Here is a 56,035-nt window from a genome sequence, read left to right on the forward strand (position 1 = left end):
ACCCAAAGGAAAAGAAAACAGGAGGTTGAAGAGCTATGTGCACTCCCATGTTTATTGCAGCACTTTTTGCAATAGCCAAGATATGGAAACAACCTAAGTGTCCATCAATGGATGAATGGATAAAGAAGATGTAGTACACAGATATGGTGGAATATTATTCAGCCATGAGAAAGAAGGAAATCCTCCCATTTGTGACAACATGGATGGACCTTGAGGACATTATGCTAAGTGAGATAAGTCAGATAGAGAAAGACAAATACTGTATGATATCACCTATATGTGGAATCTAAAAAAAACCAAACTTGTAAAAACAGAGAATGAAATGGTGATTACCAGAGGCTGGGAGGTGGGGGAATAGGAGAGATATTGTTTAAGAGTACAAACTTGCAACTAGTTGACAAATCAGTCCTGAAGATCTAATGCACAGTTTAGTGAATATAGACAATGATATTGTATTATAATCATCAAACCTGATAAGAGACTAAATCTTAATTATTCCTACTGCAAAAAGGAAATGATAATTATGTGACATGATAGAGGTCCTAACTATCGCTACAATGGCCATCACATTACAATATATAAATGTATCAGATCAACAGCACAATATTATATGTCAAGTATATTCAATTAAAAAAAATAAACACTTCTCTAAATAAATAAATAAACAGACGTCTGTCTGACGTCCTGCCCTAGAATGGGACTGGGCCAGAGGCAAGCTATCCTGCCTCCTTTGCTTAAAGACTAGACTTGTTGATTTGCAGGTTTACTGGGCTTATTTTCTTGACTCAAGCTCAGATCATATTTGGCAATCCAAGGGCCTATATAGGAGGTAGCTGAATTCTGCATGAGAAACACATGACTTCCTGAGGGGGTGTGCATTAGGGGAGGAGAACCCAGAAAAGAACAAAGAAAAAGCTCAAATAAATGTTCCAGCATAAGCACCATAGGGAGGAGAGAGGTCAATATCAGTTCCATTTTATACCTTTTTGTTACCTCCATTAAAAGGTCCATTGCCAAGAACCCCTTAGGAGCCCTCAAGGACTCCAAATTGGTTTTGATCTTTGTACATTTCCATCCTCTTGGAGACTCAACAAGGGGAGAAGCCTTGAACTTCTTTTCGTGGTTTGAATGTGTAATCATCTCACATTATGGGAACTTGTAAGAAAATCCTGTCCTGAAATAGAAAGAGCTTATAACAGCAAGTGAGGTTAAGCCCAGGAGTACTGGCCACAGTCTGGCAGAAAGATCCTAGCCCAGTAACCCCTGTTCAACCAGTTTTTGTTACTAAATAAGTATCAACTTCTTACTGATATGATTCTCTCCAAACTTCAGATGTTAGAATATCAAAAGCTCTACCTACTTTCTTGGGAATTTAACAATAAGAATTAAATTTGAATTCTAAGAAGAAATCATTACTCAAACATAGCTGCACTCAAAAATAATCCTGTGACATAGAGACTAGTACTGCCATATTTTATAGATGAGAAAACTGAGGCCAAAAAGGGTTAATTTCATTGAGTTATTCAACAAGCATTTTCTTTTTTTTTAAGATTGGCCCTGAGCTAACATCTTTTGCCAATCTTTTTTTTCTTCTTCTCCCCAAAGCCCCCAGCACATAGTTGTATATTGTATATTGTAGTTGTGGTCCTTATGGTTGTGCTATGTGGTGCACCGCCTCAGGATTGCCTGATGAGCCATGCCTTGTCCACGCCCAGGACCCAAACCAGCGAAAACCTGGGCCTCTGAAACCAGAGTGCAGGAACTTAACCCCTCAGCCACCCGGCCAGCCCCAACAAATATTTCTAAGTACCTATTATATTGAAAGACCTTCCGGCTGACACTGGAGCAACAATGTTAAAGATTACAGGCTTGTTGCCTGGTCTGATGAAGCTTATTGTCTAGCAAAGAAAATGTAAAATAAACAAGGAAGAAAATAAATAATTTGTGAGTGCTGCTATAAATAAAACAAGAAAGAGACTCAGAACAAATAACAACTTGAATGAGTGCCTACTTTAGATGCAGTATTCAGAGAAATCCCTTCTGAGAATATGACATTCAAGCTAAAGCATGAAGCAAATAGCCATGAAAAAAATCATAGGAAAGATGTTCTGAGAAGAGGATACAAAGAATATGTAATAAGTGGTATACAGGATAGTATAGACTATATTGCATTGGCTAACAAATCCTGAAACCTCAGTGGCTTAACAATAACAACTTATTTTTGCTTATACAAAGCCCAATGTGCATCACTCAGACCTTCTCAATCTTGTAGTTAGTTACAACATCTGAAACACGTGGCATCTAAAATTATGACAGAAAAGAAAAACGGGGATGGATATTTATGTAAAATGTCCTTAAAAGCCAAGGCAGGAAGACTTACATCATTTCTCTACCTATTCCCATTGGCCAGAGCCCAGTCACGTGACACCATTCTAGCTGCAAGAAAGGCTAGAAAATAAAGGAGAAACACATGCATGTTTGGTGAGCCCTAACAGACTCTACCATGGTCTGAAATGGTCACATTCTCTTAATCTCTTCTTCCTGCATATGAAACACGCTCAATTCCTTCCCAAGAGATACAATTCAAAATCCAATCCAGCTCAAAGCCCAGCATTCCTGAGTGACTCATGGCCCTCATCATCAGGTCCAGATGTGGGTCTCCTCAATCTGACAACCTGTGAACTAAAAGGACCAGTTATCTGCCGATCCACATCATATAAAATGCTAGATCAGGAATAAAATAACTATAATAAACATTCTCATTTAGAAAAGACCAGCAGCCATTGGTCCACAGCAGTGCTGAAATGCTATTAGGCCCAAATTGTGAAGCTCTTACCCTGTGCTTAGGGGAGAGTCCTTGCTGAAGCCCTGACTCCGTTCTCTGAGACCTTACCCTTTATTCTCTGTAACCCCCAAATACATCCCCTATAAGGAGCTTCTTCCTTACACATAATTCTTCCTGGCCATATCTGAAGTTGGAGTTTGGGAACTTGCCTTTGAAGCCTGCCTTCCTTCGTGAAAGATTGGAGAACCAAAGATTGTTTTACAACTCAGGCAGAGACTTGTTGCCTAGGGTTAGTGGTTTCTTTGACAATCTGTTACCTTACCTTAGAAGACTTAGTAGGGTCCCAATCTATTTGCTTCCAGTCAGTTCCAACTACACAAACCCAATGTTCCTTCTCACTTCCTTACTTACCTCAAATTATTTTTGTGCTTCTTTGTGCTGTTCTCTCTCTCTCTTTTTCTCATGAATGGCAGCTACCTTGAGGTTCTCAGCTTTATATTGGAAGTCCACATCACTAATGTCAACTTTTCTCTCAGTCACTTTATCCCAACTGAAATATTTTACTGAGATTCAGTTGCTCAATGCCTTTTTCAAGCCTGTCTCTTGTTATTTGGGATCTAGGATGAGTCTGGTTTTCTAACCATGTAAGGCCCTCAATTTCTAGACTCCCTCTATTCCAGATCATTTCTATTTGCAAACTGGCCAGTTCTTTCTTGAAGTCATCTCTTTCCTGGAATACCATGCCAAACACAGCCACTGCCACCCAGCGTCCACCAGAGCACGTGTTCATTCTCCATACTTTTCCCCTAGAGTTACAAGATCAGGAGGCACATGATTTGCCTCTCAAGTTATAGGCAACAGCTTTGCCAAGTATTCTGCCGGGGTATAGTATAGGTAACCATCTTCTGAGCTTCCAGTAACAGTTTTCTCCCTGCCTGCTCCTGGACTGCTAAGCTAAAGCAAATATTTTAAGTTTCTGTTAAGGCATCAACCTATTTCTTATAACAAATCTTAAATTAATTAGGACAAGAAAATCTCTATCGTGGTAATAAATAAACCTCCAAAATCTCAAATAAAGTTTTATTTTTCATTAACAAAAAGTCCAAGATGGATCAAGAGGTCCATTCCCCATTTGTTATAACATCTGGAGCCCAGGGCCCCCAAGGTCACCACAGCATGGAGAGAGACAACTGGATGGACACATGGAATGTGTTTAAGTGCCAGGCCCTGAAGTGACTCACAACACTTATATAAGAATCCTATTGGCCAGAGCCCAAATTGCCCCATTCTAACTACATGAGAAGCTGAGGAATGTAGAGGAGTGCTTGGATATTTGGTGAGCACTGACAATTTCTGCTCCAGGTGGGAAAGAGACTGACCTACTCAAAGAATTTTTTTAAGTGGTTGGAGCAGAAGAGACATGAAAGAGATTCAAGAGGTAAACAGGGCCAAATTATATAGTATTGTACAAGCTATGGTAAGGAATATGGTTTTATTCAAATTCTCTCTTGTTGCTACTATAATGGATAAATTAGAGTTGGGGAAAAAGTGGAAACACAAAGACCATTTAAGAGGGAGTAGAGGTGGCCGGACCAGGATATTCACAATAGGAAAAAAGCATATGAATATGGTATCTATTCTGGAGGTGGAGGCACAATGGGACTAGATAAAAGTCTAGCTAATGGACTAGATATAGTAAGAAGAGATGAGGCAGAGAAATGTCAGGATCAATAATGACTCTGAACATTTAAGTAATAATGTGGATGGTGATGTCATTTACTGAAATGTGGAAGACAGGGGTAGGGGCAAGTAGATGGATTTAGGAGAGAAATTGTGACAAATCCAGGTGGAATTGATAAGTATGTAATTTGATAAGTGAGTCAATAGCTTAAAGAAGAATTTTAAGCAAGAGATATAAATGTAGAACTTTCCAAAACACATAGCTCATCAGAAATGGAACTATAGAATTCCTCCTGGAATCTTTAAGAAGTTAACATCTTTGCAGTTTGTATTTTGACAGTTAGGGGTATTTTGCAATAAAATTTTCAATGTAAACTTAAGTGGTCAGTTCTGTATCTTTTCCTTGAAATTTGGTCTGGTTTTCAAACTTGGAAAGTGATTGTCCACTGAAAGATTATGAAAATAGTTGTGTGTACCTTCTAGTACACTTGGTTTTTTTCCTTTAAAACATTTAGTCCATTTGGAAATGATTTCGGTGTACATTAAGTCAAGATCTAGCTTCATTTTTGATTAATATAGTCAGACTTATTTGTTGCACACATCTTTCCTCCACTACTTTGATATTCCTGGTGTATCAAATGATACATCCATATAAATATATGATTTATAAAATTTTTAGAATTTTTATGATTCTTTTTCATAATTTTTGAGTGGCGTATTAACCATGCCCTGGTTAGTATTTAGAGAAGTGTATTTTATTATCAACAACCAAAATGGAACATTCCTGATAAATCAGATAAAACATTAATGTTAAAGATGCTGTTGAAACCACAACAGATAAATTTGAAGAAGTTGTCACTCATGGGATGGCTTTAGAAAACTGGCTGATGTAAATTGACATTTTTTTAACTGGAGCTGCAGTAACACTGGGTGAGTGCTCATTGTAAGAAAAGAGAAAAACCCAGAGGAATACCAAGAGCCAACCCACCCTCCCTCAAGATGACTGAAAGCAGCAGCCCAAAAGCTAGGAGGAAAATCAGGAGAGAATAAAGTCATAGAAGCCAAGAGAGATTTGAAGAGTGTAAGGAGAGAATGGGCAATGGGGTTAAATGAGCCAAAAGGCAAATCACACTATAAATAAAACACAACCATGAGGGTTTTAGGAAGGTCATTGGTAACTTGGCCACGCTGTGGCTGTGGCAGGATGAGAATAGAAGCCAAATTTTAGTAAGGTGAGCAGAAAGGGAAGAAAGAAATGGAGATGAGAAGACTTACTCTTTCAAAAGTCTTGTCTATAAAAAGGAGGTGAGAGTTCAGACGCTGAAGATGTTAACTGGAGGTGGGATAGTGTACAATATGTACTATACAGTAATTCTACACTACTTTGTAGTGACTTGAGAAAAGATACTATATTTTTAGGGATGAAAGGACTTAAAGATTAACAAGTTCAAATCTATCCAATGCTAAAATTTCCTCAAAGCGTGGAGTAAGGAGCTAAGTAGGCAGACAAATCATAAAATTGTAACTATACATCAGAATAGGTTAGCAAATACTCAAGAATAGCATTAAAGATAAAGGGAAGGAAAATACCAAAAACAAAGATAATCTTGTCATTTTAATGACAAACTCACAACACAAGGTGGAATGAGATGTGAGAAAAACAACTTAGGAGGGGAAGAGTAAAGGGACTGAATCAGCTTAGAGTACGGAAATAAGAGACCATCAGAAAAAGGACTATCTTATTTACAAGATTTTTAATACAAACCTCATGGTAACCACTAAATAAAAAAGCAGAACAGAGACACAAATAATAAATAAGGAGAAAACAAAGAAACGCAACATAAAAAACTACATAACTTGATTGGTAGGCCAAAATACAAGAGGACTAGAAACAAAGGAAATGCAGGAGAACCAGAAAAGGAGTGATAAAATGACAGTATCAATCCCTCGTATGTTGATATTCACCCTAAACATAAATGGATTGAATTCTCCAATAAAAAGATGCAGAGCGGTGAGATGGATTAAAGAACAAGGTTCAATCTTATGCTGCCTCCAGGAAACACATCTCAGCTCCAACAATAAACACAGGCTCAGAGTGAAGGGATGGAAGATGATTCTCCAAGCTAATGGCAAACAAAAGAAAGCAGGTGTCACAATACTTATATCAGACAAAGTAGACTTCAAGATAAGACAGGTAAAGAGAGACAAAGAGGGGCAGTATATAATGATCAAAGGGACATTCCATCAAGAAGAAATAACACTTATAAATATCTGTACACCCAACACAGGAGCACCAAAGTACATAAAGCAACTATTAACAAACCTAAAAGGAGATATTAATAATAACACAATAATAGGAGGGGACCTCAACACTCCACTCACAACAATGGCTAGATCATCCAGACAGGAAATCAACAAGGAAATAGTGGAATTAAATGAAAAGCTAGACCAGTTGGACTTAATAGGCATATATAGAACACTCTATCCAGAAATAGTGGAATAAACATTCTTCTCAAGTGCACATGGAACATTCTCAAGGATAGACCATACGTTGGGAAACAAGGCCAAGCCTCAACAAATTTCCGAAGATTGAAATAATAGCAAGCATCTTTTCCAATCACAATGCTATAAAGCTAGAAATTAATTACAAGAAAAAAAGTGAGCAACGGACAAAGATCTGGAGACTAAACAACATGCTATTGAACAGCAAATAGATGATAGAAGAAATTAAAAGAGAAATAAAAAAATATCTGGAACAAATGAAAATCAAAAAATACCATACCAACTCATATGGGATGCAGCAAAAGCCATGTTAAGAGGGAAATTCATCACAATACAGGCTCACCTTAACAACAAGAAAATCCCGAACAAGCCATCTCAAACTACACCTAACAGAATTAGAAAAAGAAGAACCAAAAAGTCCAAAGTCAGTAGAAGGAGAGAAATAATAAAAATCAGAGCAGAAATAAATGCTGTTGAAATAAAAAAGGCAGTAGAAAGGATCAATGAAACAAAGAGCTTGTTCTTTGAGAAGATAAACAAAATTGAGAAATGCCTAACCAGATTTACAAAGAAAAAAGAGACAAAGCTCAGATAAATAAAATAAATAAAATTAGAAATGAAAGAGGAGAAATAATGGCTACCACAGAAAAACAATGGATTATAAGAGAATACTATGAAAAGCTATATGACAACAAAATGGACAATCTAGAGGAAATGGATAAATTCTTAAACTCTTACAACCTCCTAAAGCTGAATCAAGAGAAATAGATAATCTGAATAGACCAATCACAAGTAAAGAGATTGAAACAGTAATCAAAAGCATCCCAAAAAATAAAAGCCAGGACCAGATGGCTTACCTGGAGAATTCTACCAAACTTTCAGAGAAGATTTAATACCTAACCTTCTCAAGCTATTCCAAAAAATTAGGGAAGATGGAACGCTTCCTAACACATTCTACAAGGCCAACATCACTCTGATACCAAAACCTGGCAGGGCATCACAAAAAAGGAAAACTGCAGGCCAATATCGCTGATGAACATAGATGCAAAAATCCTCAACAAAATATTGGCAACCTGAATATAGCAATACATCAAAAAGATCATACATCATGATCAAGTGGGATTTATACCAGGGACACAGGGATGGTTCAACATCTGCAAATCAATCAATGTGATACACCACATTAACAAAATGAGGAATAAAAAACACATGATCATCTCAACAGATGCAGAGAAAGCATTTGACAAGATCCAACAGCCATTTATGATAAAAAAAAAAAAAAAACTCTTAACAAAATGGGAATAGAAGGAAATCACCTCAACATAATAAAGGCCTTATAAGACAAACCCACAGCCATCATCAAACTCAATGGGCAAAAACTGACCACCACACCTCTGAGAACAGGAACAAGACAAGGATGCCCACTATCACCACTCTTATTCAACATAGTACTGGAGGTTTTGGCCATAGCAATTAGGCAAGAGAAAGGAATAAAAGGAATCCAAATAGGAAATGAGGAAGTGAAACTCTCATTGTTCACAGGCAACCTGATCTTATATTCAAAAAACCCTAAAGAATCCATTGGAAAACTATTAGAAATCATTAACAACTAAGGTAAAGTTGTAGGTTACAAAATCAATTTACAAAAATCAGTTGCATTTCTATACTCTGATAACAAACTTACAGAAAGAGAACTCAAGAATGCAATACCATTTACAATTGCAACAAAAGAATAAAGTATCTAGGAATAAATTTAACCAAGGAGGTGCAGGACTTATACAATGAAAACTGTAAGACATTATTGAAAGAAATAGACGATAACATAATGAGATGGAAAGAGATTCCATGCACATAGATTGGAAAAATAAACATAGTTAAAATGTCCATACTATCCAAAGTAATCTACAGTTTCAATGAAATCCCTATCAGAATCCCAATGACATTCCTCATAAAAATAGAACAAAGAATCCTAAAATTCATATGGAGCAACAAAAGACCCCGAATTGCTAAAGCAATACTGAGAAAAAAGGACAAAACTGGAGGCATTACAATCCCTGACTTCAAAATGCACTATAAAGCCATAGTGATCAAAACAGGATGGTACTAGTACAAAAAGAGGCACACACATCAACGGAACGGAATTGAAAGCCCAGAAATAAAACCACACATCTACGGACAGCTAATCTTCAACAGAGGTGCCAAAACTATACAATGGAGAAAAGACAGTCTCTTCAACAAATAGTGTTGGGAAATTGGACAGCCACATGCAAAAGAATGAAAGTAGACCATTATCTCATGCCATACACAAACATAAACTCAAAATGGATCAAAGACTTGAAGATAAGTCCTGAAACCATAAAACTCCTGGAAGCTAATGTAAGTAGTACACTCTGACGTTGAACATAAAAGGATGGTTTCGAATACCATGTCTTCTCAGACAAGGGAAACAAAAGAAAAATTAAACAAGTGGGACTTCATCAGACTAAAGAGCTTCTTCAAGGCAAAAGAAACTAGGATCAAAACAAAGAAACAACCCACCAATTGTGAGAAAATATTTGCAAACCATATATCCAACAAGGGGTTAATCTCCATAATATATAAGGAACTCACACAACTGAACAACAGAAAAACAAACAGCCCAATCAAACAATGCACAGAGGATATGAACAGACATTTTTCCAAAGAAGGTATAAAGATGGCTAACAGGCACAGGAAAAGATATTCAACATCACGAATAATCAGGGAAATGCAAATCAAAACTACAATGAGATGTCACCTTACATCCATAAGAATGGCTATATCACCAAGACAAAAAATAACAGTTGTTGGAGAGCTTATGGAGAAAAGGGGACCCTCATACACTGCTGGTAGGAATGCAAACAGGTGCGGCTACTATGGAAAACAGTATGGAGATTTCTCAAAAAAATTAAAAAATAGAAATACCATATGATCCAGCTATCCCACTACTGAGTATTTATCCGAAGAACTTGAAATCAACAATACAAAGAGGTGTATGCAGCCCTAGTTAATTGCAGTGCTATTCACAATAGCCAAGACGTGGAAGCAACCCAAGGGCCCATCGACTGATGATTGGATAAAGCAGATGTGGTATATATATACAATGGAATACTATCCAGTGATTAAAAAAAAAGACGAAATCATCCCATTCACAACCACAAGCACGGACCTTGAGAGTATTATGTTAAGTGAAATAAGCAGACAGAAACAAACACCATATGATTTCACTTATTTGTGGAACATAAACAAACTTACGGACAAAGAGAACAGTTTAGTGGTTACCAGGGGGAAGGCGGGTGGGGGGTGGACACAAGGGGTGAAGGGGCACACTTATATGGTGTCTGACAAATAATAATGTACAATTGAAATTTCACAATGTTACAAACTATTATCATTACAATAAAATACTAAATTTTTTTAAAAGATAAAAATGCCAAAAAAAAAAAAAACTACTTGAAATATCTAGAGATAAATCTAACAGAGGATATGCAAGATCTGTTTAAAACTATAAACATTACGGAATGCGGTTCAGAAAGACCTAAGTAAGTGGAAAGATATACTGTGTTTACGGGTCGGAAAACTCATTATCTTTAAGATGTCAGTTCTCCCCAAATTGATCTATAGATTCAATGCAATCACGATTGAAATAGTAGCAGTATTTTTTGTATAAATTGACAAACTGATTTTAAAATTCATCTGGAAATGCAAAGGATCTAGAATGGCCAAAACAACTTCACAGGTGGAAAGAACTTCGACGTTATAGTAATTAGGGAGTTACAAATCAAGATCGCCATGAGATAACTACTGCACACCCACTATGATGGCTAAAATTAAAAAGACAGATCATACCGAGTGTTGGTAAAGACGTGGAGGAACTGAAACCCTCATCCATCGCTGGTGGGAATGCAAAGTGGTACAATCACTTTGGAAAACAGAGTGGCAATTTCCTAATAAATTAAACTGACACCCACCATGTTATCTAGCCATTCTACTCCCAGATGTTTAACCAAAAGAACAGAAAGCATACGTTCATACAAAGACTTGCACAAGACTATTCATGGTATCTTTATTTGCAACAGGCAAAACCAGAAACAATCCAGAGGCCAGCCCCCTGGCATAGTGGTTAAATTCATCATGCTCCACTTCAGCAGCCTGGGTACACGGGTTTGGATCTCAGGGGTAGACCTACACCACGCGTCAGCCACGCTATGGTGGCAACCCACATATAAAGTGGAGGAAGATTGGCACAGACATTAGTTCAGGGCTAATCTTCCTCAGCAAAAACAAACAAAACAAACAGCAACAAAAAAGAAATGATCCAAATGTCTGAATGGATAAACTGTGGTATATTCATACAGTGGAATACTACATAGCAGTGAAAAAGAGTAAACTGTGAAACTTGTTACAACATAGATTAAATCTCAAAATCATTACCGTGAATTATAGAAGCCAGATTTAAAAAGAGAGTACACTACATGATTACATTCATATAAAATTCTGGAAAATGCAAGCTAATGTATGGTTACAAAGCAGATCAGAGGTTTCCTAGGGATGGAGGGCAAGGGCAGGCAGAGGCAAGAGAGAGGGATTCCAAAGAGGTAAAAAGAATCTTTGAAGAGTAGCAGATATGTAAATTGTCTTGATTGTGGTGAAGTTTTCATGAGTAAACATGTCAAAATTGTCAAGTTGCATTCTTTAAATATGCACAATTTGTTGTTAATTATATTTCAATAAAGCTGCTAAAAAAATAAGATGACCAGCTTTCAGCAAAATGAAAGTCCAATAGATGGTGAAAAACAACTAAGTAATATCCTCCAGGTATGTTTGTTGATGGATAGGACCTCAGTTTATCCCTTAACAAGAATGGGTGAATGTGGGCACAGGGCCATGGACTCACTGTGATACCATGGACAGCGTCCACTTACCTCCTCCCTTGTAATGGGCTCTTCCCCTTCAGGACGCGTTTTTTTAGAAATTACGCTCCTCCCTTCCCGCCACCACCATCTCAGACATTAGGACAGGATCTATGAATTGGAGTGGAATCATCCAATGTTCCTACTTTTCTATAGCATGACAAAAAATGATTTTTCTCAAATTCTTCCATTTAGAAAGGGTCAGGAATCTCTCTCATCACTAGGGCATGGGAAGACACCGTTCATAAAATTACAAATGTAGATTTTCACGCTTCAGTGGAACCAGAAACGCTACTCTTTATCCCATGTAGAAATTCCCCATATTCCGTCACAGCCTCAGCATGACAAAGTCAGTTACAAAATAGCCTCTACTTCTCTGAGCAGTCATGTCCTAGTAACAGAGCTCAGCCTGTTAGAAAGTACTAACCTAAAATTAATTTGGAAATAGACTATCACCATCTTGGGCACTCCACATGGGGCCATCCAGAAGAGAACAATTTTCTCATCCACGTGACAGCCCTGCTAATTCCTACAGACTGTTCTAGAGGTATGGTCATCTATCCCAGAAGGGGAAATGAGCAACTTCCTCTAAAGCTTTACAGGGACATATAGCCCCAAGCAAACAAGATGAAGTAAGAGTTGATACAGGGTGAATATGGAGCTAAAAGAAGGCAGGACTAGGCTGACTCCAGGGGTCACATGGGGGTTCTGCATCCCAAAGGCAGATCTGAATGTCAAGGCCTTCACAGATGACTCCCAGACCTCCAACTGTCCCCAGGGTGCCCTTGTCAAAAGTAGCATCCCAAGTTACTGCAGAGCTGCCTTGAGTGGAGAGCATTTCTGAGTTAACATCCCCCTTTCAGTCCTATTATAAATTATCTCCCTCAAATTCTGCAGCAAGCCAGCTCTATTATCTTGGGCAAGTCACTTCCCCTGGGGGGTACATGTGTAAGTGAGGGATTTGGACTATAGATAGATATGTGTTCATTACCTTTTATTTCCACAAATTTTCGCTGAGAATGTGCTTTGTGTCTTGGGATTCAAAAATGAGAGATGCGATCATTACTCTCGGGAATCTCATACTCCAGTGGGTTTAGACACACAAGTAAATAGTCCAAAAGTAAGCTTATGCTAGAGTCAGAGGGACTGTGAGCAAAGAAGACAGGACCTCAATGAGAGGCCTGAGTAAGCCAGGAAAGATGTCCTAGTGTGTAAGACCTCCCTCTCCGTAACTGCAGTCCCTTCCTAAAAGCCTGTGACTTATAATGCTCTGTGTGCCCTCCTGATGCCTGTGTATCAGATGCTCAATTGATTCACCAGCCAATAGACTGACGTTCTGCATGGATTAGCTTTTACATTTCTGTCCAGTTCAGTGCCTCATCCCTCTGCCCCCACCCTAGAGAGGCCAATAAAACTGTAGTTGATATTCACACTGCACAAAGTGTTCTGGACTCCTGGATTCACTGCCACCTACTTCCCAAGGACCATGAAACTCCTGATCCTGGCTCTTGCTGCCCTTGTATTCCTACCACAAGTGATCCCAGGTAATCAGAACCCAGGGAAGCTGCAAAAATGGAGATAGAATGGGCTGTGGCCCATGGAAATTCCAGTGTGTCACTATACTCCCTATCTTGGGTAGCCCTGTGGCCCCCACATTGGGACCATGTCCCTCGCAGAGGTAGAAACTAAGGGTAGGATAAGTCTCTTAAGGACAATAGACAGGGTGACCCCAACATCCAGAGCTGTCCTTCGTCTATATTCCAAGCTGCCACCTAAAGAACCAGAGGAAAGCTTGACTCACTTCAGTTCTCTTTCTAGCTTGTGCCAGCTCTTGAAAATGATTCCCAAAGCCCACTTTCTTATGTTTTCTTGGCCCTAAGAGTCCTATTACAGCTTTAAATGAGATCCTTTGGGGTTTTTTTCCTCATAATCTTGAGTTTGGTGAACAGGTCAGAAAATATCTGCAGAGCTGTCATGTGAAAAATAGAACTGACCTTTTTTCTCCTTTCTACAAGGAAAGTCTAGGTAGGTTTTTGATAACCATTGCTTTTTTTAAGTATATTTAAAGTCATGGCCAGAACTTTGAAATTGCTACCGAAGAGGACCGGAATAGTTTCTTATTCAAAATACCCTGCTCTCTCTTTTGTTCTATATATGTCAAGGTACATTTCAACGTATGAACAAAGTCATATAAAAATGAATCTAAATATTTCTGTTTTATAGAAAAGCAAGCACACTATATACATAGTTATACAGCATTCTTCTTTCACTTAATAATGTTTTGTCATCATCTTTCTATGTCACCACCTAAAGATCTGCATCATTCTTTGTAAAGTTGTAAAATTCCACTGTAGGATAAGCCATAATTTACGTACGGTCATTTGGGAATATCCTACTTTTCTAACAGCACATCAGTGAACATACTTGTACAAGTGTGTTCACATATTTGGACGAGGATTTACATAGAATAGATTCCTTCAAGTCAAATGACCAGGTTACAGGTAGGTGTAAAATATTTTACTCCATGAATTCCTCCCTCATATATGCCTTTCAGGACTCTGCTGGTAGAAATTGCTGGCTTTCGGGGTTTTGAGTAATTCTCCAGTTGCAATTCCAGAGGCAATCAGGGACAATTCTGTACAATCCACATGGGGCCAGTCGTGTCTGCTTTGAGCTCTGTTGAGGGTGTTGAGACTAGGAAAGAGACAGATGTGAAAGCTTTGGTAAAAGCAATCCATGAATCATGGAAACAAAGAGCACGTGGAGAGTGAAGGAATATTCCATGTTCTGGGGTTTCAAGTCTGAGTGTTCTGGTAAGAGACATACATTTGCAGGCATCCCTTGGAAGGAGTAGTTGAGACGATGAAAGAAGCATAGTCTTCATGTTTTATCTTGGACAACCCTAACATTTAAGAAAGAAGAATAAGGATCAGTTACATTTATAGGGAGAGGGAATCTGCATACCTCTCACCAACAGTGCAGGAGGTCACCACATCTCCCTAATCCCTTCAACACTCAGCATTATTTTTACCAGTCAGATCAGTATAAAGTAATATCACATTGTTTCTTTAATTTGCATCTCTTATCCTGTGATCAAAATATATGAATGGCTTCCTTTCAATGACCTGCAAGACCCTAAGTGATCTCAACCTCCATTATATTTCTCCAATTCCTCTCTACCTAATTTATTCTACAGTCACCATAGCCACCTTTTTTTGGGTGGAATAGATCGTGCCTCTGGGCCTTTGTACTTGCTGCTCCTCTGCCTAGCACACTCTTCCCCCAGTTAGTCTGGTAGCTCACTCTCTCACTTCCTTCTCAATGAGGTCTTTTACTACTTCCCTTCTAATCGCACACTTCCTACCCGCATCCCTGCTTCACTACTCTCCATAATGCTCATCATTTGTATCTAGCTGTATCTAACATAAAAAATGTTTTACTTTCTTCTCTTACTGTCTCGTTTATTGACTCCTGAAAAGACTGAAATCTCCATGAGAGTAGGAAGTTTGGCTTATTTTGTTAATGGATGTATCCTCTTGCATCTTGAACAGTGCCTCAAATAAACATTTGTTGAGTGAAAAAACAAGTGACTCCACTTCTGTTAACTGCCTATATATATCTTTTGCCCATTGTTTCTACTGGGCAAGTGATGCCTCCTTGCTGATACGCAGGAGTTCTTTATCTATTTTTGATATTATTCCCCAGTCAGCTTTAGTCACCGGGTATATTTCCCCCTAATCTGTCATCTCTCTGTTTATGAACTTTGTCCATGGTATGTCTTTCACTGAACAGAAATTCTTAATTCCGATCTTATCAAATTCAACAATTTTTTGCCTTGTGAGTTGTGCTTGGTGATTTTGTGAAAGAAGTTCTTCCCCATTCTTATGTCTCAAAGGGAATCTCTGACATTATTTTCTAACAACTTTTCAGCTTTGCCTTTCACATGTAGATCTTTAAGACACCAGATAGAATGCGTAAATCCCTCTTATTTTTCTCATGGAGTGAGCCAATTTTCCCAATGCAGCATGCTAAATAATTTATGCTTTCTCCACTGACTCATGGCGCCATTGTTATTGCATATTAAGTTGCCCACTTAAGCGCGGATCTATTTCAGCTGTCTATTCTGTTCTGTTGGTCTATTGTTCTTGTGACAATACTGTATTTTTTTGTACACCATGGCTTTATAGTCTGTCAGGGTCTAGAAAGGCAAACTTTTGTCTTGATTTTTTTAAGTAATCTTCGCTATCAGTGGCTTTTATTTTTCATTATAAATTTTAAAGTAAAATAATCAAGTCTCAAAAAAGTCCCACTGGGATTTTGATTAGAATTGCATTAAATTCATGGATTAATTTAAAGGAAAGTGAATCTTTATAACAACTAAGTCATTCCATCCAAGATCACATCTTACTCTTCGAGTTTTAAAATGTATCCCATAGAGGTCTGGAGGATTCTTCGTTTAAAACAAGATGCTTCATAGCTATGCTATGTATTTTATTTTCCAGTTAGTTGTTGTATAGAGAAGTGCTATTGATTCTTGTAAGTTGATATTTCATCTGACATAATTACTGAACTCACTAATTATAATAATTTGTTGTTTCCTTTTTATGTTATAATCATGACTGCTAGAATGAGTGACAATTTTCTCTCTTTCCTTCCAATCTTTGTACATTTGTTTTGTTTTTGTTTTTCTTCCTTTAAGCTTTGGCCAGATCTGCCACTATTATTTTAAATAACAGCAATAATAGATAGTATCTTTGTTTTCCTGACCTCAGTGGGAGTTAGTTTCCCCATTAGATAATGTTAGCTCTAGAATTTGATACATAGCCTTCACCAAATTAAGGAAATTCTCTCTTTTCCTGCTTTGCCTAAGGTTTTCATCATAAGTTTCATAAGTAAGTTTCATCATTTTTCTGCATCAAATAAGACAAATCTATTACTTTTCTCCTTAACTCTGTAAAGGTGGTGAATTTCGTTGATAGCTTTTCTAATATTGGATGGTATTTTGCATTTGGAGTTAAACCCTACCTGATCGCGGTGTATTTTAATATCCTGTTGAATTCTGTTGGCTAATACTTTAAGATTTTTTTTTTTTTTTTGAGGAAGATGGGCACTGAGCTGACATCCGTGCCCTTCTTCCTCCACTTTGTATGCGGGACCTACCACAGCATGGCTTGTTAAACAGTGCATAGGTCTGCTATGCCACTGGGCTGGTCCCTATTTAGGATATTTTTGAATCTATATTCATAAATAAAATGGGCCTATAATTTTCTGGTTTTAGAATCAAGATTATACTAGCCTCATAAAATGATGCAGGCAGCTTTCCTCTTTCTCCCTGCCCCACCCCCTATTTTCTGCAACATTTTATATAAGATAGTATTTGGATCGTCTGTGAAATTAGTGGAACTCGCCTTTAAAATCGTCTAGGGTAGCAGTACTATTCACAATAGCCAAAAGGTGGAAGAAACTCAAATGTCCGTTGACCGATGACTGGACAAAATGTGGCATATACTTGCGATGGAACATTAGTCAACCTTAAAAAGGAGGGAAATTCTGACACATGCTACAATGTGGATAAACTTTGAAGACATGATGCTAAATGAGATAAGCCAGTCACAAAAGGACGAATATTGTATGATTCCACTCATATGAGGTACTTAGAGTAGTCAGATTCATAGAGAAGGAAAGTAGAATGGTAGTTACCACAGGAGTTGGGGAGTAGGGGTTATTTTTTAATGGGCACAGAGTTTCAGGGTTGCAATGAAAAGAGTTCTGTGGATGGATGGTGGTGATGGTCAGCATAACCCTATGAATGTACATAATGCTCCTGAACTGTACACCTAAAAATCGTTAAGATGGTAAATTTTGTTATAAATATTTTACCAAAATTTTAAAAATCATCCAGGGCTGAGGCTTTTTGGAAGAAGAAGTTTTTCAATGTTATTTCAACTCCTTAACTGGAATATTTTTAAGAATTTACCCATTTCATCTAGGTTTTCAATTTTATTAGTGTATAGTTGTTGATAATTCCCTTGTTATTTTTAATACGCCTTGTGTCTTCATTTCACCATTTCACTGTGGATATTATTTTTATTTTCCTCTTTTTTCTAAACAGTCTTTCTATAAATTTTCTGATTTCATTACTTCCAACTTCATTATTTCTGACTTTATTACTACTCTTCCAACTTGTTTTATTTTTCACCATATTATTTAATTTCCAAATACATGAGATTTTTAATTCTAATTTTATGGCATCTGGTTGGTAAACATAGAAGGTATAATATTAAACACATAGAAGCTACTGAGGTTTTTTGTACCCCGAAAACTTGCCACATAAAATGTAGTCCGTGGACTAGCAGTACCGGCCTCACGTAGAGGAATGCTAGGAACGTGGAAACTGAGACCCTGCCCCACCAGCTGAATCAGAATCTGCATTTTAAGAAGACCTCTGTGTGATTCATACACACATTATGAAGTTTAAGAAGCACTGGCCTAACACCTGAGCAAGCGAAGCATCTCACCTAGGAATGCCTACACTATTCTAAGGTTCCAGTAATCTTCTATTTCTTAATCAGAATGCGGGTACATGGGTATTCATTTTATTATTATTCTTGAAACCGCACAGGTATATTGTATATACTCATTTGAACGTATATTTTGCAATAGGATGTATTCAAAGGAATTTAACCACATGGGCTACAAACAATGCAAATAATCACAGTGACAACAAGACGAACACTCTTCATGTGGGTAGCTTCCCACAGGCCCTGGTAGCTTCATTATAACTAGCTCCAATTCCTTGTGACTAGCAAGTTTCTTTTCATTTATGGTAATGTTCATCTTACTCTCAGAAAAGTTAAAAAATTGGCAGATAGGAGGTAGGGGACAGATATTTTTAGAAACATGGTATTTACCAGGCCTGAGCTGGGAGCCTGACAGCCATAGTGTAGTTATAACCCATGAAGTTGTTATGGGATGTCAAATACACAGTCATGCTTATAAAATTGAGAGCATCAGTAACCTAAAATCAGTGGTCTTTCCTTTTATCATTCAGCCTATAGGGGTGGAAAAAGATGCTGGCACAAGCGGGGACACTGCAGGAAAGTCTGCAAAGCTGATGAAGTGGTCAAATCAACCTGTAAAAAGCATCAAGCCTGCTGTGTTTCAGTCAAGAAAGACAACAAGCAAGAGGCCATTAACAAGAAAATTCCCATCACTACACCTTCAAATTTTATTGAGTACTATGTAACAGTATTTCCCACTACAGTCAAATTTGACATAGACATCACGAACAAAGAAGATGAAAATTATGCCACGGAAGTGGGAACTCTGACCCCTAACACAAAAGTCCATCAAAGTTCTTGACTTCCTCTCGGCTGTGTCTCACCCCTGTCCTTAGAGTGATGGACTAAATCATATAGACAAAGCACTGAAAATACCCCAGTGACCCACTCCTGCCCTCCATCGATCTGTAATTCTAGAGAAACATAGCTGTGTAAGGAAGTCCAAAAATTTCCACTACTTCCAGTGGTAAACACCTCAGTGCTTTTCTTGAAATTTCAAATTATTTCCACGACAAGTTTTAACCCATTTCTAGTGTCCTCTGTTTGCTGGTGACCTATACACAGCTTAATTGCTTAGTTAAGTATTCTAACGCTTAGCTTTCCATTTGTCCTTCTGTCTTCTCAACAACTGTTTCGGGAAGGGATGTGCCTTGATGACAGTATAAATGGTCACTACCAGGGGAGAAGAGGAGAGGGAGGCGGGTCAAACAGGTGGTAGGGCACATGTATGTGGTGATGGATGGTAATCAGTGTTTGGGTGGCGAACATGATGTAGTCAACACAGGAACTGAAATATAATGGTGTTCACCTGAAATGTATATAATGTTACAAAACAATGTTACCTCAATTTCTAAAAACTCAGAAAGAATAAATAAATAAATAAATTAGAGTTCATCATAATTCAAAAAAATAAATAAATAAAAATTCTAAATTCCTGCATTTATAACAGTAACTTGTAGGACACTGAAAGCCTTCTTTGTAACAGACACCTCCGGTGAAAGCATCCATTTGACTACTAGTGAACTTTGGTCCTAAAGCCACATACAGTCGTTCCTCAGTATCCGCGGAGGAGACTGATTCCAGGACCCCCACGGATACCAAAATCCGTGGACGTTCAAGTCCGTTAGTTGTCCCTCTGTGTCCCCGATTGGTTGACTTCGTGGATGCGGAACCCGCGGATATGGAGCGCCAACTGTATTATTGCTCACTGTAGGCAACAGGCTGGCTCAGGTGTGAGCTACGAAGACTCCTTTTTGCCCCAATTACTTCAAGGTTGGAATGGAAGCTCTTGAAAGACTGGCTTCGGTGGCTGATTTCCTTGACCAAGCCTTGCTCACACACGAACATCCAAGGGTAGAGATGGCCTCTTAATTTTGGGTGAAAAGATGGTTCATTTTGTCCACCTGGTTGCTGAGAGTTTTATTTGTCTCCCTTTAGTGGCATAAAAATATCTTCACAACTTGTCCTCTTCCAGAGAGGTCCATCCACATAATTCTACTGCACACCTCATTGTTACAAGTCTTGCTGTTTCTGAAAACCTGACCAACTGGCCAGTCAACCCATCGCTGTCCATGAATTACTATAGATCCATACCTTAGACCATCCCTCCTTCTACTGAACGGATTTTCCTTACTCACTGTCTAATTTCAGGGCACCTCTAAATCAGGTTATATGCAGCACTCTTGTCTGTGCTAGCATATCGTGTAAACTGCTCCACAAACCTGGCCTTGCTCTTTCATCCTTTGTTAGCTAACCATGGGAATTCCTGATGACACCATTAGTGTGTGATAAAGGAGAGACAACGAAGCAGCATCTGAGCCACCTGCTTCTGCAGATTCTTTATGCTTTCCAGATCTCTTCAGCCTCAGTTTCGAACATACCATTTCTACCTAACATTGAGGGGCTTCTTCAGAGGGATCAGCTAATACCCAATAGATGATGGAAAATTCAAATCTCATGAATTTCTTTTTTTCAAATTGTTATTAAAATTATTATTACTAATACTTCTAACATTTGAAATCTTTGAAAGTCTGCATCTCCGGTCTGTCATTTCTGCTGGCCTTAATTCATGTGGCGCCTTGCTTCCTTGTGTGCTTTGGGATTTGGGTCTCTGCTCTGTGCATTTCCCTTGGAGCTTTATCTGAGTAGTTTAGTTTAGCCTGGACTTAAAGTCTCCCTCCTTCTCTTGCTTCTGTCAGACATCTTTGGCACTACTAGTTTACGACAACTTTAGGCTAAATCATCGCCTTGATCTTTTTTCAGATCATCCATATACTTACTGTGAGTTTAGCTAAAAGACTATGTGAGAGCCAGCTTGAAATTGTAAATTCCTGGTGATTTTTCTCCATATACGGAGCACCAAGGTTCACGACCAGGCAATTCTCCTTGAAAACATCTGGTGAAGGAGAAAGAATGCCGTATCTGCTTTCTCCTTACACAGCAGATATAACACTTTCAGGACTGAAATTTATGTAGAGGTCTCCTCTTAGACTCACATTTTTTCAGTCCCTAGGCACTGTCTCCTCTCCCCTGCCTACCCCCACCCTGGCCAAAGCCATGGAAATCAAATCTCAGGTCCACCCGATTCAGCAAATGCTTCTAAGACAACAGCCAGCTTCAGTTCCTGCCTCCAGAAAAGCACGTGGTTTCTCTTGAACTCAATATTCTTTACTCTTTTGCAAGGTCATGGATGCTTAAGAAGCTTTTTTGTATATTTTAATGTTGTTTTATATATTTTCAATGGGAGGGTTAATCTGCATGCTTAGACCATCGTTCTGCCAGAAATAGAGGTCCAGATCATAAGCTTTGTTGTTGTGAGAGGACGGGTGGCAGCACAGAAGGAAGGAGAAGAGAAGATTATTGTGAAAGGATGAAACCCACTCAATGTGTGAATCCAAAATGCTGAATGATTGCTTAAGGAAAACAGAGCCATGCTGCTCAGGCATAGGCTCAATAAGCAGAACAAAGTGCTGAACTTATATAGTGCTTGGGGGAAGCATTTGGGGGGAGTGGTGTTGGGAAGCGATGTGGGGATAGGTTGATGACAACTTAGACGTGTGTGCACCGAAGTGAATCCAGCACTGACTGGCTGACTTTCAAAGCATAATTCTGTCACCGAGAATTTGGCTTTCAGAAGTGTGTTCACTGAAGCAAGTTGTCACTGATCCATGAGAAAGGTTTAAATCCTTTCAAGGTATTTGCTTATCATCATGGCTATAGAACTGTCAGCCTTTTCCTAGGAATGCGGAGAGTTTTTATTTGCACAGAGAAGAGAAGCCTCAAAGGAATGACAGATGAGGAACTCCAAAAGATAAGGGAGGAGGAGCGGCCCAAAAGTTGGAGGAGAAGAAAGAAAGAGTGAAGACACAGAAGCAAACCAACTTAAGGTTTTCAAGGAGAAGTGAACCATGGTTGGAAATGCTACCAAGAGGCAGAGTGAGATATAAGTTGAGCAACAGCCATGAAACTTTCAAAAAGGAGGTCCACTGGTGAACTCGGCCAGGGCCAGTTCAACAGCACAACAGCAGACTGTAATGCGTTGAGGAAAGGCAGGGAAATGAAGATAACTGGCAAGTATAGCCACTCTCCTTTTGACAAAATTTGCAACTAAAGATGGAGAAAGCAGTAAGATATTAGTGGAGGTAAACATAAAAAGTAAAATTAGGATTTTACCTTGAAAAGCTAGAGTGGGTTGTAATTGGGGGCACAACCCTCCCAGATTTTCAGGAACTAAAAGACCTTAACAATCATCAAAAAGAACAACAGCATCCAATGTTTAAATTCCTTCCACAATAATCACCAAACAGGGACCAGCCCAGTGGCGCAGTGGTTAAGTTCACACGTTCTGCTTTGGTGGCCCGGGGTTCACTGGTTCACATTCCAGGCGTGGACTGATGCACTGTTTGTCAAGCCAGGCTGTGGCAGGCATCCCAGATATAAAGTAGAGCAAGATGGGCACGGATATTAGCTCAGGGGCAGTCTTCCTCAGCGAAAAGAGGAGGATCGGTGGCAGATGTTAGCTCAGGGCTAATCTTCCTCAAAAAAAAAAATCACCAAACAGATCTCCAGCCTCACAACTTGAAACCTTGATGGGACAATTTATTCTACATTATAACGGCTGGTTGGGAAGTTCTTCCATGCAGTAAGATATATTTGTCTACAAGACTTCCATCCACTGTCCTATGCATCCATCCCACTAGCTCTTGTCCCCCTCTGAGCGTTATATAGCACAGATTAAGCAAAAGCTCTGCCTAAACCCTTCAGCACTCCCTCAGTGAATTCAAGTACCTCTCCCCATTTTCCCTGGTTTGTCTAGACTCTCTCTTCTTATCACTCAAGTTTTCTGGCCTTCTCTCACACAGGGCTGGATCCAGAGGGGACAGATATCTCACCATGCAAAACCCAGACTCTCACAATGATTTCCAATGGATGAAAGACAGACAAAGGTGGAGGTGCATGAATTTTAATGAGGGGTATTGACAGCATGACGAGGGTGGTGGTCACTAGCACTCAAGAAATTTTTGGCCAGCGGTTTTCTTGGCTCCAGCCAGTGTTTTCCTCGCTGCCGGCAAGGTTTATCCTCATGTAGGACTGGAGGCAGCATGACTGATAATTTCTGCAGTAGAGGTAGGGCTGTTCATTCTTTTTGCAAGAGGGTCTACAGATTCCCATGTTACCCATGCACTGAAGGATTTGACGTCTGCCTGAGCAAAGGAAAATACAAAGAGTTACTTTCCATGTAGCAGTAACATAGATCTAACAGGTCAGGGAGCATAGCAAAAACCTGAAGGGCTAAAACAGTAATGAGATACCACAGCACACCGATTAGAATGACCAAAATCTGCAACACTGAAAACACCAACTCCTGGCGAAGATGTGGAACAACAGGAACTCTCATTCACTGCTGGTGGGAATGAAAAATGGTACCTCCACTTTGAAAGACAGTTTGGCAGTTTCTTACAAAACTAAACATATTCTTACCATACAATCCAGCATTTGCCTTCCTTGATATTTACCCAAAGGACTCGAAAACTTACGTCCCCACAAAAATCTACACACAGATGTTTATAGTAGCTTTATCATAACTGTCAAAAATTTGGAAGCAACCAAGATGCCCTTCAGTAAGTGAATGGGTAAATAAACCGTGGTCCATCCAGACAATGGAATATTATTCAACGCTAAAAAGGAATGAGCTATCAAGCCGTGAACAGACATGGAGGAAACTTAAATGCATATTACTAAGAGAAAGAAGTCAATCTGAGAAGGTCACATACTTTACGATTTCAACTATATGACATTGTGGAAAAGGTAAAACTATGGAGACGATAAAAAGATCGGTGGTTGCCAGGAATTGGAGTTGGGGGAGAGGTGAACAGGCAGAGCACAGAAGATTTGGGGTGCAGTGAAAATACTCTATATGATACTGTAATGATGGATACACGTCATTATACATTTGTACAAACCCACGGAGTGGACAACCCCAAGAGTGAGCCTTAACGTAAACTATGAACTTTGGGTGATAATGATGTGTCGATATAGGTTCATCAGTTGTAACAAACGTACCATTCTGGTGAAAGATCTTGATAATGGGGAGGCTATTCGTGTGTAGGGGTAGAGGGTAGATGGGAAATCTCTGTACTTCTCAATTTTGCTGTGAACCTAAAACCAGCCTTAAAAAATGTCTTTTTTAAAAACAGAATCCCATAAAAAGTGATTAAAGCTGCTATGAACATGCATCTAAAAATTTTTGGAGCTAAATATTTCTTTCTCTGGAATAAATGTCCAAGAGTGCATTTGCTGGGTAGTATGGTCAGTATATATTTAGTTTTTTAAAAAGAAACTGCCAAACTATTTTCCAGAGTGATTGTACCATTTAACATTCTCACCAGTAATGTAAAAAGGATAGTTTCTCTGCATCCTTTCCAGCATTTAGTATTGTCACTACTTTTAACTTTAGCTGTTCTAATAGTCATGTAGCAGAACTTCATCGTGATCTTAATTTGCATTTCCCTAATTGTTGCAGACGTTGAACGCCTTTTCACGTGCTTATTCGCCGTCTGTATATCCTCTTCAGTGAAATGTCTTTTCATGCCTTTCTTCTATTTGGAATGTTTTTTACCGTTGAGTTTTAAGAGTTGTTACCACATTCTAGTTATAAGTCCTTTGTCAGATATGTGGTTTGCAACTATTTCTCCCAGTCTGTAATTTGTCTTTTCATCTATCCTTGTCTCTCGCAGTGTGAAAGTTTTACATTTTTATTAAGTTCAATTTACTTTTTCCTTTTATGGATCGTGCTTTGCATATATAATAACTTGTCAGCTAGCCCTAGCTCTGAAAGTTTTTTCTTACGTTTTCTTCTAGAAGTTTTATACTTTTACATTTTACAGTTAAATCTATGATCTATTTTGAGTTAATTTTTGTATAAGGCGTGAGGTTTTGATTAAGGTTCTTTTTTTAATTTTTTCATTTTTTTCTTCGCCTAGAGATCTCTGATTGCTCCAACACCATTTTTTGAAAAAGATATCTTTCTTCCATTGAATTGCTTTTGCACGTTTGTGAAAATCGATTGTATTCATGTGGGGCTATTTCTGGGTTTCCTATTCTGTCCCATTGATCTATGTGTCTCTCTTTCTGCCAGTGCCACACAGTCTTGATTACTTCAGCTGTATAAAGTTGAAATCTGGTAGAATGATTTCTCCAACTTTATTCTTCTTTTTCTCATTCTTTCATAGATTTCTCTACAGACAAGATATAGACAGAATACTCTAGTCTACATCCTCAAAAAAATCTTACTAGGATTTTGATAGAAATTGTGTTTTGTGTCTATCAATTTGAGGATAATTGACATCTTTGCTAGTTGAATCTTACCATATGTAAACACAGCATACAATTTCTGTGCATATTTTACTGAATATGCAGCTAAACATTTAATACTTTTTGGAGTGATTGTGAATGGCATTGTATTTTTAATTTCAGTGTTCACAGGTTTAATGATAGTATATAGAAATACAATTGATTTTTGTATATTTACCTCTTATCCTGTGACCTTGCTGAACTTATATATTAATTCTAGATTTTTTTGGAGATTCCTTGGGATTTTCTACATAAGTCATTATCACATCTGAAAAACTAGGCAGTCTTGTTCCTTCCTTTCTAATCTGTATGCCTTTTCTTTTCTTTTCTTTTCTTAATGCACTGGCTACAACTACTCAGAATGAAAAGGGATGATCTATTGATCCACACAACTAGGACAGATCTCAAGAGCATCATGCTGAGTGGAAAAAAAGCCAATCTCAAAAGATCACATATGATTCCATTTATACAACAACCTTAAAATGACAAAACTGTAGAGATGGGTAACAGATTAGTAGCTGCCAGGAGTTAGGGATAGAGACAGAGGGTGACGGCAGAGAGGAGAGTCTGTACTACTATAAAGGAGTAGCAGGAGGGAGATCTTTATGGTGATGGAACAGCTCTGTACCTTGATCATGGTGGTGGTTACATAACTCTACACTTGCAATGAAATGTCGTAGAAGTATGCACACTCTTTGCACCAAGATCAGTCTCCTGGTTTGCAAAATATATTTATGTAAAGTACATGGGACCTCTCTCTGTGCCATCTTTGCAACTTTCTGAGATTCTATAATTACTTCACAGTAAAAAGTTAAAATAAATTAGAATAAAAAGTTGATGAGGGTGTGGAGAAAAGGAAAGCCTTGTGCATTATTGGTGGGAACATAAACTGGTGCAGCCACAATGGAAAACAGTATGGAAGCTACCATATGATCCAGCAATCCCACTTCTGGGTATGTATCCAAAGGAAATGAAAACAGGATATCAAAGAGACATCTGCAATCCCATGTCTATTGCAGCATTTTTCACAATAGCCAAGATATGGAAACAACCTAAGTGTCCGTCAGTGGATGAATGGATAAAGAAGACATGCTACATATATACAATGGAATATTATTCAGCCATAAGAAAGAAGGAAATACTGACATTTGCAAAAGCATGGATTCACGTTGAGGGCATTATGCCAAGTGAAATAAGCCAGAGAGAGAAAGACAAATACTGCATGGTATGACTTATATGTGAAATCTAAAAAAAAATCAAACTCATAAAAATAGAGAGTAAAAAGGTGGTTGCCAGGAGCTGAGGGGGGTGGGAATAGGGAGAGGAGGTTGGTAAAAAGATATAAACTTTCAGTTATAAGACGACTAAGTTCTGAGGATCTCATGTAAAACATGGTGATGATGGTTGATAACACTGTATTGTATGATTGAAATTTGCTAAGAGAGTAGAACTTAGATGTTCTCACAAAAAAAAAATTTACGAGGTGATGGATGTGTTAATTAACTAGATGGGGGAATCCTTTCACAATATATACACACATCAAATCATTGCGATGTACACTTTAAATATCTTACACTCTTCTATGTCAATTACCTTAATAAAGCAAAATATAAATAAATAAATAAACACGTTAAAATATAAACAAATAAAATAACCAAAGGAGATGTAGAGTAGTTAAAAGAATAGGATCTGAAATCAAGAAAACCTGGGTTCAAATCCTGGCTCCTGCTTTACTTGCTGTGTAACCTTGGGCGAATTTCTGTATTTCTCTCTTCCACCCTTTTCTCATCTGTACAGTGTAGACTCTAATAGTCCCTAACTCTTAGAGTTGTGAAGAATAATAGCTTAGTAAATGAAAAGCAATTAGGGACTGGCACAAAGTGAGATCTAAACAAATGTTAACAACTCTTGTTGTTGTTTTCATTATCACATAAAGATCCTTTCTGAAGGACCCATTCCTGCCTGTACTACAACTGTGAAGACAGTGTGGGAATAGTCCCACGAATTTAGACAGATGTTAGTCCCTCAGTGATAGCCAGAGATTTTTTGGAGCCTGTGCACACGTAGGAACCAAAGACATGCCTCCTAGTCCATAGCAAGCATTCATTAAAGTTAGCCATTAGTGTTCTTATTATTCCTCCTTGGCATTTAGGTCTCCAAAACAAGAATGATCCTTTGGCTGGGAAGAAAATTTTAAAAATGACCATTACCATTTGCTGAGCACCCACTGTGCGCCACTTGGTAGATGTTAACTCAAATCTTTACCATAACCTTCTGAAGTTGATGTCTCTATTTCCTTTTCTTGCCTCATAAAAAGGAGGCTCAGAGAGATGCAGTGTTTTGGCAAAGGCCCCATAACTGTTAGAAGTGGAGCAAGGTCTCAGACTCCACTCATTAAGACTCTGAGCCCATGCTCTTTCCAATGAGCAATGCTGCCTTCTCTACATAGTGGAGCTTGGCTGGGAGAGGTTGGTACCTTCTTGGATAAGGACAGCTGGAGCCATGGCCTTCTATTGTCTTCAATGTCAAACCCAAACTTCTCAACCTCACATTCAAGACCTCTCACTCAGTCCACAAATGGCTATCAGCACCCAGTCTTTGCCAGGCCTTGAACTTAGTGCTAGGCACATAGGGTCCCCTATGTCCAAATAGGTTTAATACGAAGTCTAATGTGCACACACACACACACAATGATATCTGAAGCCCTTGCATTGAATTAAAGGGATCTACTCCATTTTATTTTGACCAAAGAACATATGCTGCCTAAGCAAGGGCATATTTTTATATGCCTTTTCTTTCCAAGGAGGAAATATTTTTACTCCTGTGGAGCTTAGGCAATAATCGAAGATGAATTCCTCATCTAAGTAGCAAATGTAACTTAGACTATGGATGCTGGCATACAGAACAGAGGCTGACTTGAGCTTCAGCCATACCAGCAGGCCTCTGTATCTATCCTAGGAAAGGTTCAGTGCAGGTGCCCAGTCTTCCCCGTGGTGTCTACAACTGCAATATCAACCCCCTCGCCCCAGAAGGGCTTACTGTCTGCTGCCAATGTTTCTACCCATTCTCACCACCCCTCAGCCTACAAGGAAGAAAGGAGAGATTCAAGCAAGACTTACAAGAGTAGAAACCACATCTTTTCTGTCACATCCCCTGGAAATAAGGTCCTTTTTCATTTTCTCTGGGAAGGAGGGCCAGTGTGAGATTTGCATCCAAAAGAATGGCGAATGGAACTGTACCTTTAGATGGTGGAGCAGGCAGGCCAAGCTTTCCCCTGGAGAGAAGCCACTGCATCCCAGAAAGGGGTTTCAAATGTGCCCAAACTAAGCCCAAAGCTTTTGTCAGGGACTTTGCAGCTCCTGACGCCTACCCTCCTGTCGGCCCATATCGCTCTGCGCCACCACTCACCACATCACCCACGTTGACTTGATATCACCTTCGATGTTCCCTCAGCCCTCTCACCAGAAGTCAGGGAAGAGCTGCTTATTAATCTCAGCACCGTCTCGAATCTACTTATGAACATAAGTCACTTTTCCTCCTTGGGCCTCCATTTCCCCATCAGTGAAATGGGAAGACAGCAGAAAGTTGCCTAGATCCGAGATTCTCCCAGTTTGAGGGCTATCAGGAATGAGGGAAGATTGGCAGGGGATTGCAGGATGGAGCCTTATCTCCCAAAGGAGTAATTGGAGGGAATTTTCAGAATTTTGCATGCCCAGACTCCAAGTCCAGAGATGCAGACATGGGGTTAAGTGTCTTCTGAAAACTTGACACACTCAATGGTGAGTTCCAAGCCGATTTCTCACCCCACCATCCTATCACATCCCAGGGTTGTCTCTGTCTGCCCCGACTTAAGCACAAAAGAAGTTCTTAATAAATATTGTTGACCAAGTGAATAGGTAATGCCTCGTAATGAATTAATTTAGTGGGGTCATGAATGGCTGTGTGGGGAGAGGTTATCGCTGGGCCCTGAGTATTGATGGTGAGAGGGCCAGTGTGGCTGAAGAGAAAGTCTGTGAGCAGCGGTCCTGGGAGATTAAGCTGGACCACCATGTGAAGGCCTTGAATGTCCAACCCCGGGCAGTGAGGAGCAAAGGAAGATATCCAAGCAGGAGGGCGACACAGTCAGATGAATTTCCTAAAATGAATCCCTCTGATAAGAGAGACTAATGCAAAGAAAATCTGAAGTCAGGGAGGCCAGCAAGCAAGTATTTTGGATGGTCCCACCCAGGCCTCAGGGCGCAGTAGCTCTGGTCTGCAGCCTGAGAGTCCCGGATCGCAGACAGGCATCATCCTGCCTCTGCAGTGGGCTGGGAGAAGGGTTGTGAGCCAGAGCGGGCTCCAAATTCCAGGCACAATCCTAACATTTGTGCGTCCTGGGGCAAGAATACAAACAGAGGTTCATATATGAATATGTAACAGTCTGAATATGTAACAGTTATTAATCAAGCTAACAAAGGGGATAAGTAAAATGTATCCTATCGCACTTTATGAAATATCCTTTCATATTGACCTGGAAGGTCAAGTTTGAATTAATCATTCTTGGATTCTTCAGAGTTCCGTGCAGGAACGTGGCAGCACAAGAAGACAGCCCACAGCCCACCTCTCTTCCTGCCCATCCCCAGCTCGGCCTCATGCTGTGAGGAATTTCACATGCACAGACGTGGATGTTCCAGCCTGAACGTCCAAGTTCTGCCCACAGCCCCTGCAAAGAAGAGTGTCCCTTGGCACTCCTCCTGCCACCCTCCAAAAGTAGACCTGGGGAAAAAGCCCGTGCAGTCCCTGAAAGCAAGCACAACGGTTCTTTGGGCAGAGAATTCCAGGCCCCAGCTCCTCAGAGCATGGTCTAGGAAGTCAGAGGAGGGGCCGGGCACAGTCTCTAGGTGGATATATTCCCCTCGCCCCCATCAGCTCCTCACCCCACGGGGAGGCACTTAGCCAGAGGAAGCCAAGAGTAGGACCAGAATCAGAGAAGGAGAGGTCTCTCTTTCCAGAGTCTAAGAGCAGAAATATTGAATTGAGAGCAAATTATCTCCACGGATCAGAGCAACCCCTTCTATCTGTCTCTGTGTCATGCGCCATGCTTTACAGAGCACGCCTGGTCTCCCACCTCACTGCAAACAACAGTTCAGGGATGAACAACTGTGTTGGATAAATGAGGCCCAGAGAGTAGGATTTGAGATAATAAAGCCGGGGAAGACACCCAGGTCCTCGAGATTCCCAGTCAGAATTCTTAAATATTCCCCATATGTTAGTCTTTTCCCAGGGTTAAATTCTCAGTTCAAACGACACAGGCTTCAGAGAGTCTCCCTTAGGATCTGACACAGTGGGAAGGCACCCAGCATGTAGTCCTTAAATCCTTGAATAAATCAATAAACAATAAAAACAGCTAACATTCATTGAGGGCGTGCCAGGCCCTGGGCTCTGTGCTCTACATTATCTCCTTCCGTTCTCACCACAACCCTGAGACGGGTTCTATTATTCCAGTTTTACATGTGAGGGAGCTGAAGTTCTGAGAGGTAAATATGCACAAAGTCTGAAAATGGTAACGACCAAAGCTGAGGCGAATGGATGAATAAATGAATCCATGAAAGAATGTAAAAATGAATAATAAGCAAGTTCATTTATAAGTGAGTAAATTCATGTCTTTATCTTTTTTTACCATGTGGAAGCCTGTTGATCTTTGGGGTTGTGGGCCCTCAAGCATCAAAAGGCATCTCAACCAACTTCCTTAGAGATCCCAGGATTTGAGGTCTACTCAGCCCCTGTCCCCTCCCAGTCCACTCACCCCCTGAGATGGACCAATTCTCCCAGCCCAAGGATTCTCCCACTCTCTGGGTATCTTCTGTGCCTTTAAATCTCTTGGCTTCTCGTACGTGCTCCTCAGTCCACTCCTGACCCAGTAGCTTTTCCTGTGGCTGCTAGATGAGGAACTATCTTCATGACTGTAATCATCACCCCATCGCTGTGGCCCAGCTCCAGTGACATCTCTCTGCTATCTCTTAACCCCCATCCTGCCATCCCCCCTCCCTCTATCCATTTGGAGTATCATTCCTCATAATTGACAGACACAAGAAACAGCTTTGTGAGTTTTAATGGAAAGTGGGAACTAAGGAACCTGAAGCAAAGTCATTTCTATCCATGATTTCCATTTATCTTCTTCTATTGACAGATCTGGACTTATATGTGGTCATCACAGGAGTAGTCCAGGGGAGTTCTCCATCAATTGTTACTGGTTGGATTGTCAAGTAACGACTAAGGACACAGCACCGTTTACGATTTGCGCAGCGTGTGACGCTGTCTTCATCATCTTTGCACACCAACCGGCATTTTCCATTCATCCAACAGTCTGCTACTGGGCATAGGAACAACCATTAAGCAGATGTTAGTATCCCTCAAGAGGACAGACAAGAGGAGTCAGAGGAGGAGCAGGAGAACAGAGGAGAAGGGGAGGGAGAGGGTTGAGTAAGTAATACTGGACCAGTCTCAGGAAAGGAGAGAAGAGATCTCTAGAGGGGAGAGCACTGAGAGAATTGTTCCAAGGTTGGAACTCCAAAGCTTTCAGGAAAGACTTTTTCAGACATCCCACCCTTCTGTCTTCCTATCTTCCAACCTCCTACCCCTAACTTTGGGATCAATTGATGCTAATGAAGATCCCACATAATGGAGCTTGGGAATGATGGGGAAAAGACAATGAACACCTGTCATATTAGAGGATGGAGGAGATTCATTCACATATCAACAAAAACCTGGCTCCTTACAAATAGCCTGGCCTTGTCTAACTTAAGCCTAACAAGCCCCAGCTCCAGCCACACCCAACCTCCATTCTTGATCCCATATTCTCCCAATTCAAACTCAAAACCCAATATAGTCTTAATTAGAACTCCCAGCCTTACCCAACTCAATGCCCTTAGAGCCCCAACTCCAAGCCAAATCCAAACCTAATCAAATCACCAACCTCATCTCCAAGCAGTAGTACCTCACCAAGGTACATCCTGCACCATCCGGTACCGACTCCCAGCCTCAGCCCAAGCCCCAGTCTAATCCTCAACATCAGCTCCACTCAGCCAAGAGTCCCACTGCCTCTCCAGCCCACCCCAAACCATCAGGGGAGCCAACTCCTCATCTCCAGCTCATCCTGATTTTTCCTCTATCACTCCAACCCCAAGGTCTTTTTCTCCCATCAGAACTCACCCCCAACCTTCAATCTAACCTCCCAAAGGCTCCAACAAGTCCCCAACCTACTCCCAAACTTTTACCCCTAAGCCCTTTCCCAAGATCCCACCTGGGAATGCCATCCTGCCCTTAAATGCCAGGTGCTCCAAACATCTATCATCCCGCCACCTTGGCAAAAAATAATCAGGGAGAGATGTGGACATGAGATGATCATGGGAAAACATCTCAAAGTCACATGAAATGAGGGAAGGCTTCAGATGCTGCCAACAGTGAGGGGAGAGAGAAAGGGAGAAGTTCATGACCAGGATCCCAAACACTTGAGAGAGACCCAAGTTACCTGATACCACTGGTTCCATGGCCAGAAGGATGGCAAGAAACAGGAAAAGAAACTTCATGGCTGGCAGGTCACGGGAGAAGGAGGTGGCTGTGCTGCAGGAGATGGAAATAGAGTTCTCTGTAGCAGAGATGAGCCTCGCTTTTATTGGCAGGGCGTGGGCAGTGAATTATAGCAGGAGAGGATTTGTAGGAGATCAGACAGGCAAAAGGACAGTGTGTAGCAGATATTGTAGCAAAGCACAAGATGAGAGTGTGGGCAACTGGCCAGTACCTGTGCCAAAAGTGGTTTTCCCTCCTGGTAAGGAGACAGGCAAATTAAAGCCATTTGGCCTTTTGAGACCCACAAAGGAATTAATTAATTAATTAATACATAAATATATCAAGAAATTTAATTTTTTAAAAAATACTTATTCTCAACTTTCTAACAGAAGGATATACACATATATGTCTCTCTGAACCTTGAACTTGCCCATCTCATTCCCAGCTCAGGGTCTTAGTTTAGAGTCTTAGCATTTGTCATTTGTTCTTCCTGTAAAGTTCTTCCTTCAGACCTTTCCATGGCTGGCTCCTGTTCATCGTTCTGTCTCATCTCAGATGTCACCTCCTTGGAGAGGGTTTTCCTGGTCAGCCTAGATAATGGTGCAACTACCTGCAGTTACTCTGTATCATAATTGCTTGTTTTGTGATCTTCATAGATTTATCTGTTCTTTTAAAATTTATTTTACATGTTTAATCTTTGTGTTTCCCATTGGAATTTCGGAAATTTGCCTTGTAACTCCAGTGTCCACAACATCACCTGGCGTATTAATTAGGATATTAATTCAACTGCTTTAACAGATATTGTTTCCTCAATCAATGATTCCAAGAGATGGACATCGATTTCTTTCTTGCAGAAAAGTCTGGGCAAGCAGTTAAGTATAGCAGCTTCGCAATTCAGCTGGAAGACAGCTTCCTTCCAGGTTCACCCTCTGCCATGCTCAACAGGCATCTTCATTTGATGATCCAAGAGAGCTGCTCCAGTTCGCACCACCAAGTCTCCACTGAGCCATCAGGGAGAGGAGAAAGAAGGAAATGAAGTGCACACCATTCCCTTTAAGGACCCCACTCCGAATCCACACACATTGATTCCATTCCAGTCCATTGGCTAGAGCTCATCCAGACAGCCACAACCAGCTGCAAGGTAGGCTGGAAATAGTTTCTTTATTTTGGGCAACCATGGCTAGCTAAAATTCAGGGATGTCTTACTAAGAAGAAAGGAAAGACAGATATTGGGGAAGAGCTAGCAATCTTTGACACCCTGGCACAGTGCAGGTGCTTAATAAATATTGGTAGACTAAATAAATAACTTATACATTGAGTAAAACGTTGAGAAGTGATATAACTGGGGAGGCGACCCAAGTCCTTCCAGAGGGTAGAGAAACCATGTGGACTGTGTCCTTTTAGCCAAGCTTCTGAAGAAGCTGGATAAAGGGCTGGGCCTCAGATAAAACTTAAGAAAGGACACATGAAGGGAGACAAAGAAAGAAGAGAATTCTACAATCCTAGAATATCAGGATTGGAGAATAGGTTTTGGTTTCATACAGATTTGGATTTGAGTGTTGGCCCTGCCACTTAATACCTGTTACCTTGAATAAGGTACATTTTCTGAGCATCCCATAATAAAATACAAATCATAACTGTATGTGATTTAACTAAATGGGATAACATGCAAATTACTTAGCAAAGTACCTGGCACATAGTTGGTGTTGAATAACTATTAACTATTATTATTGCTGTTTTTCATTAGTTATATTATTGTCATCCTTGTATTTATCATTATTATTATCCTAAGAACAATCCTCAGAAGCAGAAATAATACACCTCCAACTCCCATATGACAAAATCAAGACTCAATCAGGTGAAGTGAACTGCCCAAGGGCGTCCTAGGTGGGGAAGAGAACGGAGAATAGAGAGCAGATCTCCACAGAGGAAGGTCAGGAGAATGGTCCGTAAATTTCAGAGTATTGTTTTACTTTGAATTCTACTCGGGCAGGACTGTAAACTTCTCTGTGTTTAAGGTCACTCACTAAAAGTGTTCACAAGGACTTGCTGGAGTGCAATGGAGCTGATCAGGATGCGGGAGCGTGCGGGGCACTATCCGGCAGTGCAATGGAGACGCTAGGTAAATGGTTTGGTCCAGGGTTGTGAACTGAGCAACTTACCATGTGTCCTTAAGTATGTCATTTAGCATCTTAAGAATTCAGCATTGATGAGACGACATAGCAGAATGCTGACAAGTGTGTGTTCTGAAGTTACTCCTGGCTGTGTTATCTTGGAAAATTATGATTAACTCTGAACCTGTGTCCTTGGCTATGCAGTGGGGTAATGACGGTACTCACTTGATAGGGTCGTTGATGAGTGAATACACATCCAACACTTAGAGCAATACCTGACACTTAGTGACCGCAACATAAGTATCTGCTGTTATTATTGTAATCGACCAGAAGTTCCCAACCTGGAGATTCCAGACCCTCCCTGATTACAGCTCTTTGCAAGACTTCATAAGCCCCATTATGAATCCTTGTATACACAGATTGCCCAAAAAGCACTGTGACTATTCAGGGAAAAGGCCTTAACTGAGATAAGCAGAAATTGAAAAAGACAGTGTAATTGCCATAACACATTTATGTTTGGGTGTCTGGGTTTATATTTGCATTGCATTTTGTTTATGTGTACTTGTGTGTATGTGTGTATATTTGTGCAAGCTCAAATTTAGTGTATTTTATATATATTTTGTGTGCATGCGTTATTTGTATATATATTGTGTGAGTATTTGAATGTATAGGTGTAAGTATGTTTTTACGTGCATCCAGTTTGTGTATAGACATGTAATTGGTATATGAGTGTGTGTTTCTGTATTTTTGTGTGCATATGTGCATGTGAATTTGTTCACAGATCATCAAATGCCATGGCCTAGAGCTCTGTCCAGTTCAGTTCCTCTGTTCTCCTCAATGCCCTACATTCTCTGACTCTGGAACTTGACAGTTGCATGGTGATTTCTCTGTTATCTGGGCCAAGGCTAAGGGAAGTGGCTGAAGGGGGAGCAAGGAGCAGGGGCTGCCAAGGTGGCCAGTAAGCAGAAGCCACTGTGGGAGCAGAGGCCAGGAGATAGGGATAGAGGCAGGCCTTGGTCAGAGAGCCAACTTGGCTCCTGGTTCCTGCGTGGTATCTCCTGGGACCCGCCAAGACCAGAACAGACTGTGGCCTCTGCCTTTGTAATGCCTCCCACACGGGTACAGCCAGCCCTGGCCAGTTCTCTAAGACCAGCACCACCCACCCCCTGAAATCTGTGAGCTTGCATTTTTAAGTTTTTGAAGGGTCACTCGTTCCCTCCGCACCTGAATCCCACAGTGGGGCGGGGGAGGGAAGTACTAGTTATCAAGTTCCAAGGGTCCCACACAGGCCAGGCACTTCTACTTGATCTCATTTAATCCTCCCTCTAACCTGTGAGGTTAATAATATGACAAGAAGGTAAAAGAAATGAGAACCATAACATCACAGCCTTTCACAAACTTCTTTGTCCTCCGCGCATTCACGGCATCACCTCGCTTTTCCAGGGAAGCAGGAAGAGTATCCAGGTGAGGGCCCACAGCTCAGAGAAAGATGATCTGAGGGCCGAGGCTGCACGAAAGTGTGGTGGGGCTGTTGTAGAGGGGCTGGATGCTGGAGAGACCCCTACACCAGTGTATCCCCAACTGTGTCCTGTTTCAAGCAATCCTCCGTGAAAGAAATAGATGCTAGCATGAGTATTTCTTGTAAAATTCATTAAAATATTAATAGTCATATGCCAGTTATGAATGCTTGACCACACTTAAGCCTCAGGAAACGCTTTATTTATTTATGTTTGTTTTCAATTCAGCTCCAAGATACCCCTTGCAAAGTTAGTGAGATGTCCAATGGCAGTTACTATTGGGGATCCACAGGGATCCCATGGTTCTGGGAAGTGAGGAAGGGCCTGATCCTTAGTCCATGATGATGATCCTCATTTGTCTTGCTCTGCATGCTCAGGGTATTGCTGATAAGCTCCACCAGCTGTTCATTGAGCAGCTCTGGGCAGCTGGAGAGTTGTTCCTCACTGTGGCTCTCTCCACTGACCACAGGCCCAACCACGGAGGACTTTGCTGCTTCTCCCAGGGTGACGGCCACAGTGGCTGTCTTCACAGTGGTTGCCTTCCATGCCGGCAACTCCATCCAAGTACATGTCACCTTGGAATGCTTTATCAAACACCCTTGGAACCAAACCCCTATCTCTTCTCCCAGTTGTGTGGAGATTCAACATCCCAAATGCCAGGCTACTCCTCTCTTGAACTTAAAGCAAAGAATCTTCATCCCACTCCTCCTGAGACAATCCAGTCTAACTGCCCTCCTTGCACCTAGGCCTCTCTAACGAAGATGGGGTTGGGGGAAAGGAAGAGTTATCTTCAGGGCAGCTCTTGACTCTCTCACACACACACACACACACACACTTTCAATTCCCTTGTGGAAAAGAGAGGCCATGATTCAGAACACAAAGTCCTGGCTTCCCTCCCAATAACTGGGCAGAAAAATAATTATCTTTTCATTCTTTTGGCTGATGCCTGCTCAAGTAAAATGGAAAAATATTATCAAGTAATTGCTACCTCAAATTCCTAATATATCACTCTGTCACAGTGTTTGTTTAAAAAATACTAAGTACATTTGTATAGTTGATCTCATTAATATGCAATGATTTTGCTTTCATGGCAAGGCGTGATATCCTCAAGAACTCCAGACATTCAGAGAAGACACCACCTGACTCATCCTTTCAATCTGCTCAGCAATGGTGAAAGCATTGACCAATGACAATCACAGTGACGAATGCGGTGACCATCATCCCTCTAAGTGTCTTGTCTTACAACCTCATTATGTATTTTTGGTATCACTCCATGGTTATTGAATATCAGACATTTATACTCTTCCAACGTGAAGCTGCTCCTGAAAGAGGGAATTTTCATGTGAGACCATTTCTGCTGTCTATTTTAAGCCAAATATGTATCTCATTAAGTCAAACAATTGCTCAACTAATAATGGCTGAATATCCAGATTCTGTTCTGGGATACAGAAAATAAATCAGCCATGGTCTCTGCCTTCATGGAGATTACAGTCTATCATGAACAAATGTAAGTACAGGTGTGGTGGGTGCTGCAAAGGAGAAGTGCAGGATGCAATTGGCAAGGGTGGGACTAGGGTGGGGCAAAGGAAATGGCTTGGGTGTAACATATAAGGAGGCACTTGAACAACCCTGTGAGTGAGTGCCTCCTTATATGTTGCACCGTAGGCACCTCCTTCTCCCAGCCCTAGTCCTAGTCCTGGTCCTGGCGAACAGAAAGATCACAGTGGAAGGGAAAACACTATAGGTGAAGGGAAAGTCTTCAGGGTAATATTTCCTGGTAGTGATCATCTGTTGCATCTTTGGACATTCGGCATCTGAACCCCTTTCCATCTGGGAGTAATTCTCCATTCTTTAGATCTTGATGGAAAGGAGGGCTGACCTCCCACTATAGAAAGCACTAAAGGCAAATATTCTTTTGCACTGCCTTGGGAGTTAGTAGGCAGGCATACGACCCAGGCTTAGCCAACTGGATGCTCCAACAAAAAACACTGAATCTTAAAGAACTAAATCCAAACCACAGGGAAGGTGGACAAAATACTCACTTCATAGCCAGCAGGCAAAAGCCACTGTGATAGAAGTCTGGGCAAGAATCTAGGTGTGTGATACTCGTGTCCACTGCCAGGATGGTAATGCTGGTATTGGGATCCTGGTAGATTATTTCTGCTGTCCACTGTCCCTTGTTCTTTCCAAGCCCAATTGTCTAGACTTCCAGTCAGTTCTATGAGCTACATGTTATCTTTCCAAGAAATGCCCTTTCTGCTTAAGTTAGTCTCTGACAAACTCTAACCATTACATCCAATAACAAATTTAAGGTGTTTCATCATCAAATATGTTGAGAGAATGGTGCTCTATTCAGTAAGGAACCCTTGTGAAATTGGATGCCAGAATGGGGGAGGCAATTGAACCTGGCAGGGAGACTAAAGGATTTACAGCAAAACTCAGAGTAGACAGCCTGGAGGATGAGGGAAGAAGAGGGATGATGAGGGGCTGAGCTGAGAGAGCAGTCCTGACAACAGTGAGGAAAAGTTGGGTTTCTACGAAGACATCATAGAGGAAGAATCAAGGGGACTTGATAACTTTCTTGATATGAGAAGTGAAGGGGAGAGCATCCAAAGTCTTATGTCTCAGACAATGGTCAAGCATGAGTGCTTGAGAAGGGAGACCTGTTTGAGTGGGAAAGTGACTTTCTTGGGCTTTAAATATTCATAGAGTTAGAAAATATTTATTGCATTCCTGTTGTACTCCAGGCACCAAGGTTGGAATAGTGAGCAAAATCAATGAGGACCCTGCTATCATGAAATCCAAATTCTCCCAGGAAGATAGACAAGAAACAAGTAAATGAACAAAATAATTACTGACTTTTGAGAAGTACTAAGAAAGAAGTTGTCAGAGTGATATAAAGGACTTTGTTAAATTTGATAACTAAGGATGACACTTAAATTAAGGCCTGGGGGATAGAACAAAAACAACCATACAGATAACAGAGGAAGAGCCTTCTCAAGCAGAAGGAGTGGCATGTAGCAAGGCTCTATGACAGGAAAGGAAGGACTAGTTGACATGAAGGAACAGAAGGGAGGCCAGAGCGACCTGAGTGCAAGGGAGAAGAAAGAAGTCACAGACGTAAGTAAAGTGAGGTCGGGCAGGGCCTCATAGGCTGTGGAAGGGAGTCTAGACTTTATTCTTGGTGAAACAGGAAGCCATTGTTTGGTGTTACACAGAGCAGTGACGGTATAATTTACCCTTTGGCTGCTATGTAGAAAATTAGAGGATTAAACAAGAAACCAGTTGGGAGACTATTGTAGAAAGTCAGATTAAGATGACAGTGGCTTGAATGAGATGGAAAGAAATGGGTGGTCTTGAGATGTATTTTGAGGGTAGAGCCACAGCACTTGCTAATAGACTGAACGGAGTGAGGTAAAGTGAGGAACCAAGGATGGCTTCCAGGTTTGGAGCAATGCGGTACATGTTACGACTTACTGAAAAGGGAAATAATAGGGTACTAATAAGCTTGGTTAAGTGAGGTACCACCAGGAGTTCCGTTCTGGATACATTAGGCATCCAAATGAAGACGTCACTTAAGGAGGCGAATATATCAGTCTAGAGGTTTTAGAAGGTCTGGGGTTGGAGATATGAATTTGGAAGTGATCAGCATATAGAAGGTGCTCAAAGCACCTAATGAAAAAGAACAGAGAGGAAAGAACTTAGAAACAAGCCCTGGTGATTGGGAAGAGAAGGAAGAGCCCAAAAAGAAGACTGAAAAGTAATGGCATAGCCAATTGGAGGAAAACTAAGAGAATCTGGTAACAGAAGTCAAGAGAAGAAAGCATTTCAATAAGGAGGTAGTGGCCCCTTTGTCAAATATTGCTCAGAAGTCAATTAGAGGAAAATAGGGAGGCCTCTATTGGGTGTGGAAACATTAGGGATAATTGGTGACCTTCACAAGAGAGGTTTCAACGGCAGGGTCAAAGCCAAATTGAATTGAGTTGAAAAGTGAATGGGAAATGAGAAAATACGGAAAGTGAAGGCAGACAACATTTCGAGAAGTTTTCCTTTGAAGAATTGCAAAGAAGCGGGGCATTGTCCAGAAAGGGGTGTGGGCTTGTTTTGTTTTAAGATGGGAGGCACTAGAGCATCTTTGTATAAAAATGGTCCAGCGGAGAAGGGGAGTATGAACAGAATAAAGGAAGATGAAGTCCTTGAGTAGGGGGAGGAGATGCAAGTGGACAAGCAGAGGGGTTGGTTTCTCAGGCGTAGGCAGCGTTCTTCCATTGTAAACAAAAGGAGGAGAGGAGGTGTAGGGCCAGATGCAAGACTATGTAGACTTAGCAAAGAGAAGATGAAGTTATTTCTGATGGCTTCTATTTTCTCGAAATATGAGGCAAGGAGTGGTATTTTAGAGAGAAGAAGTGATAGAAGATTGAAGAGAGAGGAAAAAGCATAGAAGAGTGATTTCAGAGAGTGAGAAATCAAGCTTCTTAGAAGAAAACAGGGGGTTAACCGGGCAGTGTCGAGTGCTGTTTGAGGTTTGAGGCCCTGAATTTCCAGTGAAGTCAGTGAGGCCAGTTAGATAATTTTCTCTAAGAAGAATCAGCTGCTAAAGTGCACATATGGAGAAGGGAAGCAGATGGTTGGTTCCACCAGGTTGGGAACCGGACAGATCGATACCATGCAGTGAGGAACTGGGAGTTGAGTATGCCTGCAAGAGAACTGTCATGGGCCTAGATCATGATATCCAAGCTGAGTATAGACGGAAGTGGAGTCAGAAGGTTGAGATGACCAGTGAAAAAGCAGTGGGGTCAAGGGCTTCATTTCAATTTTAAGAGTGATTAATTCTCAATCACTCTTAGTAGTTGAGGCAAAGTGGGAAAGGAGGATCTTCATTTTTTACAGGCAGGGAATTCCTACGCAGGTTCTAAAAGGAGAAAATCGGGAAGTGAGATCAATCTAGAATCCATTCACATTTACCAAGAATAAAATGTGTGCTAGATTCTATCCTGGGCTCCTATCTGTTATTTCATTTAATCCCCATGACAACCCTGTGCCTTAGGTAGGATAAATCCTCATTTTAAAGACAAGAAAATAAAGCAGAGAGGATTAAATGGCTTGCCTAGGATCAGCTGATATGTGATCAAGTGAGGTTTTGAACCCAGATCTTCTGATCCTGAATCCAGTGCTCTTCCTTTGGCACTGTGACACTTTGACATGGTGGTACATAGACACTGAGGCTGGAGGTTTTCATCAAAAAGGTGCACTGGGGATGACTGAGTCAAGCCATAGGTTGATGCCGGGTTCAGTGTTCTCATATGAAGGGACTGGATAGCAGGCGGGTGGCTCTAAACAGAACTGTCCAACTCAGGATAAAGAATCAAGTTCTCTTTGATTAGTCACGTAAGCAGCAATGGATGGGAATACTTAGGACCATGACCCAAATCATGGGGCAGGAGGTGGTAAAAATCCCTGTTGTCTCAGTTCAGGATCAGTCCTGGAAAAGGATTAGCCAGCAGATCCATATCATGTGGCCCCAACTAGGGGGAAAGGAAAGAGATGGAGCAGGAATTCACATGGGGCCTGATACCAGCTCTCTCCAGGGTGAAGAAAACTTTTGAGACACAATCCTAGAGTCTCTAGCAGGACAGAAGCACAGGTATTATCAGGGGAGAGTTGCAGCCTTTGGTGTGAACGTAGGGAAAGAGAAGTAGCAGACTAAGAATGCGTTCTTGTGTTCATCACAGATTTTTGCTTGCCTGCTTGACTCCTCCCAAAATATCCAGAGATTGAGCCCCCTAGCCTGCCTCAGCCCTATATCTCTCGACTCTAAAGTTATACCATCCATACAATAGCCACGAGCCACATTTAGCTATATAAATTTAAGTATAGATTAAATTAAACTAAAAATTCAATTCTGCAGTCACACTAGCCACATTTCAAGTGCACAGTAGCCACATGTGGCTAGTAGTTACCATATTGAACAACACAGATACGAAACATTTCCATCATTGCAGAAAGTTCTGTTGGCAGCACTGGACTAGAAAACAAGAATCAAATGGATAGAATGAACATCTTATTTATATTATTTGGGACCAGCTTTGGGCCAGCAGACTCGGAGCTATGTGCAAGGCTGAGTTTATTACCACCTACCGGTCCATCCTAATACCCACACATACCTTCCTTTCTTCCTTATTTATTTCTAAGTATGGCTAGGTGGAACTGCCAGACACAAACAGGCTACAGCCAAAAACAATTTAATAGAACTGTTGGATCCAATGATGTTAGACTCAGTGTTGGATGAGAGGTGTCAGACGGCAGAGTTTAATCCCTGTTTTCTAGTTCTATGAGAATTTAGTTTTGACAGGCACATACTTGGGATTTACACAGCACTTAGCTTCAGTACCGCATAATATATGGAATATTTCATTCTCTTCGCATGTTGTTCTGCAATTTCCCAACTTACCCCAGCACTTCGTGGCTGAAATCAAAAGGGAAGGATGGAGCAGAGTCATCTTGAAATAAAGCAAAGGGGAGGCCAAAGCCCAGTAGAGAAGACAGTAGTAAGGGAAATTAGGAGATCTGTAGGGAAGAAGCCCTCACAAGGCATCCTCCAGGTTTAGAGAAGATTTGAGGACACTATCCTTTCTTTTCCCACTTGTGTCCCCAGTCATAACCCCAAAGTCCTCCCCACTAGGTCCTGGGACCTACTATACTCCATGCCCAAGCTTCCTCTCCCCAGCCAGCTCCCTTGAGGAAGGCAAGAGGGCTCTCTCTCTCCAGGGTTTCATCTTCCCCATATTATGAGGTACCCAGTTGCCCAGTATCAATCAGTTACCTTTTCGCTTTGCCCTTTGGTACTCTCTTTGACCATATCAATGAAAGGGGACAGGAATCCTTAACACATCCATCTGGACATCTGTTAAGTCTTCTAGGGTAAAACTCTAGAAGAAACTCCCAAGTCAAAACTGCCAAGAATGTCACATTCCCCTATTCACAACATCCTGGGGCTTTTTGCTGGTCTTAACCAATCAGTAAAATTAGGAACAGCTGCTCTGCAGAACTTACAACCGAAAGTAGCCTAGATAACTTGAGATTGGCTGAGAGAGTAGAATCAGAATCCTCAAACAATCAGAAATTCAGGAACCATTTTCATGGAGGGAACAATAGATCAAAATTCAAATCTCCCCAAGGAATGCTTTTCACAAAGCTCCCACTTTTTCTGTTCTCCATGCCCAGGTCTCTCTCCTCCATGTACCCTCCCTGCCAGGGGCATCATGTTCAACTTCTCCAGAGCCAGCCAGAGAAAGAAAGTCAGAATGGTCAAGTAACAGCACTGGGAACATCAGTTGGTACCAGAGAACTCAAACTTCCCTTTGGCTAGAGAGATCACCCAAAGGCCCTTAGGGAACCTGCCACGACATTCTCCCAGCCCAAGCTGTTAGAGCCCACAGAGTCCCCTGAACATGCGTCAGGTTCGCTGACCCTCTCCCCCTTGGGAGAGATCCTGGTTACCTGGGGTGACCCGCGCCAGGAGCAGAGTAACAGTCAAGACCAGAAGGAGCTTCATGAGTGACTGGAGCTCAGGAAGAGACAGGAGGTTTCTGGGATGGCAAGACAAGCAGAGGTCTCCATTCTGGGCAGTCCAGACTGGTATTTATTGCCCCAAGGAGCATGGCAGAGCCATGATCAGTGAACCAGAAAGGGAACAGTCATTTAAGATTAGACAACAGGCAAGTAATCAACCACACTAGTTGAATGGCTATCGGTTACACCCTCTTCCGCACTTCCAGAGGAGGCTGGGAGAGGGGGAAGAAAAGCTAACAAAGAGAAGACACAGCCTTGCCTTTGAAGAGTTATATAATACAACTGGGAGCCAAGAAGAGAGAAAATGTTTTTACTATTAATTCATTTCTAGTAAATGAAAATAGAGAGAGAGCACAAGTAAGACAGAAAAGAAGTGATACTTCTGTGTTCTTTGGGTTCTTTCCAGCACTAAAGACATCTTAGGATGTCCCATAGATTTGTGGTTCATTTTAAGGATACTAAAGGAAGGGCAGAAGCAGAGAGAAGTACCTTGATAGCTCCATGGTCATTACCACTGGAGACTAAAATGTCAGCATTTGTAGAGTGGGATGACCAGGAAGGTCACAGATCTTCCTTTTAACTGTTCATGTGTAACAGGAACAAGCAGTATCCTCCTAGATGGCAAAAGAAAAGCCATTACCACTGTTGTGATATTTCCTATAAGGTATGGTAGATTGCGTTATTGACCCCAATTCTTCACCCCTACTTGAATCCACACCTTTGCCAAGGTCTCATCCTAGGAAGAATGTGCTTCCCTCCCTCTTCACTTTTGTCTTGGCTGTGTGACTTGTTTTAGCCAACAATTTAGGGGCAGAAGTGACGGTGTGCCAGTTCTGAGCCTAGGCTTTAAGAGGTGATGAATGTTTTCGTTGCCCTTTGTGCCTCTGCCATCACCCTGAGAGCATACTCTGGGGGTCCAACGACAATGACACATACATGGAGCAGAGCCACCCTGAAGACCCACAGATTTACAGCGAGAAATAGAGCTGCCCTGCTGCTCCTGCCTCCAGCAGAGCCATCCAGCCAAACTCCAGTTTACCTGCTGACACAGGAGCAGCAATAAAGGATTGTTGTTTTAAGCCACTGAGTTTTGGAGCAGAATGTTACATAGTAATAGCTTACTGACACATAAGGCCAGCAGATAGGTCAGAAAAGCGCCAAGTGCTTTTTAGCACAGTGACGGTAACTTCTATCATTTCAAAATGGGCAGAAACAAAGGTATACTAAGACAAAGAAACTCTTCTTTCTGCTATGGAATAAGACTATTGTCACTAAGAAAAATTAATGCTCTAGACCAAGGTCACAGACTTTTTCTGTAAAGGACCAGATAATAAATACTTCATGAGGCTGGCCTGCTGGCGTAGTGGCTAAGTGCACACACTCCGCTTTGGCAGCCTGGGGTTCACAGGTTTGGATCCCAGGAGTAGACCTACACACGACTCATCAAGCCATGCTGCGTCAGAGTCCCACATATAAAATAGAGGGGGATTGACACAGATGTTAGCTCAGGGCCAATCTTCCTCATCAAAAAAAATAAATACTTACTTCAGGGTTTGCAGGCCTTGCAGTCTTTGTCCAACTCCTCAACTCTGCATTTGTAGCAGAAAATGCAACTATCGATGCTATGTCAACAAATGGGTGTGGCTGTGTTCCACTTGAACAGTTTATAGACAGTGAAGTTTGAATTTCATATAATTTTTACATGTCACTAAATATTATTCTTTTGATTCTTTCAACTATTTAAAAATTTAAAAACCATTCTTAGCTCATAGGCTGTATGAAATCAGGCAGCAGGCTGGATCTAGACTGGCAAACATCAGAAAGCTGAATCATGCCAGATGACGTCAGAGAAATGGAGAAAGAGGAATACTCATGTGCTGCTGGTGGGTGTAGATCAGAGGCAGAGTGACAGGGAATCTTATGACTGTGCAGGGCCCCTCACTTTCTTGGACCCTGGTGAGTGCTGGGAATTCTAGAATGTTCTAGGTAAGGAGGGGAAACAGGCTGCAATCGAGAAACATTAGAAAGGAAGCATTTCAGATAAATTATCTACAGAGAGCCCAGGAATCTATTATAATTTCTCAGCTCATTCTAAATAAATAGTTACTTTGGGACCTAATTTTGATTTTGCAATTTCGTGTTCTTCTTAAAAAGAATCCCAAAATCATAGTGTCAGGCCCCACAAAACTTGGATCTTCATCTGAGGTGGAGGCAGCCATTCTGGGGAGGAATCTAATAGCATTTAGTCCAACCAAGTATAAGCATCTGTTCTGACCCAGAAATTCTACTCCTGGATACATGTCCCAAAGAAATCCCCACATATGTCCAGAAGGGAATATGCCAGGATAGCTATTAAAGCAAGGTTCATGGTGGCAAGGAGTAGAAGACAACATGAACTCCGTCACTGGGAGAGTTGAAAGGTAAAACATGGTGGATGCACACCATGGAGTGTTATATAGCAATCATAAGCTAGAGAATTAGGTACACACAAATAAACGTGGATGGGTGTTTAACACCAGTGCTGATTGTAATGGCATCACCACTTCAAAAACTGTTCGACAGTTTCCTATAAAGTTAAACATGCACTTACCATACAACCCAGAAATTTCACCCCTAAGTATTTATCCAAGATAAATGAAGACATATGTTACACCAAAAATTGTACATGAATTTTCATAGCAGCTTTATTCACCATAGGTGGAAACAACCTAAATGTCCATCAACTAGTAAACAAATAAATTAATAAATTGTGGTATATCCATACAATAGAATCTACTCAGCAGTAGAGTAGAATTAATTACTGCTACACACAATAAGGATGAATCTAAAAAGCATTCGACTGAGTGAGAAAAGCCATTCCAAAAGAGAACATACTGAATAAGTCCATTTGTATGAAAGTCTAGGCAACCTAATCTATAGTGACAAAAAAGATCAGTGGTGGCCTGGGGCTTGTGGGAGGACTGAGATGGGGCATAAGAGAACGTTTAGGATGATGAAAATCAAAATATTTTGAAAATAAAATGAAAATGAAAATATATACACATTAAAAAGGTACATATTAAAAGATCACAAGAGTTTCCCATGCAAGACATGGTTGGGAATTGATTATGGGGATAAAAATCAACAAATCAGTAAAATAAAACAAGAGAAGGGTTTTGCATAAGACCAATGATGACCAATTTGCCATAAATAAATAAACTCAGTGCTCAGCAATAAAGGACTTAAAAAAAAAAGGGCTCTATTGACAAGGGGCTTACTTCTGAGAATAATTAGTGAGGAAATCAGCCCTCTCAACTGGAACTCATTTCCTTTTCTTCTGAAAAGAGCTGCAAAACAAAACCCTGAGGCATCATTTGAGTTTACAAGGCCCAGGGCAAGACTGAAGGGCACAACTGCCTCCACTCTTGAGGAAGGAGGTTGTTTCTACTTAGAAGGGTAGGGTACTGGGTTGAGTCTTGAAAGATGGGAGAGAGAAGAGAGCAACTCATGGGGACTCCATTCTTGCGGAAGCCTTAGTCTAGAAGGGACTTTCTTCATACATCTGAAGAGCCTGTAGTGTCACAGAGTTTCTCCTACACTGAACTCCTGTTTTGAGCTCCACTTCTCCTCCAGTAAAGAACTCCATCATAGCCCTGCTTGTTTGTTCTTGTGGATGCTGATTAGCAGAATAAGGCAGCCTAACGAAGGCATGACCTGAATGCATTATTTCCATTAATTAGCAGACTCAACACTGGTTTTCAGCAGTAGAGGAGACTCTCATAAGACCCCTTGCCATCTGGCACAAGGTACCGCGGGACAAAATGCCCTGATTGTTCCACAAGCCGAGAAGGAACTCCCCCACACCTGAGCTATATTCATCTGCGTCCCTGGGATGTCCATCATTCTTAAGATTCAGCATCTCTACTTCCTGACTTCTACTGAGAGCCAACCATTTTGCCATAGCTCTCATTCAAAGCTCTGCAAGAAAATAATCCGATTGGCTAAAAAGAATCCGATTCATTAGCTGATAGAGATAAACCATTGTAAAACGATGGGAACCTGTGGGAAAACCTCCCTTTCTGCTATCTGCAAATCTGAGCTTTTCTTTGTTGCCAAGCGTGAAGCCACATGCACTTGATGAGTGAGAGGAATGTCTGTCAGTAAGAAAAGAAAAGGAGCAAAGAGAGTGATGGAAGCAGAGCCAGCAAAATAAGAAAGGAACAAATATTTGAGGGAATCTTGGTAAGAATAGATGCTTTCCAGAAAAGATTACAGAATTGGAAAGGAGTCTACAAATGGTCCATTAGGAAGATTACCTGAGCATGTGGAAAGGCGAGAGGCTTTCAGGAGGAAGTGGTTCACACTGATGAGTGGACTCTGCTGTGAAGTGTCCAGGAGCCCAGAGTCCCCGTACTGAAGGTGTACTTGGTAACCTGGCCCTGAGGCCAATCAAATGTGCTCAACTCCTTAAATAGGCTCCTGCAGTGCTTTGGTCCTTTACCCAACACCATTGACCTCTTTCTGAGCCTGAGATGGGTACCACTGCCATCTCTGGCCTAGTGGAAAATAGGGTGGTATCTGAGAGTCAGAAAACTCTACATCCGTTCCCTGCCTGGCCATTGACTCTTGCTTTGACCCAGTGTAAACCATAAGCCTCCCTCATTGGAGTGTGCCTCGCCCAGAAAATGAACCTTCTCATGCTTCCAGTGGATCGATCACATCTTGCCGAGGACCCTTCCACTCCCTTCTTAGATTTCTGCCACCCACCGGTAGTTATTTCCCGCTTCCAGCACTCCAGCAGAGGAAAGGAAATACATCTACATTTCACTTCTTTGTAGTCTTTGGGGGTGGGGTCAGTGGAGGGTAGTGGGAAAGGAAGATGAAACTAACTGGCCCATATAAGGCCTGGAGATTTTCTGGTTCTTAGTGCTACATGTAATTAGCAATAGCAATGGACATGCTGGAGCTTTTCTCTTCAGTTTACTTGAAATCTAACACCAAGGGCAGTGTAGGCTAATGAAAAACCATAAGCTATGGAGCCAGACAAATCTGGGTTCAAATCCTCACTTTGCCACTTATTAGCTATGTGACTTGGAACAAACCAATTAGTGTCTCTGAACCTCAGTTTTGCCATCTCTAATATGGAGACAATACTGCTGACCTCGGAGGTTTGCGGTGAAGATTAACGGAGGTAATACTTGTGAAGAACACAGAACAATGCCTGGCGTGCAGGAAGCCCCCGATGACTGGTAGTGATTGTTATTTACTATGAATTCTCACCTTCCTTGACTTCTTGGAGCATTTGACTATTGACCTCTTTCTTCCCTGAAGCTCTACCGCTCTCCTTCCTAGTCAACATAGTCATGTTCAATAAAAGGGACACAGATTGCCAGCGATTCAGAGACCTCTCTGTTCACTGTGCTTTTCCGAATCATTTTTGAAATTTTCAAAACTTTGGGTCTCAGATCTAAGACCCAGAGTGCCTACCAAGGATCCAGGCTCAAGGACAGATCTTTCCTCTGTGTCTGGAGTGTATACAATGTAACTGGGTTTGAGCTCTGGTGAAAGATGATAAAGAAGGTTTCCAACTTTTTGTCAGAGCACGTTTCCAAGCTTATCTCTGTTCCTAGCTCTCCTTGTGCCTCCCAGGATGTCTTCACTGGCTTCTTATCTTTACTGTCACCTATATCTTTCCAGACACTGCTCTTTCCCTCAATACTTCATTTCACGTGTCTTCTTTCCCAGGAAGTAACCACTGCTGTCTCCACGTCAGGTCGTTTTCATCCCGCCTAGAATGCCCTTCTGTAACCTCGTCCTCGTCAAAATCTACGCAGGCCATTTTAAGTTTCCTGTGGATCAAGGACTAAGGTGCTGGGGAGGTGGTGGCTGGAGAACTATCTGAGAGGGTTCCTGTCCTTACAACGCTTACGACTTCTTTAGGAAAATGGAAAGCAAACATTTTTAAATGAACTTCATATCCTCCCAAAAACACTCAAGAAACATTTGCTAAATAAATCGAATCTTGATTAAGCATCTACTATGTACAGGGTACTCTACTGAGACCAGAAATACAGAGCATTATAAACTACTATCCTCTAATAGCCAACTATGTTAGGATAAACTAGGATATGATAGAGTAACCAAACAAGACTCTTGGTGGTGTCTTATAAGAGCAAAGGTTTACTTTTCACTCATGCTACATATCCGTCGCAGGTCGGCAGGAAACACTGCTCCACATCTTCTCACTCTGGAACCCAGCCTGATTGCAAAGCCACTCAATTGTTGCTGATCACCATGGCAAAGGAAAACAGAGCTCTGGAGGGTCTTGAATTAGCCATTATATGCCTTGACCTTAGAAGTAATGTGTGATAGCTCCCTGGCTGCAATAGTGACATAGCCCCATCCAACCACAAGAGGGCCAAGAAGTACAGTCCTCCAACGGGCTTAGAATGCAGAAAGCCAGAAATATTTGATGAATAGTATTAACGACCTCCAAATATATCATCCAGCAGTGAGACAGAATGGCCACATGAATAAAAACGATGGAAAGTAGTCTGTGCTGAATCGAAACCAAAAATAGATTACAGGAGAACAGAGCATGGGGACAATCACAAAACCCAGGGTGGTCAGCAAAGGCTTCATGGAGGACCTGCTCCAAGCCTGGAAGGAAGATAGGTTTCAGAGAAATGGTGAAGAGGGGGAGGATGGGAGAGGGTATTCCGGTGGGGGACGGGTGCAACAGAGGAGCGGTGGCGGGAATGCTTGTAAGCCATTTGGAAACAATGAAAATACTGCGTGGCTACAGCTGGGAGGTCATGCACCATGTAATGTAGGAGAATTGCATAGTGATAAGATTTTTAACGTTCTTGAATGCAAATCTAAGAAACTTAGACTTGGTTCTGTTGACAAATCAGGGAACTGAGGGAGGCTAAGAAGGTAGGGCTCTGGTTCCTTCCTTCTCTCTTCCCACTTTAAGCTGAGCAGCTTCATCTTGATCCGCTTGATATGTTGAGTTCCATGTAAATTTTTGTTTTTAAAAAGTTTTCTGCTAGCAGATCTTAAAGTCTCATCACAAGAAAAGAAAATTTTGGTAACTATGTATGGTGACAGATGTTAACTAGATGGAATGTCGTGATTATTTCACAATATATACAAATATTGAATCCTTATGTTGTACACCTGAAACTCACATAATGATATACATCAATTATACCTCGATTTTTTCTTAAATAAAAAAAAAAGTTTTCTGCTGCTTTAAAAAAAAGTTCAAAAATCCCTGGTGTCAGCAATACGGAACCCTTTTCTCTCTAGTTTTTGAGCATAGAGTCTTAGAATTTGGACCTCAGAGGCCATCTCATCTGTTATGTATCAAAAGCAAAACTCCTCGTTAAACAACCTTTGCCTTCACTCTTAAAACACCTCCAGTAATGAAAAAATTAGTATGTGTCAAGATAGTACGCTCCATCACTGGACTCCTCTCATTTTTAGGAAGTTATTTCTGTTGAACCAGAATTTATCCTCCTGTCACATTTACCCATCTTCCCAATTCCTGCTCTCTTACAGCGACAGAGAATGAGTGCAAAAACAATTCCACGTCAAATACCTGAAGACAGTGATCGTGAGTCCGTTTGGTGTTTTCTTCTCCAGCTAATCATCCCAAGTTTCTTCTGCCCACACTCAAAGTAGGCAACATGTCCTCTTGTCATTCTGGTGAGATCCCTCAACATACTCCTCTTCCTTTCTCAAAGCAGGCAACACCCGAAAGAGTGTGTTTTAAGAAGGATAAGGCCCAGTAGTTTGACTATACAGGCCTCCCTCCAAATTAGACTGTATTCTGGGTCCAAAGGCTGGGGGGTAACTTATGTGGTTGAAGCTGGGTACCTGAGGGTTCCTGTAAATATTCAGTAAGAACATGATTACCTTTCAAGCTTGTTTCCAACACAGACATAGACAAAAAGAAGTTAATCTTGTCAATTTGCTGTTTTCTTGTTTAACCTGAAGTGTGTCTTAACGGTCACAAGGATTTCTGAGCTTGTTTTACAGAAGAAAGAGAATGCCTTCAAGGAAGTTAAGATCACCAGATCACCACCACCACCAGGACCACCACCACCACCACCCCCACCACCACCGCCCCGCCCCCACAACACCCCACCCCCCAGAAGTCTGATTGCCCAGGGGCTTATCTGGAGTGAGAAAAATGGATTACCCCTTTGTTTCTCTGAAACATCTCCTGCCAAGCCACTTAGCTCTATGAAACCTGCTGTTTTCATCTCTTGTTAAGGGGATTTGAGAGAACTTATCCTCTAGGCTTCTCATTTTGTTTGGCCAATTCAAATAAACCTTTCTCTGTCTACAGGCACTGACATCTCAGTGATTGGCTTCTTGTGCATGGCACACAAACTTGCGATTAAGAGGTTCGGTATTATGGTCGTTCAGTTTGAACCTCCATGAATAACCGGGAACCTAAGATAATCAATGTACCTAAGGCAGGATACTATTATAGTTAAGAGCAGAGGGGCTGGACGTAGATGTATGTGGATGATATCCTGGGTCTACCATCTATTAATTGGGTGTGTAGGGGAGGAGGACATTTCCTCTCCCCAAATGGGGGTTCGTCTGGCTGGAGAACGAATTAAATTCACATGAGACAGAATAGCAAGAGAAAATTAAACAAAGCTTTAATGAGGAACCATGGCCCGGGGCCTTTCTTCCCGAAGGAAGAAAGGGCACCAAAGAAGTGGGGTGCACAGAGTGGTTATATAGCCCCAAACAGGGTGTTTCACATGTGACTGAAATGTCCCTCCCACAATAGTCACAAGATTGCCCTGTTGGCACAGTGCTTGATGGACACAGCAGGTAATGGTCTGCTATCTCGGTGGGCGTAGCAGGAGGCAAGTCTATGTCTGGAGCTGGGTGGTCACAGGTGAGCGCAGCAGCAATCGGTTCCTAGCCTAAGGAAAGATGCTTAATCCTTAAGGAATGCCAAAATTGGGAGGGGGAGGGAAGTCAGTTACAGGAGGTTACCAGACTAGCACAATAAAATGCAGATTTTAAGTCCTTGCCTTTGGTATTGATTAAGAGTTTTTGGAGAGTAGGTCATCGCCTTTCTTCTTCCTGGTACAGAGAGGGAGGCACCTTTTACAGATAGAGATTTACCTTACAAATGTAAACGTGTCCTAACAAAGGGCAAGTTCCATTCCTCCTTCCCTGTCCCAGTTTATCAAAAGCAATCAGCCTCAAATAATCCTGATGCCAAAGAGACATATCTTGGGGTGGCCAATTCCAGGTCCCCACAGGTGACTTTAAATAAATTACTGACCTTCCCTGAAACTCAATTTTCTGATCAAGAAAATAGGTTGTTTTAGGTCAGGTTTCCCTAGAAGCAGAGTCTGAAATAGAGATTTGGGTGCACATGATTTCCTAAGGGAGTACTCTCAGGAAAAAGAGAGTGAGGGAACAGGACAGGGCAGGGGGAGGAGCTAAGCAAGGATGTGGTCTGGCTGAGACCGTCTTCAGCCTGATCCCAAAGGGAACTCTGGAGTGAGAATGCACCACACAGTTGGTCCTACCTTGAGGCAAGGAGGCCATCCTCGTGCATCCCTGTCTCAGTCAGTCTTGGCTACAGGCTGCCCCTGAGGGGAAGATGATGCAACCTTCTGGGCAAAGTAGCTCCCGTTCCATTTGGCCAAGGGCAATTCTCCAGAGAAGGGGACAGCTGTGACCCTAGCAGCAACACCAGCAGCAACTAGGGATAGGAACCCCAGTCCATGAAGGAGTCTGGTCAATGTATCGACAACATCCTCTACTGTTGATCATAATGTTGATAATAAAATAACGGCATGTATTGCAAAAACTAATTGTGTCAGCTACACAAAGTAACGAAGATTCTCTCCTTGCCAAATTCTATTCAGGCTCCCCTGAATTCTTTAGCAACTAGGTCTCAAATTTTGAATTTCTGTGTTTGTCTCTGCATTGTCCAATTTTAGCAAGAATTCTGCCAGAGTGGTTTAACTAGAATCCCCCCGTCCTCCATATCTGATCACCCTCAATATCTAATCAGGTTCCTCAGCCTCTGCCATCCCACGAAGGTGATATCTAACCCCCTTACCCCTGCTGTTTCCTGCTGTGGACTGAATGTTTGTGTCCCTCCCAAATCCATATGTGGAAATCCTAATGCCCAATTTGATAGCATTAGAAGGTGGGGGCTTTGGGAGGTGATTAGGTCATAGGGTGGAACTGTCATGAATAGGATTAGTGCTTTGGAAAACAGGGGGCCAGCCCGGTGGTGCAGAGGTTAAGTGCCCACATTCTGCTTTGGCGCCCAGGGTTGGCTGGTTCAGATCCCGGGTGCAGACATGGCAGCCCTTGACACGCCATGCTGTGGTAGGCATCCCACATATAAAGTGGAGGAAGATGGGCACGGATGTTAGCTCAGGGCCAGTCTTCCTCAGCAATAAGAGGAGGATTGGCAGCAGATGTTAGCTCAGGGCTAACCTTCCTCAAAAAAAACAAGAAAAGAAAAGAGGCCACAGAGCTTCCTTGCCCCTTCCACCATGTGCCATGTGAGGTTATAAAGAAAAAGACAACCGTCTATGAGGAAACAGACTTTCACCGGATACCAAATCTGTCGGCACTATGATCTTGGACTTCCTAGCCTCCAGAACTGTGAGAAATAAATATTTGTTGTTTATAAGCCACCTGGTTTATGGTATTTTTTTGTAGCAGCCTGAACGGACTAAGACATTTTCTTGGTGTTTTTTTTTTTTTTTCAAGATTGGCACCTGAGCTAACGTCTGTTGCCAATCATCTTTTTTTTCTTCTCCTTCTCCTCATCCACCTGCACCTCCTCCTCCTCTTCCTCCTCCTCCTCCTCTTCCTCCACCTCCTCCTCCTCTACCTCCTTCTCCTCCCCATCCTCTTCCTCCTTCTTCTTCTTCTTCTCCCCAAAGCCCCCCAGTACATAGTTGTATATTCTAGTTAGAGATCCTTCTGGTTGTGCTCTGTGGGACACCACCTCAACATGGCCTGATGAGCAGTGCTAGGTCTGCGCCCAGGATCTGAACCAGCAAAACCCTGGGCCACCAAAGTCAAGCCTGCAAACTTAACCGCTTGGCCAGAGGGCCAGCCACATTCCCTCTTAAGTAATTCTCCATCCACTGACCCCACCCTGCTCCTTGGCTATGCTGTATTCAGAATTGAGCTCAGTCCTATACTGAGGTCTCTTTTCTCCTATTGGAATAGTCCTGAGTAAAATTTGTTTTTACTACTTTTTTTTTATTGCAGTAACATTGGGTTATAACATTGTATAACTTTCAGATGTACATCGTAATATATTTCAAATTCTGTGCAGATTACATCATGTTCACCACCCAAAGACTAATTACCATCCATCTCCACACACATGTGCCTAATCACCCCTTTCGCCCTCCTCCCCTCTGGTAACCACCAATCCAACCTCTGTTGCTATGTGTTTGTTTGTTGTTGTTTTTATCTT

At 41.4% G+C, this 56,035-nt stretch overlaps 2 protein-coding genes across 6 annotated transcripts; one reads left to right on the forward strand and one right to left on the reverse strand.

The window, feature by feature from the left end:
• The first annotated feature begins 13,293 nt into the window (after positions 1-13,293).
• Positions 13,294-19,890, forward strand: DEFB118 (defensin beta 118). The gene is made up of 2 exons (XM_008529308.2): positions 13,294-13,442; positions 18,950-19,890. The coding sequence occupies exons 1-2, from the start codon at positions 13,385-13,387 to the stop codon at positions 19,258-19,260; spliced, it is 369 nt and encodes a 122-aa protein (XP_008527530.2). The 5' UTR covers positions 13,294-13,384; the 3' UTR covers positions 19,261-19,890.
• Positions 19,891-23,405: 3,515 nt separating this feature from the next.
• Positions 23,406-44,705, reverse strand: LOC103556986 (beta-defensin 119). 5 transcript variants are annotated; one of them, XM_008529304.2, is made up of 3 exons: positions 44,491-44,705; positions 33,322-33,413; positions 23,406-23,662 (listed from the first exon to the last, which is right to left on the reverse strand). In XM_008529304.2, exons 2-3 carry the CDS (start codon positions 33,377-33,379, stop codon positions 23,469-23,471), a joined length of 252 nt encoding a protein of 83 aa, XP_008527526.2. In that variant the 5' UTR covers positions 33,380-33,413; positions 44,491-44,705; the 3' UTR covers positions 23,406-23,468. The 5 variants fall into 5 exon arrangements, with proteins under 5 accessions (XP_008527526.2, XP_008527525.1, XP_008527523.1 ...); XM_008529303.2 differs by lacking the exon at positions 23,406-23,662 and adding an exon at positions 31,887-32,160 and having other exon boundaries at positions 44,491-44,670; XM_008529301.2 differs by lacking the exon at positions 23,406-23,662 and adding an exon at positions 31,887-32,163 and having other exon boundaries at positions 44,491-44,636.
• Positions 44,706-56,035: the final 11,330 nt, after the last annotated feature.

This window comes from Equus przewalskii, chromosome 21 (genome assembly GCF_037783145.1).
Source record: "Equus przewalskii isolate Varuska chromosome 21, EquPr2, whole genome shotgun sequence".
NCBI lineage: Eukaryota > Metazoa > Chordata > Mammalia > Perissodactyla > Equidae > Equus > Equus przewalskii.

Excerpts from the sequence above, each read along its gene's own strand:
- DEFB118 (XM_008529308.2), top strand. The coding sequence starts at position 13,385 with ATGAAACTCCTGATCCTGGCTCTTGCTGCCCTTGTATTCCTACCACAA. Across the intron at positions 13,443-18,949 it reads CCTACCACAAGTGATCCCAG|CCTATAGGGGTGGAAAAAGA; the intron begins GTAATCAGAACC and ends TTTATCATTCAG.
- LOC103556986 (XM_008529301.2), bottom strand. The coding sequence starts at position 33,379 with ATGAAGTTTCTTTTCCTGTTTCTTGCCATCCTTCTGGCCATGGAACCA. Across the intron at positions 32,164-33,321 it reads CATGGAACCAGTGGTATCAG|TAGCAGACTGTTGGATGAAT; the intron begins GTAACTTGGGTC and ends TCCTATGCCCAG.